Here is a 65,844-nt window from a genome sequence, read left to right on the forward strand (position 1 = left end):
ACATGCGTAATTTAAAAAAAAAAAACTAAGGGGGAAATCTCATTCTTCCTCGAAAATCTCATTATTGCGATTCTTAAAAGCGAAAAATAATCACCTTACGAAATCCGGATTTGGAAACGATAAGATGTGTTAGAGATGTTTTAGGAATGGTTGCCAAACTTCATTCCTTAACTTTGACCGAGGTTTTAGCAAGAAAATCGAATAAAATGCATTTACGGGGGATTTGCCGAACACGCCCTTACTTTTCCTCATCAAATCACGAATCATGTCACCTATAAATGGAAAACTAAAAGAAATAATGTACTTCAAGGTCACTAATTAGACTATTAAGATAATTAAATATGCATCCTTCTACCAAAGGGATTAAGACACAGCTTCCTAAACAACATTGTAATAATCACCAGTTTTTTCTTATTGCTGTTATTACATGAGTTCTACAACAGGGACCCACATGGTCCAAAATATTATAGACCACACATCTCCGTGGGGGCACATCATTTTAGATATCAAAATAACTGATTCAACTGTTTTTGTAATGCAGCAATCTGATACACAAACCATATATGATCTGAAACTCCCTTGTTGCTGCCTCTTTTTTTTTACTCCTATACGTATATTTTCTGATAATTTGCTGCTTTATGACACTAACCAGGACGAGAGAATCACATCTGAGGTCTGGTCTGGACGACAAAGATCTTCCCGTCCCTCACCACACCTTCGATGTCTTGCGGAGATCCGTACAGCTCTTCAATTGCTCTCCCTGCTTTGGCAATCTTTGAGAGAATCTCCTTCTGGAAATTTCCATCTATGATCAATGGGTCCGACGAGTAGTCAAGCACAACCTTCTCTTCTTCATCCATAGGAACACTGTAAATCATAAAAGTTCAAAGGTGTAAACGCCCGATAATAACACAATATAGAAATGTTTGCTTCAAAGGATTTACGTGAATAGGTCTCATATAAGGTGCTTTAGTGTAGGAGCATTTTCCATAGGGGAACTGGTCTCCCTTGGTTCAACAATGACAGTTGATGATAAATTTTCTAAACAAATTGTTGGCGGCTAATTAGAGAAGTGTTTAAAAGTGAAGTATCATTACCAAAACAAGAGTAGATGTGTAGGCCATGTCTGGCAACCATGAATTTTTTTTTCAGTGAATATTAGTTTGCCAAGCGGTGAGAGAGGACTACAAAAGGGTGGAAAAGGGAGAGAATTGAGAGGGCTGGAGTGAGGAGACGGTGCTTATGTGGCTGAAAAATAGGAAAAATAAAACTCCATTTTGAGTTGAGTTTTTCTTTTCCCTGTTTTTCTGCCACTCCTCACTCATGCACTCTCAAATCTCTCCCTTTCCCGCCCTCTTTGCCCTTCGTTCATCATAAAACTTGAGTCACTTGCACTGTGGGCTGTCTCTAGGTGGCTGTTCCCATAGTTGAACTCTTCTACAATACATAGAAATACATTTTAAAAAGTAATGCTGGTGGATTATAAGGGTTTGCACATGTAGTTTGGAGCAGAGACTAACCTGTCATAAAGACCAGCACCCGCATAACCTTCCAAGTCTTCACCATTGGAATCAGATCTGAAGATGATCGATCGTCTTATGAAGAGGCCAATGGGTTTGCTAGGGTAACCCAATACCTGAAAATGAGCAAAATGAGCGCAGTCAGTGCAAAACCAACTATATAAGAATACATTTTTTAAAGTAGTTAAAGCCATTTTCAAGACCCCAATGTCAAAAATATTGGAAATGGCACATGGTTTTCTCGTTTCTTCATTGTCTCTAGCCACATTTTCTTATTTTTGGCATTATTATGTTTGAAAATTATGTTTCTTTAGATGGGAGTGGACATTTTAACATATTATGGTAAGTCTTGATGTTGTAGTGTCCATAGCTGGTGTCCGGAGCCAATACTTTAACAGAGAACTAGTGATATGTTTGTACTCCTTATGAGATCTTAGCAACTGAAGAAGAAAAATTACATGGTACGCCATAAATTACAAGAATACTTGTGTCAAGGAAGATTATGGGATTATAATATCTTGCCTTGGGAGAATTAAGATCATTCTTCTTGCAGATAAAGCTCAAAGCACGGCCTGGATAAGCTCCGACAAGAGTTTCTCCAAGTCCTTTCACCACCTACAAGGAGACCGAAATATGTAAGCACACAATTAATAAAAAAAACAGAAAAAGTTGCCAATAAGCTTGGCACAGAAGGACCTCAACATATATCCCCAAGAAATCTCTAGATGATGGATATTTACAAAATTGTAAATTGTTGTTTGGATTCGGTACCAGAGCCTGGCTAAACAGTAAATTCGACCAAGTTCCCAGACCATTAGTGAACTTTATTAACGTAAATACCTCGGCATATATCTCCGTTGAGTCTTCAGATGATGGATTGGTAGTATGGATGACAAATGCATAGTCAGCATTTATGATTTCTTGAACTAGAACAGCCATGCAGAGATAGTCGTGATCCAGTTTCACTTTCCGAGTGCTGAAATATGCTCTTTCGTTCCACTTGGAAGCCCAAACCTGAATGAAAAAAGATGGTGTTTATGGTCACGAAATATAGTGTCATAGAACTTGAGAAAATATCGATCAGTGACCCAAAATCAGTTTTCACTAATATTAGATGAAGACGAGCTATCAGCCATTCAAACATGAGATAATATCATCTTAATGGATAAAATAATAAAATTGAAAATTAGAAGTGAGAAAATCATTTAATTTAAACAACCACAAATATGTAAAGTTTAAAAGAATATGTTTGAATTTGATCAACTTTTCTAAGTCATTGTATGAAGATTTTCTTTTAAAAAAACTTTTGTCTAATGATATATAATTAAGGCAACTTCAAATGGGCAAACAGTAACTTATTATTCTTTTCTCTTGATGAAGCTGGTTGAGAGACCTAAATGCACAAAATGATGACTGAGGGAGTGTCTAGACTCTAGACAATTTTGCACAAAGCTACTTTGCGGCTCCTCTTTTTCAAGATAGATGACCCACCGCATAGCTGAATTTGTCTTATTCATTTAATTCAAGACATGGTCATGCGGATTTCAGTCAGTTTCCACATTGGGCCCCACTTGAAGACTAGTTCCTTTGGCTTCTCTCCTTTTGTCGTGGATGGTCACCCATCAGATAGACTCATCTACCTGACCATTACCAGACTAGATATCAGATTCGGAGTTAGTATGGTAAATCAGTTTATGCAGACTCCGCTTGGCGAGAGTAGTACTAGGATGGGTGACCTCCTGGGAAGTCCTCGTGTTGCACCCTTGTCACTTTTTTCCTTTACAACTTTCAAGAGAGAGAGAGAGAGAGAGAGAGAGAGAGAGAGACTCCGCTTGTTCCACATTGGGAGGTTGTGATTCGCATATTGAGATACCTTGAAGGTGTTGCTAGCTGTGGGATATTGTACAAGTCAAAACAAGACATTCAAATTGACGGCTACACTAATGCCGATCAGGTTGGCTCTCCTTCAGATAGGAGATCCACTACTGGTTATTGTACCATCGTTGGGAGTAATTTGGTAATGTGAGGAAGCAAAATGTGATTGCGAGATCTAGAACAGAGACAGAGTACCAGGCTATGGCTCACACGGCTTGTGAGTTAACATGGTTGAAGCTTTTACTTTAGGAGTTTGGTTTTAGTTTTACTGTTGACAGTCCAGTTAAATCATTCTTCGACAATCAAGTGCCTCACGTATTGCCAAAAATCCAGTGTTCCATGAGAGAACATAAGACAACCAAAGTGAATTACCATTTCATTTGGGAACAAGTTATGGATGGAGAAATATCTACGTTCTATGTGAGATCACAAGACTTACTGGCCAATATATTTATCTAAGGAGAGAAGTCATGGGGCCATCATGTGTATGCATGGTCTAATGGAAGCCGAAGCCCCATCCTTAAATGTTTAGAAATAAGAGAAATAAATACAAATAAGGTGCAACAATTCAAAGGAAATAAGAAAGAGATTTTAAGTATCAGATAGATCCTTATATTAACATAGGCAAGAGGCATAAAACTCAAACTAGCATAGTATATTAGTTCATTCAGGATAAGGTATATTCCCCTGTAGCTCACCCTTTTGATTGCTGTCCATGCTTGTTCCCATCGCTGCTCACCTTCATCACCAGGCCAAGGCATTCCTTCACTTCGCATTTTGTCCTTCAGCTCTCGCACCTGAAAACAGCACTTGCCCATCATGCACCACCATTTTTAAACTAACATATTTTTTTAACGATATTTTTACACTAACATATTCTGCACAAATAACAAATCTCCATTGAAGAAAATGCTAGTATTTTTGCAGTCTTCTGTTCGTGTTCAGCATATCCACAGTACAGAACTTGTGAGTTGTGAGGCCTAGTTGACGCACAGCCTCCTTATCGAAAGTTATTGGTACTTCAAAAATAGCTAAGATGTTTCCTTACCCGAAATTAAAGAACTTGGAAACAAATTCAACATTTAAGATAAAGAAAAACATTCAAGGAACCTATATAGCTTGAAATTTGAAGTTCGAACACGTCAAAAGTGAAGATGTACCCATGTCAGACCCATGTTGGATGCCAAAAGAAGTGTCCCATCATTAGTTTTATACCCTAACGATTCACACTCCACAATTTGTCTTGCAATGGACAAGCATCATATATTATTTTAATACTATAATATATTACTTGGAATTGTATTTCATGTATTTTCTCCTTGGTTGTCTGTTTTGAAGAGTAAAAACAAGTAAAAGTTCTTTTCAATGTGAAACAGATCACAATTCAATAGCTACCTCGTATCAGTTACAATCAACTACAGGAAGTCAGATTCAGATTGGAAGTTTGGCTGTTCGAAAAGTGGTTTCGGTTAAGAGATAAAAGCTTAGAGATTATATTATTTGTTATTTGTTCATTATCCCTCTCTACTCTTTGTAGTTGTGTGTCTTTCTTATTTTATTATTTATGCATGTCAGTGTAACCGTCCTTTTCTATACCAGAGGAATCTTAGACCTCACACTGAAAAATGATTCCTACTAGCCTTGACTGGTACTAGAGCAAGGAATCAATCTCCAAGATTCCACCTAGTCCTAGGTGTTTAACCAATTGGACTACAATAAAAGTGCACATGTGATAGTGGGGGACAGTAAACACATAGCCACATGAAATAAAAGAGAATAAAATGCAGTTCAATGCTCATGTTCTGTAGCCATAAAAGGAACACACAAAATAGCGATGGGAGTTCTCTACAGAAGATCCTTGATTCTTCTCTTACAGTGCAGCCTTCTATTCGTCATGTTTCCTAGACCTGAAGTAAACCTCATGATGTCCTCACTTGCTTTTGTCACTACGATAATTCTTATTAGCCTACGATAATTCCTAGGCCTTAGTCAGTCTGTCGTGGCAATGTTGATCACTTGTCTTATGGGTCTTACCTGGTAGCATAAAACAGGTGCCACGGCTCTCAAATAAGGGAAGTGATAAATGTGCCCCTTTTCATCACTTGGGACACCCAGCTACAGTGTATCTATAACTGCAAAGGGTCTGGTGTACTTCACATTTGAAGGAATGAAGTGACCTGATTGCCATGTACAATGCAGCTGGGTGTCTCAAGTGATGAAAAGGGCGCACTTATCATTTCCCTCAAATAAGTGTTGATTCAAGTACCTTTAGCGTTGGTGCATTCAGATGTCTGGGGTCTGGGTCGAATTTCCTCTTACATGTTGTTCAGGTACTTCGTAACTTTTGTGGATTACTATTCTAGAATGACCCAGCTGTTTCTTATGAAAGATTGTTATGAATTGTTCTCTGTTTTATGCAGAAATTCAAACTCAGTTTAATTCTCGTATGTGTGTCTTGAGACCAGATAATGCTAAAGAATATTTATCCAGTGCTTATAGTATTCATCATTTTTTAACCAACATGTCATTAATCATCAGACTTCATGTGCATAAACAACCACAACAAAATGGTGTGACTGAACCTAAAAATAGACACCTTGATAAAGCCAGAGCCATGATGATCCATATGAATGTATTGAAAACCTATTGGAGTGATGTTCTTCTTACCTCCTGCTTTTTGATTAATCGTTTACCTTCATCTATTCTTGGACGAAAGTCACCGAATTCCATTTGATTTCCTACAATTCCTATGTTTCCTTTGACTCCACGTATTTTGGGGTGTGTCTATTTTGTTCATCAATTGTCTCCTGGGAATGATAAGCGGTCTTCGTAAGCATTTTGTTTATGTTGATGCGTCCTTTTTTCAGTCTACGCCCTTCTTTTTGAGAGCAGCGGCCATCTTGGTCAGTCCTCATTTTTTTATATTCCTTTACCAGCTGTTCCCAAGTTGGCTTCTAATTTCAATAAGAATCCATCTTGGTCAATCCTCATTTTCTGATATCCCTTTATTAGTTGTTCCTAAGTTGGCTTCTATTTCGATACTCTAAACATGTAGAAGCCCCACAAGCTCTCATACCTCCATCATCTCCTTTTCCATCAGAGGATCCATCTCCGGATAATTTTCCTGAGCCTGCTATTTCCGCTATTTCTGTGACTAATGATTTACCTATCTCTCTTCGTAAAAGTGAACGCAGTTACACTAATCACCTGATTTTCACATTTGTCTCTTATGCTCACTTGTTCACTTTGTATCGTCCGCTTCCATGTTGGATGTGTCTATTTCTAACTGTCATAAAGCACTTATCCTAGATAGAGGAATGAAATGGCTTCTCCACAATTCAATGGTTCTTCGGACTCGGTTTTTCTTCCTGCGGATGAAACAATTGCTGGTTGTTGTTGGGTGTTTGATATTAAATATTTTCCTGATGGTTCCATTGAACAACTCAAAGTTATTCTTGTTTCCAAAGGTTATAACTAAACATATGATATTTCCATATGATATGGTCCTATTCAGAGACGTTTTCTCTAGTCGCTAAAAATTCATTTGTTTGTATAATGGGATTTGCTAGGGACCATCGCAGAAGGCATTTCACGGACCGGATGTTGCATGAGAGAGCAGACACATAGGCTCACTTTTCAACGGATTTTGTCTTATTCATGAGGTGGCTGCTCTCATGCAAAAGTCGGCCCGCAAAATGCCTTCTGCGATGATCCCTAGCAAATCTCTTGTATAATTATTTTATTAGCTGCTAATTCTGATTGACCACTTTACCAGCAGGATGTGAAAAACGCCTTCTTAAATGGGGGAGTGAAGCAGTCACCTCGTGCATGGTTTGGCAGGTTTAGTGATGCGGATATGAGATTTGATCTTAAGCATTGAGGAGTTGATCATACTGTGTTTATTGATAGTAGGAGGTTGTATGTATCATTCTAGTTGTTTATGCGGATGACAGTCTTTACATGTGATGAAAGTACTGGAATTCAACAGTTTAAGGAGTTTCTCCAACAAGAATTACATACCAAGGGCCTTGGAAAATTGAGATACTTCTTGGGCAATGAAGTAATATGTTCTCCTCATGGTATTTCTCTTTGACAACGCAAGTATATTTTGGATTTTCTGGAAGAGACAAGATTATTGGGTTCCAGGCAAGTTGATACTCATATGGATCCTAACGTGAAGTTGTATGGAGATCAAGGAGACTTGCTTGGAAATCCAAGCAAATATAGGAGTTTGGTCGGTAAGCTGAATTATTTGACAGTAACGGATGGATATCTCATTTGCAATGATTATGGTGAGCCAATTTATGGATTCTTCTTCTTATCCTCATTGGGAATTTTTTCGTATTGTGAGGTATATAAAAGGTGCTCCTGGACGTGGTTTATTGTTTCAAAATCATGGGCACTTAAATATTGATGGTGTTACGAATGCAAATTAGGCAGGATCTCCTTCTGACAGAAAATATACTATTGGGCATTGTACGTTGTTGGAGGTAACCTTGTGTCCTAGTGGAGCAAGAAGCAAAGTGCTGTGCTTCGATCCAGTGCTAAAGCAGAGTACAGAGCTATGGTTCCTCTGACATGTGAGCTTATAAGGTTCAAGTGTTTTTTGTCTGAAATTGATTTTAAGACCCTTTTTTGCCTATGAAACTATTTTGCGACAACCAGGTTGCAGTTCACATTGCTACTATTCTCGTCTTTCTGGAAAGGACTAAGCACATTGGTAGACCGTCACTTCAACAGAGAAAAGATTCAATGTGGAGATATTTGTGTTTCTCATTTGTTCCTGGGAGATCAATTGGGGTGTTTTACCTAGTATTTGGAAAGGTCTCGGGTTGACAAGCTAGGCAGGCTTATACAATGTATATGCTCTTGAGGGCTAGTGTTGACATATCAGTTTATGTAGAAGGGTAGAATCATCATTTTTTCTTTTACTTCAATAATATATATATATATATATATATATATATATATATATATAGAGAGAGAGAGAGGGAGGATGTCTAGAATGATATATATATATATAGAGAGAGAGAGAAAACGGTTCCTACACATATGTGTAGAGAGTTCTCTACACACTAGCTTAAAATATAGTGGGGGCCGACATTGTTTGGGTGATCCAAGCCATCCATTTTAAAGGCCCTCACATAGATAGGGTGTCTACAAAAAATCAGATCCATAGGATCATCCTAACCCTACGATTTGTGGAGGTAAAATGGATGTCTTTAAACCTTCACAAATTAGTCCATTTTTTGCCTACACAGTTCGAATGGTGAGGATGATCCTATGGATCTGATTTTTTGTAGACACCCTATCTATGAGAGGGCCTTAAAAATGAATGGTTTGGATCACCCAAATAATGTGGCCCCCACTGTATTTTAAGCTAGTGTGTAGATAACTTATCTACACATGTGTGTAGGAACCGTTCTCTCATATATATATATATATATATATATATATATAGAGGGAGGATGTCTAGAATGACTAGCTCTCTCTTTCTCTTATTCTCTCTTCTTCTCTCATCTTCTCTTCTACCCTTCTCCCCTTCTTTCTTTAGTGATTTACACTTTAGCTATGACTATATCAATCTAGGCTTCTCAATATGCTTCCTAGTACAACAATTTTCTGAAGTTTATTCATTTAAATGAATCCTACCAGAAAAATGGACGTACCAATTGAGATGGTGCCACAAGCTGCAGAACTGTTTTCCGAATGTCACCAAGTGCGCTGAACTGTCCTCCTCCTAACCTTTCCTTCAAGATCTGTAGTTTTTCACGCACGACCTGTGAATAGGGTACAGAAAACACATGATATTCTATAGCGTGAGTTTCATACAGTGTTGCAGAAGTTATAGGTCAAGGAAATTATATAGAATATTTAATTGTAATTAATTAAGTAATGAAGATTCCTTCCATGGGAGACAACCAATTTATGCTCCATGTTAAAATAAGGAAGGTTAGACCATGGAAAAAAACAACGGAGCAATTTTCCCACCTGCTAAAATAAGTGGAGAGGAAGTATAAGTATTTCCTCCTTATCAGCAAGTAACTGTAGCCTTCCTGAATTTAGGTTTTGACAACGATGCTCTTTATGTGGATAAGTACATCCAAAATGTGGGAGATCAATGTTTACTTTTTGCCGAAGAATAATAAACAAATTCAGCTATTTGAAAGGGAAAAACTTTGTTTTTCTTTGATAGAAGGTCAGCGAACGGAGGCAGCCCCACCCTATACTTTTTGCAGAATGCAAGCCCTCACTAAACTCCAGGTCTAAATTCCCAAACTCATCATAGTGCACAACTTTGAAAAATCAACTATACAAAAAAAAAAATGTTTGCCAGACACATGTAAGTATGGACTATGCACTGTGGAATACAAATCTCATTGATCGTCATTATGAGCAACCATACACTCTCACCGGTGCATTGCCTAGTGGATTCAGTTCCCAAGAGCCATTATGTGTCAAGACGAGTTGCATCAATAAAATGGGATGTGCAATCTGGTTTCATTACAATATTACATAAAACTCATCTACTTTCAAAACTATGTGAAACATATACACTTTTTAGCGAAAAATGTATCTGCTGCTGTGGTTACGCACATTCAACAATAGATGCACTAATCCATAAATAAAATTAACAATCAAGTAACATGAGATGAAACACACCTGGTTTGCATCATCAGATAGGACCTTCTCGAAAACTCCAAATGGCAGGGCAAGTGATGTTGGAATTCCTACCCAAGAAGGAACTTTTCCTTTTAGATATGAGATGTTACGGGACTTGGCTCCAACCTAGAAAATTGGAATTCCCGTACTAGTTAGACAAACTTAAATGAATGAAAACCTAATAAATCAATCCAGTGGTATCCCAACTTATATACAACAACTATTCCTGATAATTCTCCAACTATACATGCAATCACTGCTCTTGGATCAACTCTAAACAGCATTTCATTTCAAGGGAAACAGAAGTGAAGCAAAAACAAATTCTTCAAATAAGAATAATATAATTTTTACAAGTCGGACCATTTCGCTGGTGAACTCCTCAGCTGATATAGCATATCTTCCAGCAAACTGCTTTCTGACCAAAGTTACTGATGGTGAAGATCCATCTTGTTTCAAATTTGTTGAACTTACATCCAACAGTTCATTGTCCTTGATTTCACTAGCATTAATACAAAAAAAAAGAAAAAGGAATTAAGTTCTCTGGTCAGAAAGCAGAAAAAAATGTCAGAAAAAATAAACATCCTGCCTCGCAAATCATAAAATATTTTGTAGTGAACACCTCAGATACCTTAAAAAAATCAATTTACCTATAAACTATATCTGCAGATGTTGGCTTTAGCCTCAATAACTTCCCATCCTTTGCTTGGAGTTCGGACAGAATGTTGGGGTCAAAGCAGGTAGCAAAGCAAACCTGCACAGGGGAAAGTACTGAGCTTGAAAGTCACAACTCACAGTCACTGATCTCAAAATGATGATTACCCATCAACAAGGAAGACAATTAAATTGGCAGAGAATCTCCTGAAAAGCAATGTTAATAGCCGATAACCTTGCTAAAATTCAAAAAAAAAAAAGAGAGAGCCTATAACCTTGCTATTTCTGGCTCGCACAGAAACATGAGATAGGACATCTGGCATGTCGGGTGTCAGCACAGCAACTGTGCCATCTGGAATTTCCTCCTCTCCCTTTACACTTCTTGACACCAAAATTGTTGGGCGACCATATGATTTATTCTGAACAGAAAGTAATTCATCTACAACGACAACATATCCAACAGCTTCAACTGGACTTATAACCTGCCAACTGATCCAGTAAGCCAAGATTACATTAGAATGGTAGCAGTAGACATGCAACCAAAAAGATATAGTATCATACCACGTTAATGTTTAATGGCAGTAAATTAGAGGATGACACCAAACTTTTATAACCCAATTATATGGTATCCTCTATACTATACTGTATTCAACCAACCTGCCTAGATGAGCTTTCTTCCGAAGAACAGGGTCAAGTCGATTGAGAAGTGCCGACAAGGAAGCAGCCGATCCGGCACGAATAATTTCTTCGGTGAATATGTTTACCTGCGACACAAGTGCTTATACATACAGAATCCAGGATATCCACAATACATTTAATGCAAATAGAACATGTGATACGGTAAAATACATACTGCTGATTGGTCAACTCCAAGCACTGATCCGAGATATTCTGCTGAAGGTTGGAGAATTTGCAGGTAGTACTCTGCCTTACTTGCAAGAGCAAGGCGTGTCCTATCAAGTACTGATTTTGCATATAATGCCGATTGATCATTGTTTTTCTTTGACATGTCTAGGGCATTATTCCATCCCTTCAAAAAAAAGAACATTAGATTAAAAAAAACAAAAAAAATACCATTCTACCCTCCACCTAAGCAAACACAATCCAAAACAGATAAATAATATTTCAATAATACTCCAAAAATATAATGACTAGGAAAAAATCCAAAACAGATAACTAAATTAGTAAATTTCAATAATGCTCCAAAATAAAATGAAAAGGAAACAATAGCTTATTCAGAATGTGTAGTAGCCCATCACCAGCAGCTTCAAAAATAATAGTGTAACCTATTTTGCATGGCAAATTTATTTTGAGCCATGGACCCATAACACTAAGTGGATTTGAATTAAGTACTTATATGGATACTGTACTGGTACTTTTTTTTGAACCAGACGGTACAGGTAATTTCAATTGGAACTGAGCACCTGTACCTTTGGGTGTCCTGAGAATACGCATTCTTGGTTGCGAAGTACGTTGGAACTTGTTTGCAATCAGCATAAAAATAAGTTCTGAGAGAGTTAATCTGTTTTTTTGGCCGGATTTCTTGCCAAATATCTACACAATTGGGCTGTAGGGCAGGTACCCCACCAACTTGAGATTACTTACCGACATGCCTATTTCTATGTGTGCAATACAGCTATAGGCACTTGGTTTAGGCCAGAAAGCAATTGAATAGTAAATGCCAAGTCAAAATCTGAATGTAAGATACCAAAGCATTAAAGTTCAATCACCAGTAACACATTTTTCTTGTAGGAAAATATTTTTAAAATTTCCAAAATTATAGTCTAATAGGATCTTCTGTACAAAAGAAGGTTCTTTATAGCTAGTTTTCAAGCCTTACAATTGCAAGGGAAAATAGAAACCTCTTCCCTTTCTAACTATAATACACCAATTTTTCAAGTCTCATAACAACAAAAGCATCTTTGGTAGCTCTATAATACTTTCTTATATCAATTGTACCCTGGGTTCTCAAGTAAATTCGTAGAAGGTTAAAACCTTAGCAGTGGTCATAACTAAAAACAAACATAGGTTTATATTGTCTCACAAGGTCCCTAAGAAACATTATAATTTCCACTGAAGAAAGAGGTAACTAGAGTAATTTTACTGAGCTCAGAAGTACCTTTAAGCAGTAGATGAGATCCTCATTATTGTCTGATGAAAGTGCAAGATTTTCAAGAGCTAGAGTGTTGAAATACATAATTTTCTGCAAGAGAAACCAATAGATTAAAATTGTCATATTACATTGTAGGAAAAGAAATAAAATTGCCTGGAACCAGATTCAGAATAGAGATGCCTATCTGAGACAAGCAACAAACAGGAAGGAAATCGACACTATATTTCATTGGGCAACCAACTTAAGACATGTCAACAATATGTAATACCTCTGGTGAAGAATTATTGAGCTCCTCGTATCCCCTTTCAATGGCTGTCCTAACTGTAGAGTCAAGAGCAATATCCAAAAATACAAGATCCTTCAGACGACCATGGGATCTACGAAGCAAAGGTCGAAGCTCCTGACGAGCCTCCAGCAAGCCCTGAAATATCTTGTCGTCAAGAGTTTCATCCACGTGTAAAAGAAAACAGGAAAACAAACATCAACACAATTGTTTGACATACCTCAAGCAAAGGTTCCACATTCTTATCTTCAATGTGATCTAGAATAAATTGCAGCAGTTCCTGATCAGATGATTCATCAAGTACATTCATGTAGTTAGTCTCCCAAATTAGAACAGAGTAATTACCATGTCCCAAAATAGTAAAGTTGATAAATTTACCGGAAATCCAGATGGCAAGCCTGATATAGGATTTATCTGAACCCCAACCATGAAGCCCTGGCCCTGGATGAGAGTAAAAATTTCTATCATATACCAAAATAGGACCATTTTTATGACCTCCATACACAGGATTGAGATTACCTCAGACTTGTAACCCATGCAAGTTGCTATCGCAGACTCGAGATCTGCACCTGAGTGAACTGCCTATAGTATAAATCATCATAAAAAAGTATTAGTTACAGTAATGTGACACCCCTCATTAGGCATCCAAAGGCAAAGCAGTGTGCATGCATGATTATAAAAGAAGTCCAAATGAAATCATCACTAGGTAGAAAATCAAGGAGCACATTGAATTCATCAAGCAGTAATATCTTACATTAATTAAATATGGACTTTATATATACTGTTTTCCATGTGAAGAAACTAATGAATTTAATAGTTTATGTATTTCAACAATTGCATTTTCTTGAAGAGATCATATATTGTAGCTCATCCACTTTGATCATCACCAGTCCATAATGTTACATGTGACACTACAGTTGAAATTTAAGTCAGTAATATCCTTCAACTGACAACATATTATATATGGTATTACATTAATGGAGCACAGGAATTTTTGTAATATGTTTGAAATTTATGGGTGTATTCGGCAACCATTTATAAAACTCACTTTCTTGATTTTTCAGATATTTGTACCATTATTCTTTCTTTTCTTCTTGCCTTTTCCTTTTCTGAACAGTGGGTTTTCATTTGCATTTGCAATTGCAGAGTTCAAAATCATCTGATAACGTTGGTTTTGAAACCCTGCTCTCTCTGCAGAGGGAAGAAGAAGAAGAAGAACGGAGAATCTCGTAATTTGATCCGTAATTTCTGTGATAATCTCATCTTTAATCGCAAATAGAGCTTACCATCACAAGTCTCTCGATCTCTCCGGACCATTAATGGGTTTGTAATCATGGCGGATATAGGTTCGGACCTCTGTTGCAGAGATTTATAGCATAGGGTATCTATTCTTCTTGCTGATGATGATCTCCTTGGACTACGAATGTTATATATGAAAAGTCTCTGAAATTTAGAATCTATTTTTTTTAACAACCGCTCAAAAAATATGATAATTGATTTTTGGGCATAAGTTTACCGAACATGATTCTGTTGCCAGGAACAGCTAAAAAATGCATTCTGATTCTTGCTAGAAGAATGAAAATCAAGAAAAAGGTTGCTGAACACACCCTAAGTCAGTAATACCCTTCAACTGACACCATATTATAAATAGGATTGCATTTATGAAGCTCGGATACTTTTGTGAGAAGCAAATTAATAGTAAAATGAAGCTTTCACTAGAAAAAATTCTCAATACAACCTTTAAAGTTCTCATGTAATTCCCCAGATCACGCAGAAGTCCCTCCTTCTGGTCTCTCTGGAAATTTGGCTCAGAATGAATACCCCGGTCATAACTCAAAAGGCGTTTTTTGGTTATACCATTTGAGTTCAAGGTGTTCCAGTAAGCATCGATATTGAAGTCACTTTTAATGTAATCAATAAGTGCCTGCAAGAAAACACATTTTGTCATACCGCTTGTCATAATGGAAACTTATTACAAAGTTCACACCAAATCAGAATATGTTATAAAGTACCTGACAGATAACAACATCGTCAGGACTGGTGTTATTATGTAGCTTCTGATGCCACTCTTCCATCATTCCACCCTTGCAATTATTGTTTCTCTGCAAAGAAAAGGAGGGGAAAACAACAAGAGTTCATGTATTGTGGCTCCTCCATCCTCTACTCAAAATAGGCAAAAAAAATATTCCAAACGATTTGAGCAAATATATACCTGGATCACCAAGATTTCATCCCGAATGCGCTGCCCCACATCCCCTTCACCTCCACGGCCCACAGTTGCCATGACCATCCTCACGAACTCCCTGTACTGAGGGCAACTGCTGTAGAGGTTCTGGAGCACATCTGTAAACCTATCCTGCGCTTTACTGATCTCACTGCAAGAAAAGGTAACAGTTTATTTACAACTTAAACTGAGAAAGAATACAGCTCTGTAGGAACCCACAATTCATTTTTTTTATTTTTTTTGAATGACAGATAATATTAATAAGAGGGCAAAGGGAGACCGAGGAGGTCAGCCCTAAAGATACAACAGACAAGAGAATTGTGGGTTCAGAGAAAAGTGTAAATTCAACCACAAAGCAAAGTGTAAATTAATTGTTTAAAGAAATTTGTAGGTTGAGAAATGGTGATCTATAGGTTGAGAAATGGTGTTGATGTTACTGAAAAGAGATGAGTTTCGGTAGTTCAATATATTAGTTGTGTTTTTTTGAAACATTGTACACAATTTTATTAAGAAATAGGACCGGGATGGTCAAAATACAACCAAAAGAAAGAGAATACATTAGTTGTGTTATGAGTGATATTTAAAACCTTCAAGAAACTAACTCGTCACGGGGGTGACAATTGGTCTTCCATGATCTCCTTTTATAGGCCTAATGGAGGCTCAATAAACCATGGAGTAGTAGAGAACCTTCCAAATCTCTAGAGTTGTATATAAGTCTTTTGGAGAAGTCTAAAAGGATGTAGACACTTGTAGGGATTCTAGAGTATTCTTGTAGTCTCTTTGCAGACACATGTACGTAGAATTTTAGTGGGCCAAGAAGGTTCTAAGAGGGCAGTGGACCGTTGGATGAATTATCAAATGGCAAGACCATGACCATTGGTATGAGGGGAGGTAGCTTATAATAGGTAAGATCTCCCCATTCCCACATCACGTCTGAAATCTTAGAACTTGTAAGCATTCTTGACAGTAATACAGGTCCCTATTCCCATTACACTCTTGTGTGCTTCCTGTGCGTGTCTAAGGGTCCTACTTGCCTTGGGTACGTGGCTAGGCTACTTGAGGTATGTTGGCCTGGTACAAATGTTAGGGGTATTGCATGAGTGCCGAGAAGTGTGAGGCCAAGACATCTAGCTCTTGCAAATGCACAAGCAGTTGCTTTGGCTAATGAGCTTAATTTCAATAACTTTTTTTGTCATGGACTACAATTTTTAGATGGTTAGAGTCTAGAAGAAACATGTCATGCTACTCATATATAGTTCTAATTCTAACCCAAATTTAATTCTGTAGATCTATAATTAGAATTTGAATTCTCTAGATCTAGTTTATGGTTCCAAGTTTTAAATCTACTGCACTTTGGAGCATTTCGGTTTAATATATCTAACATCATTTTTTAATTTCAGAGTGTTCTATTAAGCTTATATGTTCTTGAAAAAAGAACTTAAGAATTTTGTTTCCATTTTAGTTCAGCAATCGCTTTGGTCCAAGTTTGATGTGAGTTTTTTATGTTATACGAGTTGGGAGTTGCATGAGTGCCGAGAAATGTGAGGCCAAGGGATTAGCAGACCCGTGACAGTTAATATCAGGGAGAGATTAGCCAAGTCCATGAGAAGTGGGCTACTATCTTTGTAGGTGTCGGAACTTGGAGCCTGTCCATGAATGTAAAGGGGACTCCTTCAAGGACATATCCGAGATCTCAAGAAGCAGCTTAGAGAACTCCTTCATATAGTCCCGGATGATCCCCTTATGGGATATGCGTCTAAGCCTACCGCGGGCCTCATACTCAACATTTTCATGATATAATTTCATGATATTTCCATTTTAGTTCAGCAATCGCTTTGGTCCAAGTTTGATGAGAGTTTTTTTTTTTGTTATACGAGTTGGGTGTTGCATGAGTGCCGAGAAATGTGAGGCCAAGGGATTAGCAGGCCCGTGATAGTTAATATCAGGGAGAGATTTGCCAAGTCCATGAGAAGTGGGCTACTATCTTTGTAGGTGTCAGAACTTGGAGTTTGTCCATGAATGTAAAGAGGGACTCCTTCAAGGACATATCCGAGATCTCAAGAAGCAGCTTAGAGAACTCCTTCATATAGTCTCGGATGATCCCCTTATGGGATATGCGTCTAAGCCTACCGCGGGCCTCATACTCAACATTTTCATGATATAATTTGCTTCTTAATTTCTCTCTTGAAATCATCTCAACATTCAATAGAGCATGTACCTCTTTTGATGTCAGCGTGCCATTGTCGCCACCACAAAGCCACAATATTGTGGAGGTTGAGAGGCGTCGTCTTGACCTTCGTAGCTTCATCCTCAATAGTTATGACTTCGAAGTATTGCTCCGGGATGCAAAGGAAGATGTCACGCTCCCTTCCATTCCTTCCACCTTAAAAGCCCTTAGGCTTTGGCACGTCGATCTTGGGAGTTGCATGGGTGGTGACCGAACCACTAGTCATTGCCTTCTTATTAGCCTTTACCTCTTCCATTTCCCTATGCATGGCCTCAAGCTCACCGAGAACTCGGTCTTGGAAGGCTTGCATCTCCCTCCTTAGCATGTCAAAGATGGAGTTCAAGGTCGAGCAACTCTCCACGAAGCTCTTTGTTCCCATCCTCAAGTTCCTCAAAGCATCGGTCCAAATCCTCAAGTTGATCCTTCCAATGAGCCACGGTAAGCTCCACACAAGCCAACCGTGCCTCCACCGATGCCATAGCCCATAGGGTCCCTTGAAGCCTCCTTCGACCGACTACCTTTCTTGGACTTGGTCAGGGCAGCACCACTAGGCTGCTCTCAACTAGCACTTCAACAATCTAGTGGCTGGCTATAGCTTCCTTCTTGCCTTCTATCATGTCCCCATGTGACCTAGGCTCTGATACGACTTGTCACGGGCTTGAATATTCCAAGCGCACCCGTGCAGCACTTAGGCACTCGTCTCCCCTTAGAGTAAGTCAGCCTTTCTAGCTAGCAACACTCTCAAGACTAGTGAGTTGGAGAAAAGAAAGAAGCAGAAGCACACAAGTGAACACTAGCAAACACTTAAGGGAAGAAGGCACTTTGTATTGCTCTCAATGATATACAACTGGCTTGAGTGCTTGAGTGACTACAAATGAGGGCTTCACCCCTTTATTTAGGCAATCGCCTAATGAAATGTGTGGTCATGCTTATTACAAGTGTCACACAACCAATAAGACTAGAAAAATCTCTATCTAGAAAGGTCGTCCACCTCCTCTAGTAGAGCTTTCTAGAAATATCCAACTATCTAAAAAGTATCTAGAGTATTTACATGCCCCACCTTCTAGAGCCTTCTATTCTTCTACAAGGCTCTAGAAGATTCTAGAATACGCTACATAAATCTAGAGATGTCTAGAACATTCTAGAATTCACTAGAGATGTCTAGAACATTCTAGAATTCTCTATATCATTCCAAAGATACCTAGAAGCTTCAAGAATCTCCTACATGATTCTGGAGATCTCTACAAGGTCCTAAAATCTTCCAAGAAGCTTCTACGAAGCTCTAGACTTCTGGAAGGTTCTCGACTTCCCCAGCTTGTCTTGAGCTTCCCATAGGCCTGTAGCAAGATATGTAGTGAGCCAAGGTGTCACCCCATGACATTTGGCTACGCTCCCTGATCTCTGAGTTGGGTTTTGGCACTAGAGATCTAATGCCCCTTCATTGTGATAACTTAGAGGCTATTCGCATTGCTTCTAATGCGGTTCTTCATGAGCATACAAAGCATATTGAGGTTGATGTTCACTTTATTCGAGAGAAGATCATTGATGGTTCTTTCATCTTATCGCCTTATGAACTGGCAGATATCTTCACCAAGGCTGTAGGACCTGCCCGTCTTCGTGATACTATTGTCAAGCCGGCCATGTCCAATATATATAGCCCAATTTAAGGGGAGGGAGGGTTGTAATATATTTAGTTGTATCTTCATAAAGACCCTTTCAGTCATTTGTAATAATGTAGTCTTTATATATAGAATAGGAGCTCATTTCCTCCGAATGCTTTCACCATAAACTCCTTATTTTGTTCCATCTCTTCTTCTCTCTTCTATTTCTTATTTAATTGCTTGATTGCATTGATTCCATCTAGCATCACCTCTCCTCAACTCCAAAGTATATCTGAGGTAGGAGTCAAAAGGACCCTGCTTCAAAGCATACGTTGAGTAGAGAATCTCTGTTGTGTGGTTTGAAGATTATAAAGTCTAAAGTTCATGCTCGCAAGGACTAAACAGGGTAGAATGAGGAAAATATCTTGAAAGAAGCCTTGAGAATATGCACTTTCAAGCACATGTGCATGTTAAAACTATGTCCAAGCATAATTTTCAGATTTTGAGAAGATAGATTAACATAAGGTTATAAAATTTTCATTTATCCCAGGAAAGAATAAAAAACTAGAGTTTGCACTGATCAGGAAAGCTAGGATTGCAAGTTTTCAAAACAAAACATGATTTTATCTAAGAAAATTTAAAAATTGAACTGAAGTTATATATAACTTAATGTTTTCCATTAATAGGATAATAATTTTCCAAGGAAATGAATTTGAAATTGCTATTGCTTAAAACTTTCAGATATCTAGTACGAGATCTCTTCGTATATTTTATTAGATAAATAAGATCAACGATCGAAGAACTAAGTTAATGCAACAAGTAAATAATATACCGTGGCTTCACATTGTAGTTCTTATTCCATGTGAGTTGCCTTGTAGCCATAAATCTCATCCACACAAGAATCCCTGCAAGACCCAATTGCCCAGCATCTTTGGCCCACTCAGTCAATTCTGCCGCAATATTAAATCTGTGACAGAAGAAATGGCTTATTTTTTCAGGAATCAATCATGGAACTAATCAGAATCAAGTATACAATCCTCACATATGGGTCCAACAAAAATGACTCATAATGGAATAGATAACATACAAGTAGGCACGCATTTTTTTCATCATATAGGAGATTTTACTTCTTTTTAATCATATAGAAGATGTTACACCTTGATACTTCACAGAAAACAAAATCAACCCATGTAACTTCCTAGTTCTCCTCAAAGTCATTCCAAAGCAAAATGGATATGACTTACAGTAAGTCTTCAGTTTCTTATTAGAAAAAACTAAATTAGATTAAAGAAGTTACAGATTGCATATATACTAAGCATGGAAGTAAGTGCTTCTTACAACCACGTTACATAAAGTATGAAACCTCACTGCAAGGACAGGGGCAACTTGGACCAAAAAAAACAAGATCTGCGCCTAATGACGATTGGGAATCCAATCGTCATTACTAAAATAGCAATTTGAGGGGGAATATCATCTTATGGGTATGAGGATAGGGGCAACTTCGACAAATAAAACAAGATTTGTGCGTAATGACGATTGGGAATCCAATCTTCATTACTAATGTAGCAATTTGATGAGGAATACCATCTAATGGATATGGGGACAACCAAACCACTTGAAACATAAGTTTGACAATTCCCAATTCCCCCTTTGTATTGCCTTCCTACATTATGTCCATGCTGAACAACACTAAAGAATATCAGTACAGTATGTGAATGTGTGAAAGCAAAAGCTTTTTTTTTTTTTTTCTAAAGAAAGAGTATTTGAAGCCATAGAAATAAGTATAAGACTATAATTGTTTGTAAATAGTAATACTGATCTGACCGATCATGGATGGAATGAAAGATGAGAGGGCCAGCAAGAATCAATGCGATAGCGAGATCGGGTAGTGGTTCTTTCTTTTCATTGCTGGGTGTCTGATCCTATGCTTCTTACAGGGGTGTCCATTTGGACAATCGTCAACTAGTGACCTGCCTCTCCACGAGCTAACATTTTCTAGAATGTTTAGTGGGTTCCATTCTCTTGCCTATTCTAGGTACTGTGATTGCCTTCAGAGTTTTATTTTGGGTCAAATAGGATCTTTAGGGAATCAGAATCAAGAGTTGAGATCAAAAGTAGGGTTCATGAGTATTGTGAGGAATAAATTATAAAGTATTCTCTCGATGTAAGTTTATAGCTTTGCGTGCTTTGAGAAATAAATTTTTTTTTTTTACAATAAAGTAAGAAGAAATAAAAGGTTACACCAACTACATTTCATAGTAATAAATTAAAAGAGGAAAATTTATTTAAATACCAAAAGGTTAAAATAAATTTATTTAACACAGTTAAGTACCAAGACCTACTGACCTATGCATAAAAGACTTCTGAGCTTCACTCTCCATCTCTGCTATTCTGTCCAGCAGTGCCTTTGCGGTATCTTTCCCATCACCAGCATCCTTATGTATGAAATGAGGGTCAATACATTAAAATATAGAGAGGTGATGTATGATGAAGTCCAATAACAATAAAAAAAATTGCATTTTGGAAGTTAAAATGGAGAGCAACCTTTTTAACCTTCTCTGTTCCACTGCCAAACTCCATATAAAAGTCAGATCCATTGTTCTTTATCCAAGTTCCATTTGACAAAAGGACAAATGGCATTCCCACGAAATCACCTTCATCAACCTCTATCTCAAACTGCAGAAGAAAATTAATTTGACAATATGGTGAGAATTTTACTCAAATATTGAGCAATTCAAAAAAGGACATGATTTGTAATTTGTTCATTAAATCTGCCAGAATTTATAGGTTTTGTTAAATATTAGTGCACATGGTAGAGATCAAATTTCTTATACAAGTACCTGAAACAAAGGATCCCCAGAGGAGTTATGTACTAGTTGTGTTTCGCATGCCTTCTCAAGAGAAACTGAACCTGTGGGCCGTATACTAGGAGGTGGTGCCTGTAAAATATCCATCCGTCTTATGTAACTGTCAATACACGTGGAAGAGGCAGGCCAAAATGACACTGATACAAAGTGAACAGTGGTGACACAGTTCAAAGTTCAATCTAAGAAGACATTTCTCAAGATTGAAGGGCTTTATACTTTGCACCTACCGTCCATTCTCCCGCTTTTTCTGATAAAGCCCAGTGAAGGACAACCGGTTCTTTCAGATTTGTAGCCGCATAAACTTTCGTCTTACCAGGATGGTTGGTTACAAGTACCTTCAAAATAGGAAGTCAGACTAAGAATTTGAAGAAGGGCTTAGGTATAGTAGTTTCTTGAAAAATACAGAAGGCATTTCAAAGTTCAAACACAGAATTATCTGACCATAATTTCCTTATCACCCAGCTTAAAGAGTTTCTTATTCAGAATGCGGCCACCATCCTGCTCTTCCGTCGCCATTGCCCACAGATCTATTGCTGTTGGGGATTTTGGTGCAAGGGAAATTTTTTTTTCCACAGCAGCTTCAGTAGCATACTTATTGATAAGCTGGAGAGTGTCCCATTTCTTCCGCTGAATTCTTTCAGGAGTAGAATATTTTTTTATCTGTGGTCGACTAGAAACTTTGGTTTGAGTCTCTCCTTTAGTTAGGGCATCTCCTTTGGTCAACTTTTTCCGAATCTCATCAATAGGTATGCCCTTATCTAATTCACGTTGCAGCTCTTTTCTAGCTTCTTCAAACTCTATCTGTTCAAAGAATATCACCCCATTCAGATATAGAATTAACATATAAATTAAGACACATCACATAGATTATAAGAGAAGATAATAGTAAATTCAAATATTTACGTCTGTGAAAAAAGTAAGGACAGAAGAATTATCAAGCTAGCTGGAGCCCAATATTGAACAGCTTCTCAACAAATTTATCAGAATAATGTACAAACAAGAAGTCAGATGTAGAAGGTCCAAGTAAAAATGAAAATTTGTATCTCGTGTTTCTTTCATGAAGGGAAGATTTGATGGTTTATATATTGTGACAAGATATGCAATGGGTTCTTTAGCACTTCACATGAACTCTCCAGAGAGATCGCTAATCTTTCGTATTCATCCTTGTTGGGACCCAGGTAGAACTCACCATTAAAAGCTAGCCATTAAAGGGAGGGTGCCCAAGTCCTTATAAGCCCATCCACATCCATTCACTTTTCCGATGTGAGATCTTTGCTTTTGCCTAGAACCCCCAACAATCACCCCCTCCACGTGGAAGCAACGTGGACAATCTCCCCCTCCATGCGGTGGCAACTTAGGAACTACGAGATCTTTCCTTAGGAATTTTCTCCATCCTCGATGGCACACAAGAGTTACCATGCCCCAGCTATGATGCCACTTGCTGGGACCCGGGTAGAACTCACCCTTAAAAGCTAGCCATTAAGGGGAGGGTGCCCAAGTCCTCATAAGTCCATCCACGTCCATTCACTTTTCCGATGTGGGATATTTGCTTTTGTGTGGAACCCCCAACGATCATTTTAATAATCTATTTTTTGTGTCAACTCAGGAAGGCCACATGTAGCCTGAAACAAGAAATTGAACATGGTGTGGCACATGCAATTGACACGCAGACTTTCTTACTTAGATGAAAATTCCTTGGATCGCCAAACAGTTCAAAAGGGAAATTGTGTGCCATAGGATTATGGAACATGCCACAGGCACAATTACTTTTCTGCTGAAGTTTTCACCTAGCGATGTTTGAGATTGTAGACCATGAAAAGATTTTTTTCCTATTAATGAAATCGTCATGTCCAACATAGGCCCATGCTTTGGATCAATGAAAATATAATTGACCGTCAGGTGAAAAAGAATGGAATGTTTTGGGGGCAGTGCCCTTATTTTACTATAGATCCGACACTTCAGCTATATGCCCTTACTCTACTATAGATCAGAGACTTCAGCTATATACTGAGTTATGCTACATATCACAGAAGGCATATTAACAATGGGCAAAAGAAAACCAATATAAAAAAAGAAGAGTACAGGCCCAAAAAAGGAGACATCAAATCTCCTTCACATAAAATTACACTGAATGCTGATAAGACATGCAGTAACTTCAGAGTCAAACAAAGGTGGAAACCCATCAATGATATTCACCATGACTAAACTTCCAAACTTCATAAGTAGACTCAACTTGAGCAAGTCATATATCTCTCTATACATATATAGAAAATGAAATCCGTGCCACACATGCACACAAACGGCACGCACGCGCACGCGCACGCGCACACACACACACACACACACACATATATATATATATATATATATATATATATATATATATATAGAGAGAGAGAGAGAGAGAGAGAGGAAAGTGTTGGTGAGCTTAAGCTCACCAAACTTATGGTGAGCTTAAGCGCCCCAATCACATGGGTCCCACATTTTCTGTGGTGATCCAAACCATTCATTTGCAAGGCCCTATCATGGATAGGGTGTGTACCAAAAATCAGCTCCATAGGATCATCCTAACCCCTCCATTTGTGAAGGACAAAAATGGGCAGATTTGTGGACAAATAATGTCTGTCCATTTTGACCTCCACAAATGGATGGGTTAGGATGATCCTATGGAGCTGATTTTTGGTACACACCCCATCTATGTAAGGGCCTTTCAAATGAATGCTTTGGATCATCCTAACAAAGTCGGCCCCAATGTGATTGGGCGCTTAAGTTCACCATAAGTTTGGTGAGCTTAAGCTCACCAACACTTTCCTCATATATATATATATTTTTTCTACCCAACAGTTCAAGCAACCAAACAAAGGTTTTTTTTTTGCCCACCATATCTCCCAGGGTATTTTTTTCTCCCACATAACCAAACATGGGATTTTTATTTTACCAGGATACTTCAAGGACTCTTTTTTTTCCCACCTATCTCCCAGGGTATTTTTTTCTCCCACATAACTCCCGGGAACAAAAAAAACCTGGCAACCATACAGAGCATTAAGCACTTTCAATCTGGCAAGTGGTAGCTTTTCGGGACTATTAAGATCCTTTAACAAATAAGTGATATTGTTAAAAGATGGAAGTGTGAAATATCATTTCCCTACCCAACACACACACACACACACACACACAGAATGTACATGTTGTTGTCATTTGTCTGACTAGGCAATCCCAATAAGTGGGTAATCCATCAGCTTGACAAAAATAAATAAACTTCACTACCAATAAATTGTTAAAATTAAAACAAAAAAAAGGAATATTGGAACACATCATCAAAATTTGACTTAGTGCAGGAGTTTGATGGTAATGCTTCATGATTTGTGAAGCACTTTTAGGAAAATTATTGAGTGTCTAAATGAGCATGGTGCCATCTTCCAACAAACTTGGTGATCTGCCATTGAGGAAGCTGACTCCTTAGTCAGGGAAGGAGTTGAAAGATTTGTCATGATTTCTTTCTCCGTGTTTTCGATTGAGTCATAGTTTCCATAGTGGGAAGTGGATACAAGAAGATATCTGGGAAACGGAAGCTAGAAGAGAAGGGTCTAAAAAATAGTAAATGCAAAAGGCACTAAGCAATGGGGAAAGTAAAGAGGAAACATGTGGGAAGTTTCATGGGTAGTTAACATGAAGTATGTAATGAGCTTCATGGGAAGCCAACAAGAAGCATTCAAAAAAATAGACAGGTTAATAGTAGGGAAGAAGGTTTAAGGTAGTTAGGGATACAAATAGTTAAAGAGGACTCCATGGGTGATTAGAATTACAAATTGTAGAGATAATGGTTTTACAAGCTTGGTGTTCTATTCATTTAGATTTGATGCTGTTTTTTAAACAAATTTCACATAAGTTCTATTCAAAACTTACGATAAGTTATTAAACTTTTAAGCTCACTCCTTTGGCATTACCAAAAGGGGAAGATACTCTTTTAAGAAAAAAAATACCTAAAATAGGAAGTGCACTCTTAATTAAAAGGAAGTAAGTTGGAAGTGTGCTTTCCCTAAATTTAGGAAGCGGGAAGAATATAGCTTCTAAGTTAGCTTTTGTCTCTAATCTCAATCAAGGTGCTTCCGTTAACAATGGTCTGAACTCTGAGTATTTCGGATTGGTGGTGTTGTGATGTTTTCTCTGCTCTTGATTAGATCGGTCATTTTTCTGTTCCCTATTTTCTAATAAAATTTATATCATTAAAAAAAGATCCATTCCACGAGTCAAGCTCCCTCAAACCCCTAATAGATATATTCTTAGATGAACGCCCAAGAAGGAAGAAGCTTCAACACAATTGTGATTAAGCCTCCTTCCTCATCATCACTTCCACTTGCAAGACATTGGGCTAGTCTTCGCACATTATGTACTCATGTTCATTATTGCTTTTATCAATAAAGTTCCATCAATTTATCATGAAAAACAGAGCATTTGGGGGGGGTGGGGGGGGAGGATTTTAATTTAACTAGCTAAGTGTTTTATTTGAGGGCGATGATATTTTCACCCCCCCCCCTGCATTACGTGCCCACTTTTCATGTCAAATCACGTTATAAGGGGAGCGTGCACGTAATGCAGGGGGAGTGAAAATATCATCTCCCTTTATTTGAGCATGCACAGTTTTTTTTTTTTTTTTTAATGGCAATATTGCACAATTTGTTCTTGTTATCTTACCAACTTCTCCAAAAGCTTAAACTGTTTGAGAAAGGCGTTATTTATTGTTAACTTACCAACTTCTCCAAAAGCTTAAGCTGTTGGAGAAAGGCATTGTTTATGTTTTATACTTTAACACTCCCCCACACATGTGGCCCACTTGGCAAACACGTGGCACATGTGGTCCCACATTGGGCCAACCATCGCGTGTGGATTTTTGCTATCCGGGAGGTTTGAACTCGAGATCTTTGGCTCTGATACCATGTTAACTTACCAACTTCTCCAAAAGCTTAAGCTGTTGGAGAAAGGCGTTATTTATCTTTTATAATTTAACATTTATCTTTTCTACTTTTAACAATCCCCCACATGTGTGGCCCACTTGGCAAACACGTGGCACATGTGGTACCACTTTGGGCCAACCATCGCATGTGGATTTTTGCTATCCGGGAGGTTTGAACTCAATACCTTTGGCTTTGATACTATGTTATCTTACCAACTTCTCCAAAAGCTTAAGCTATTGGAGAAAGGCGTTATTTATCTTTTATACTTTAACAGTTCTCTTAGAATGTTCTTATCATTCAGACAAATGATTGTCTGTACTGGCCGACTAAAACAACTAGTTACGCTTTTAGTAGCTCAAAATAAAGGAGAAAGGACAAAACTTGGAAATCCCAGCTTGGAAGGGTCAGAGATTTGGGAAGTGAATGGAAAATAAAACACACAAGTTCTGGAATATGGATGACACAGACTACAATCAACTACGAGCTGAGCCTTATAGTAAACTACCAAATACAATAAAATGACAATTATACTACTTAAAATGCAGAATATTTGTACGGAAATGATATCAGCACTCCCTTGTTTTAACATGGCACTCCTCTCTTATATTTACACTTCAATAATTAGTTCAAACCAAGGGAGAGGGGATATCTTTTCCCTCTCATTATATCATAATAACTTTAACACTGGACTGATGCAGAGAAAACATCAAACACTTGCCTTCTCTTGTTCTGGTGTATATGCCAGTTTACCCTTTCTTTCCCACCTTAGGTATGCCTGAATCTGCACAAGATCTACAGGAACAGAAACACTTGGAGGAACTGAAGCATTTGGAATGAGTTTTTCCTTGGTCAACAACTGGACATGAAAGTTCTGGCCATTATCTTTGAACCTATCCAATAGAAAATAGACTTGAATCATATCGAGGGAATAATTTATTTTATGAATTACCAATCCCCAGATGATCAGAGTAAAAGACAGTTCACCATTTGTTCCGAGCCTCATCAAGTATAAGGAACTCTATGGCTCGTATTTTTGGATCATCAATCTCTATTTTCAAGACCATGTCCGTACCAGACTGAAAAAAGCAAATGAAATAATCAATCATTTACATAAATAAATCTTGAAAAACAAATATGAATAACCAAATTAGTTTTAGGCATTCTTAAAAATATACTCTATTGCTTCTGGAACTTACTTTTACGAAAGGAGTTCTAAGAGCCCTGTTCTTGTACAATTTCGTTCCATTGGGACGGCGGGAAGGAAGTACCCAGTTCCTGAAGAAAAAGAAACAAATGAGTCACAGTTGAAGGACATGTAAATTTTCATAAAAAACTTCCAGCATTATGTGAAACTTACTTCTGTCGGTCGTAGACCGCACCCCAATGAAGAACGAGGGAGCTACTGTTATTTGTAACTTGAATATCTACTTGTGTGAGAGAACCCGAAGCGGGGGCACCAACTCCAATCTGCTCAGTTGCATAGATGAAGCTCCATGTTAGTAGGAAGTAGGAACTACTTTTAGTCAGATTCAGCATTGCAGTGAGATATAAATACCTGTAGTTCAGAATTTCCATCAAGATTGAATTTTCCTGCAAGCTGCTCCAAGATGAGAAATTGTCAAAAATACACATTTATATGAATATTCACACAGCTTCTATAGGTTTCACTTTCTATAATTGCTTAGGAAACCAAAATATGATGTTCTTAACTTTACAAATGAAAGATGCCGGTAATATATGTCCAAGAGATGAACTGTGTATTGTAATTACTAATTTATAACTTCACTACCCACAGTGCATACATGAAGGAGAACATGCCATGGAAACTTCAACAATCAATCTGAATCCAAGATACAGTGTCTTCAGTAAGTCCCGTAGGACTGCAAAATTAAAAATTGAGCAATATAAAAAACACACCGGGCAACAGATTTGTGAAGAAAGAAAGGCAGTCTAACCCTGAGCTATATCATCTATCCCTCAATTTTCCCGAAGAATGTCTACATTTCATCTTCACATTCAGCCTCTTCTGAACATTCTATTATTCAAATATGTGAACATTGAAAGATATTCAGAGGCGCATCATTATTTTATACTGATGTGCAGTTAGAAGTCCACATCAAAAAATGCAAATGCATCTGCACCAGATACCAATAGGACTATTGATGCAGGTGCATCTGATCAGATCGGTCAGAACGATGATCTGATGCTTAACATTGGCAATCAGATGGATCATAGTCGGATCTGATCGATGACCAGATTGTTAAAATTGCTCTGATCGATGATCAGATGGCTCAGATCGATGATCGGTCAAAAATTTAGCTGAAAGCTATCACCAACAGACGAATCATCAAATCTTTATTTTGGTGTGAGGAGCTCAAGTTGCCATCAAATATCAACCAATTCCATTTCCTAAAAGCCTTTCCATTTAAGTTGCTTTTGAAATTAGCAACTAGGTAATAGTGGGAAGTAGAGAGAGCCATTACCTTAATTAAATAAGAATAAAAAAACAACTACCGATCTTATTTTTATAAGATTCTTTTTTAATAGTAAATAATTTCATTAAAGAAAGAGGCGACCAAGAGGGTCAAAGCCAAGAGAGAATACAGATAGCCGATGCTTCAAACACTACAATAGCGACATGCACCCCTTGAGGAGGCATAAAATCAAAGATAGTGAGATAGTTCCTTTCGAACCCGGTCTATGCTAGCCGATCAGCATCAGAATCAGAATCAGTTGATCTCTGTACATGCTGAAAAGTCATTGACGCACCCTCGAGGTGATAAAACATATCATCCATCTATGTTGCTTTGAAATTAGCAACTAGGTAATCGTGGGGAGTAGAGTAAGTCGTTACCTTAATTAAATAAGGATAAAAAGCAATTACTGATCTTATTTATATAAGATTTTTTTTAATAGAGAATAATTTCATTAAAGAAAGAGGTGACCGAGAGGCTCAAAGCCAGGAGAGAATACAAATAGCCGATGCTACACACACTACAATAGCCATGGAGACATGCACCCCTCGAGGAGGCATAAAAATAAAGATAGTGAGGCTGTCCCTTTCAACCCCAATCCGTGCTGGCCGATCAACATCAGAATTAGACAATCTCCACACATGCTGAAAAGTCATTGACAAAGCCTCAAGGTGATCAAACATCTCATCCATCATTTGAGCAAACCTCCAAGGGCACGGTTGAATCTCACTCGTCTACCTGATGACATTGAGTGAGTCTCCTTCTATAATCAATCTACTTAGGTTGCAAGGGTCTACAATCCTCACACCTTGTAATAGTGCTCTAACCTTAGCTTCATTTGAGTCTGGAATTCCAATTGGGACTGAGAAAGACCACTTGGCTACACCCCTCTCATCCCTTAGGGTGCCACCCACCCCAACTAGCCCAGAAGCTCGGCCCATCAAAGTTTAACTTTAGCCATCCTTTGCCTGGGGTTCTCAGGTTGGCGAAGGGGTGTGTGCCAGTCCCGCACTAAATTTCCACCCCCTCCAAGATCATAAGCAAAGATGAACCACCCAAGATAAGGTTAATGCTATCACCTTAGTGTCCACGAATAGCCAGCTCTTTGTCAATCCCCTGAATATTCTAGCATTTCTTTCCTTCCATATCGCCCATAACGGAGATAGTAGCACCACTCTCAGTAAAATCCTTCCTTTCTCTGGCCAACGGATGGACAAACAGGATTCCACTAGGTCTGGTAGTCGTAGCGGGAAGACCCAAGACATCCCAAACCTTGCTAGGATCCTACACCAAATCTCCCTAGATATCCTACAATGAATGAAAATGTGGTCCACCACTAGCTATTATTTCCTATTGTAAAAGGGCAACTACCCTAATATTTGACGTAGGATGTTGGGTTATTGTTTTAGTTTTCCCTTTTCTATTTTACTTACTTTATTTAGGTTGTTATTTACTTTTCAATTCAAGGTTGTAACAGCACCTAGACTTTAGTTAGTTATAGTGTTGGCTTCCTTATTTTAAATATTGTTTTGTAAAAACGGAAAACCTCCTGTATAAATTAAAATGAATGGAATAAAAGGTGAAGGCTTTAGTTTTGAAGTTTTGGACGACATGCATAGTTGTCAAACTCTTATGAGTCGTACAAGTCAACTCTCGAGTCGAGTCGAGTCGTCGGGCTTTCGAGTCGAGTCGCCCATGCGAGTCACCTCTGTTGAAAACTCTTACGAGTCATCTGCTGGCTCTTACGAGTCGCTCTGAGTTGAGTAAAAAAACTACGACTCTTACGAGTCGAATTGAGTCGTTAGGCCTGGGCTTTCTTGCTTTGCTTTCTTGCTTTGATGGTTGAAAACTTGGAATAAGAACTTAAAACTTAATTATTTTTGTTCATGCAAGTTACAAGCATGTAGTTATTTACTAGTAAATGGTGGGCCCCACGCCATCAAAACATGAGATGTAAAATGGCAGGCTCCAGTCAAATCCATAGGTTTGGGTAGGGACAGTGGACACCACCTTGTCAATAACATTAGGGGTAAAATGGTGGGCCCCACTTTCTGCATTGGTTTGAGTAGAGACAGTGGGCCCCACCAATCCTAGGCACGGTCATTAAATATTGGGCCCCACCCCATCATAGCATGAGGAGTAAAATAATTAGTCAAAACCATTCAAAAAAAAAGTTGGTCCCACGGTGTATGCATGGGTTTGGATAGAGTTGGTGGGCTCATCAGATCAAGGGTAAAATAGTGGACCCTACCCATGCTATTCTTGGGTATAGAATATGGGCCCCACCCCACCCAATCAAAAGATCAAAACATGATGTAGGGGAAAATACTTTCCAGGAAAAAAATTTCTAGAAAAGGTGAATGACATTTGGAAAGTTACGTGCTTAGTATATATTATGGATGGATGGATAGATGGATATTTTTGGCTTAGTGCTTTATCTATGTGCAATTGGGTTATATCTTTTTTACATGCTTCATCTTTTGAGATATAATGATATTTTTTTCAACTACATTTCTACTCTTTTCAAAAACTCTTACGAGTCACGAGTCGAGTCTTGTCATGAGTCATAAAATTAAGAAATCGAGTCACAGGTTGACAACTATGACGACATGAAGTTTTATTCTTCTCTCTATCGTGTGCGATTTCTGCCGTGGAGACAGCAAACGGAAATGCAGATTTCTGTTTACTACTTTTATCTCCTGTTTATTATACGAAAGCTTTCTTCTTCAACTTTTTAAGTGCAAGTTCCACCCTTGAGACTGAACTGTTGATCATCCAATAAACATCAATATTTCAGCAAATACAGCCATGTGTCCTCTCGTGGGCTGTCTCCATTGCTTCTAGTCCAAACATCTTTCTATCAGCCACTGCTTATTAGTTCAAAAATGAACTGCATCCCCTTGCTGCTCACGATCTTTGCAAGAGCAGCTCCGTTATCATGCACTCTCATAAATTGGTATCAGGGCAAAAATTCATGGTCGCAATTCTCATCAAATACCCAACAGATGGGTGCCACCCAAAAATAGAAGTAATTGTCAAATGCAAAAACAAAGATTAAAACGCCAAAGTCATCATAAGGCAATATAAGTAGCATCTATCAACAAGCATATGGTGTTACATAATTCAAGCTTTAAACACCAATGTGGCTGAAGATTAGAGCATACCAGATTTCACAGTGGAAAGATAATATGGAATATTTGTGTGTATGAAAGTAAATAAGAGTATCAATCGTCCATGAGAAAGAACTCACTCCAGAAGCAGGATCTGTGACCAATACAGCACGAGGAACAGTGGAAATTGTATGCTGTGTTCCTCGAGGCAACTTTGTATTTGTTTTAGTGAGACTGTTTTCAAGAAATTTAGTGGAAAGCAGTGGATTCCGTATCTGAGGTGCTGATTGCTCTGACAGTGAGGCTACTGGGACATGGTATAAAGAATTTTGGGAAAATCCTGAATGGGTTTTGCTTTGGTGCTCTAGAATGGGCTGGCATAGAGCTTGGTGAAGTAAACCATGTCCTAGAGTATTGCTCATGTTTCTCACTCAGTCAAACCCTTCTCTGCAGATAAAGCTGAATAAAGCCAGACATTGAAATGAATCACATCAGCGAGGAAAATGAGAAAAAATTTGAGTGGAAATGCAAAAAAATAACATTTAAATTCTTTCATGAGATTCATGAACATTTACAGATATGTTATGAACAATAAATATTAAGCTATATGATTTGCATCTTTATCAAAATTGATGGTCCGTGTTTACTCTCTGTAAGCCAAATATACATTCAAACAGATAAAGTTCATCAAATTACCATTGGAATAAAAACTAAAGTCTCTGATTGGATCGTGACAGTTCACTAGCAAAGGGCTGAGAAAAACCTCCTCTTTTGAGCTGAAAAGCAATTTGAGTGCTAAAATATACATTATACTAAGAAAATAAACATTAAACAAATCAAATGTAACAAAAATCTAGATCAATTTCAGAAATAAAAGAACTCAAGTGTGTGTGTAAGTGTGAGTGTTTGTGTATGAACTATGAACATGAAAAATGATTTTTGTAATGGTAACATTTTCACACTTGGAAAGACTTTTTTAATGCTACATGGAAAAGACTTCATTCTCTGGCTTGAATATAGACACCTATAATTTAGATATCTACTTTCAGTTCCCAAGCTTGAAAGTAGATCTCAAATTATAGTAAGAGAGTAAACATTCAAACGGATCAGAATCCACAAACTTCTCCATTAAGTTCAGTAAGCAAATATTCAATAGGACCAAAACTCCTATGGCGCATCCACTAAAGCACTCAAAAGGCTCGAGTTTAAAACCAAAAGGTGCTCAAATACTTTAAAAAAATTATACTATGGTATGAAACTAATCATTCAAACTGATAAAACAACAAAAAAACATGTTTAATTAAGGAACGGAAGATTCAAATATATCAGAGACTTCAGCAGAATCTACAAGAAAATATTAAAAAAAACTCAACTTTTTAGCTCAAAAAAATATATTGTTAAAATAAAACAAAAAAAAGATGGATCAAACAGAAATTAAAACACCGAAAAATCTTAAGTCAACCAAAAATAAATAAATAAACCGCTTACATTCAGATGAATCGAACTCATCCAAAACCTTAATCAAATTAGATAAGAAAAACACTCGATTAGACCAAAAAACTAACTTAAGATCTCAATTTTCTAAGCTACAACAAAATTAAGAAACGTGCATTTAACGAGATCGAGTTCCTCCCAAAATCTCCATTTAATACTTTAATTACCCTGATTTAAAGCTCTTGAACTACTTGCAATCCTCGAGGTCAAAATCCATTCCAAAAACCAAAATTCTCCATCAAAAATTGAAGAAAAAACAATCGATCAAATAAAAAAAGACGAATTTAGAATGAGAAGTTGAGAATCCCAATCTCGAAGCACTACTGACATTTAAATGCTAAAAATTGAAATAAATGAAGAAATTAATCCTTCCAACGGTTCAAATTCTTCAAAACACATCCATCAAACGCCTTAAATTACCTCGAATTCGAGCCTCTGAGAATATAAATTAGAAAATTCTCTTCGAAAAAATTTCCCCTTTTTTTTAACCCTAGTTTCCGAAATGAGAGAGAAAGAGGGAAAGACGAAGCGCAGCGGAACCTCGAACAGTTGCTCTTTTCGGCAAAGAGATCGGGGAAGACAAATGCTAAAAAACACGATCGCGGAAATGTAATACGATTTTTATAGAAAAAAACTTCGCTACGCAAGTATTAAAATACACTATAAGCAGGGAGTGTGGCAATATCAATTCCATGGTCTGATATTTCATATCTCCTGTTTGATATTTCCACACCCCCTGTTTCCTCTGGTTCATTTTTATACAGGTTATCGTGACACGTGGTATGCTCATTTAACTCCACGTGTACAGAGCTTTCAGGAATCTGAGCCCTTTCACGTGCGTAATGGCGGGAAAAGAGATGGCCATTGCGAGGTCCGTGAATATCAGCGATATTTTATACTTAGTCCCGTGAATACCCCTGATAATGATAAAAATATCAACTTGTCCTTATTCGCTGATATTTTTAGTACGCTGATCGGTGAATACGGAAATTATTTTGCTTGTAAGACCGAGGACTAAGGAGAGTCCATATTCTAAGTTGGAATCATAACATGAGAACCACCCAAAATACCATTAGGGCCCGTTTGGATGCCAAGAAGATTTTGATTTGGATTTCTCACATTTGCAGCTCTTTTTGCATTGTAATTTGGATCGGATCAAATTCTTGGATTTCTAATTCAGCAGCTGAGTGGAAAAAAATCAGATTTCTAAATATGCTATAGAAATAAGAAATTGGAAATCCACCCTTTCCTATCTCTCTCCCTCTACATCAGCTGCCAGGTCTATTCAATTTGTATTCAAAACTCAATTCCAAATCCAAATACAAAATGGGAGGTATCCAAACAGGCCTTATCGACTTGGTTTCCGTTCGATTTAGATTGAGAAATTGAGGGGTTCCTCTCTTTCCTATACACTTAACGGAGCTGGTAAAAGATGTCACAAACTTACAATTCACAAGGTAAGAAAATAAGACCATTCCGGAAAAATCCACCCCCACCCCCGTTCATAGTTCAAAAAAGTTATCACCAACCAGGGTGGAGATCATTTTAAGAAAATAGTGGCATAATTAAAACAAGGGAGTGAGGATATCATTTCCCTCATTAATTTCAAAATATATCATCATTACTAATGTGAGAGACCTTATCTTAATAAAGAGAAGTAATCAAATTTGTATGAAAGAACCATTTGATTCTATAGAAACGTCACATGTGGGGACCATCGTCACCTAATAGGTTGACAAGCATCACGTTGGATCGCTTTCATGTTGGTCCCAATGCATGACAATCATTACAATAATGTTTAAATTTTAGGCTCGGTTTGGTTTGCATGAATTTTCTGGAAAACTTTGGGTTTTTTTTTTCATTGTTTGGTTACACGTGAAAAAAGTTCCTCTCAATAAATCATAATTATATCATTTCTCTCTAAATTACGGGACCGAGAAAAATTCCATAAGAAATATTTTTCCTGCAATCCAAGCGGGTCTTAGAGAACCATTAAGAAATATCCCACACAAACTGAACTATCTGACAAATGACTCTGTTTGGATTGCAAGAATTGTCTGGAAAAGTTTCAAAATAAATAACTTTTTCCAAATAATATACTTTTCCACTGTTTGATTACACATGGAAAAATTATCACGAAGTAAAAAATTCACAACTATCTAACTGGAGGACCATTTGTAAATTTTCTAACCAATCATTGTACCCCACGGATTGGACAGGTAGGATTATCCAATTATGTAATTTTGGGCTATGTGGCACATCCATGTCGGACCCCATCAGATAAAAGGTCTAGATCATTTTGATATCAACTATCTATGGGCCCCATGGCTGGATGAATTGTTTTTCAAGTGCGTCTCTTAATAGTAGAGCATTCCCTTTTAATCTATTTGAGGGCTGCGGAGAAGGGATTTTAACCTCTTTTATTCCTTCTTTTTCTATTGTTGACTTTATAGTCTGTTACAGAATATTTTGGTGATTTATTGAAAACGAAGGGGCATTCTTATATCATATTAATGCTAGATCCAACTATGCAAGACAAGTGAGCCACCTCTCCTATGGGCTCTATCTATTTTTTTATTGGAGATGAGTTGAATGGTTTATTTAATTTTTAACCTTTCTCTTTCCACTGGAGACAATCAGTCAACATTCGGCCTCACAAGAGGACACATGCGTGAACCAATACCGTTGATCAGATGACTAACATGAAGCAACCGACGTGTTAGTGAACATCTCGTCTGTCAGATGGATCTGGTCGTGATTGTTGATCAGATCAATTGACCTGATCACATCTACATGGTAAGTGAAAGAACCTAAATGTCATCTTCCCTCTAGCATTATTTTTTTCTTATTAAAATGGGATTATCTTTTTGGTGCTCCTCTGAGTAGATATAAGAGTCTAGGAATCTCTTGGCAAGAAAAAAAACAAAGTCCATTGCTTGTGGGCAAGAAAAGAGATATTAGGAGACACTTTTGAACCATACAAGCAATCCCACCTCATCTCTTTAGTAGGTTTTGAAGGTGGTGAGGATCTACCCCACCAATTTCCTATTCAATTTCGTGCATACATGTCATGTGATGAGAAATTAAAGTATTAGATTAGATGGGTGATGGATAATCCTAGCCGTTGATCAATGGCACCGCCCATATGACTCTATCCAAACAACATATTTTAAAATCCAGGATTTCATAATCAAGCTTTCTTAATCCTATATTTTGAAAGAAAAAATCAAGACTTTAAAATTATATATGCTATCCAAACGGGCATAGAGTTTACATGTCAGCCAAAGATTATAAGTATAAACTATCCAAACGGGCCTAGAGTTTACATGTCAGCCAAAGATTATAAGTATAAACTTAGCTCTCTCTCTCTCTCTCTCTCTCTCTCTCTCTCTCTCCACACAAATACACACACGAAAAAAGGCATATATACCGTGAAATTCAATGGATTTTGCTCTTTGCTTTCTAGCTCCCCTAGGGATTTTGTTCTTTGCTTTTTTAGCTCCCCCAGGCATGCTGCAAAAGTCCTTAGGGACAGTCACCATCTGAAATCATCTTACAAAAATGCCCTCAAAACCATTATAACATCAATGTTAAGTGGGGGTATTCTCGTCAAAATAGCCCATATTCTTTTAGTAGTTATCAGTTTCCATCTTTATTGAACGAAATCTCCTCTCTCCTTTTCGAAATAAATCTCCTCTTCCTCCCCTTTAAGTAACCCTTCCCCATTTGTGAACATCTCATCTTCCTATCGGTAACCTAACCCATCTACTCCATTGACATTAACGTTCTTTCCCTAGCCATTGCTCTCACCCTCGCCATCGCCGCAACCATGCCTTCCCAGCATCCGACCGGCAAGCACGGAAAACTCCTGCTAAGTTTGTGGCTTCTATTATCCTCTGAGAATACTGGATAGTGGATATGCATCCCCCCTGCGTTTTTAGTCACTCCTGTGGAGTCAATCACTGCTTTTCATTATGACTTCCTAGTTTTTGTATTGTTCCCTTGTTCGGTGAAGTTTCCTAGGAGAGTGTAGTGATGAAGTTGTAACGATTGAGTTTGTGGATGAGGAGAAGGGGGGTCAATGGAAATGGAAAACAGACTTAGCAGTTAGTTAGTGGTGAAAGATTTGTTGGCTTTGGATGTGCCATTAAATCTTACTGAGTTGGGTAGGGATTGGCTTGGTAATTTTGCAAAATGCCATTTCGCGGCTCTTTTTCAGGAGAGGACAGCCACTCGACATAAGATTTTCGGGCGGTTCTCTCCCGTAAAGCTGTGCCACGAAATGTCTTTCTAAGAAATTGCCTGATAGTTGGGCTTAGGATGCTTTAGTAGTGGGTCCAACATTTGAATGATGCCAACCGTCCATCTAAAAGGCCTTGCGTTAGATCTCCTTTGACCCAAAAATAGTGGACTGACATTCTAACTCTTTTTAAAAAAATTTAGTAGTGTACTAAGCTTAGTAGGACATAATAGGACACTCCGATGGACGGTCCGATTTAAAATGGTCATGACGTGGAAAGTAGGATCCGAAGAACAATCCGAATCCGATCCGACCGATAAGGAATTCGAATGGATGGTGACTGTGACATAGGTGGATCCGATCCGAAGTGGATCCGCTGACACCCCTAAGTTTACACACAGTTTGGCTAACCGCACCTCCTTTTACATGTATAAAGGAGGTTCAAGACAACTATCGGGCGTGTGGAACATTTCAGAAATTTAAAATTGTGTAAAAGACTCACGAGGGATCTAGACGTGTATAAACAGATGTAGATTTCTAAAGTATACTTTAAGTCCCTTGGTAGGGACCGGTCTGAAGGATTTTAGAAAGCTTAGAAGTTTTTAAGAGGGCCTTGGACCATTAGACGGCCAATGCATGGCATTATGGATCATCACAGTGAGAGAAGATAGCCGATAAGAGGCCTCTTTATTAAAAAACCATGGCTGTTCATGTGTGTTTCCTTGTCAGTGTGTGTCTAGGTAAAAGGCTATGCCACTAGAGGAAGGCTAATTATCTGCAAACGTTAGAGATTGAGTGAATGCTGCATAGGTTTGGGGCTAGGGATTAGCAAGCCCCTTGTGCCGAATAACAAAGCTGAATTGCTGTAAAATTTCCACCCACTTAGCATTTCGTCAGTTAAGCTTTGGTTGCCCATTAATGTACTTCTACTTCTTATGGTTTGAGTATAAAATAAACTCATGAGGCTATAAGTATTGCTGCCACTTTTGGAAAGCCTGAACAATAGCATAAAATTCCACATCGTGTCGCCGACATCTATAAGCAATCTTCAAACAGGAGGCCGAGGGCCCACCCTCACCACACTTCTCCATCTTTTGCCACAATTTGGGAAGCACTATACCTCTTGAATTTGCCTATCTCTTAAATATATATACATCTTATTTATGTTTATCTATAATTATATGTTTGATGGATTAGTTAATGCAATCATCTTTAAATCATATATTAGTTTGATTTAGACAAATCATCTCATTTGTCACATAATATTTCGATTCGGATCTCTTAGGTATTATTTATTTAAAACTTTTATTAAATGACAAAGAAAGGGAGATGTATACATTGCTATACACAGGGGCGGAGGCACATAGAGCTTGAGGGGGGCCATGGCCCCCCATGACTTGCTAAATTTTTTTATGTGGTGCATGGCTATGCATGCATGCCAAGCTAGTTTAGTGGCCATGGCCCCCTAATGACCAATGAAACAAGTGTAAATTAATCCGGCCCCCCCAACTGTAAATTCCTGGCTCCGCCCCTGGCTATACATTTTCATGCTCGATATGTAAATGGTTCCAGTACTCCTTTTGTGCAAAACAAGCTGTGGTGCTTAACCTAGCTCATTTCATCACACCAATGTCATAGTGCCTATGCTCCTTTTGTTGAGCATCCGCATCTACATCACCGAATCCACTTCTCACTAGTCTGTCTGCATAAACACACTCTTATTGAAGATCAACGCTTTTGTTTTCTTTTACCATATAGCTCTCGTGCGTCCAATATAACATGCCTTGTCAATGACAATGCTGTGAACAACTACAACCCAAAGTTTGTAGTCCTTAGCCCCCTTTCTAACAGATAACTAAGAAATATGCATTGGTTGGACTTTAGGTCCAACCTTGATCGGTTTTTTCTCTAAATGTGCATATGTTAGATACCCGAAGATCCGTAGTTTGAAATGATCGATTGTTCTCCCGGTCCATGGCTCCTCTAGAATTTAAAAGTCAATAGATGTAGATGGTGATCCGTTCACCAGAAAATATGCCATATCAAATTGGCTTAGCCCAAAAGCTCTGGGATAGCCATACATTCAACCGCATGCACCTTCCTCTTTATAAAAGACTCACGTCCATCTATTTAGCTATCATGTTCTACCATGCCCATCCTAGGTAGTGCATTCATCCTTGTAGAATTTGTTAAAAACACTATTTTAAATTATAACTTGTCTTTTTTCTCTGGTATCTAACTTGTTTTCGGGTTTCCTTCTCTACATTGGATTTGCCTTGCTTAAATATTGTGAACTTCTATACTGTTTCATGAAATAGACCCACGCCTTTCTTATGTAGTCATCAATAAGAAAAATAAGTACTATGCTATTGGTGGGACCCAAGTAGAACTCACCTTAAAAGCTAGCCGTTAAGGGGAGGGTGCCCAAGCCCTTATAACACCATCCACATCTCTTTACTTTTGTGATGTGGGATCTTTACTTTTGTGTGGAACCCCCAACAACCTCCCCCTTCACGCGAAAGCAATGTGGGAACTACGAAATCTTTCCCGAGAGATTTTCTTCGTCCTTGAGGGTACACGGATGTTACCGAGATTCTTCCCCGAGAGATTTTTCTCCATCCTCGAGAGCTACCATGCCCCGGGCTGTCTTTGATACCACTTGTTTAGACCCAGGTAGAACTCACCCTAGCCATTAAGGGGAGGGCGCCCAAGCCCTTATAAGCCCATCAACATCTCTTTACTTTTTCCGATTGGGATCTTCAATTCTACATGGAACCCTACACCTCTCGATGAATGAACATACATGATCTAAAACTCTTTCTTGTATACGATGATGATGATACGTCTTGAACTTGACCTTGCATTGTTTCCTATGCAAATAACACTTCCATATGTTTGAGCTTGCATGTTCTTACCCACTTATGAAATTTCCGCTCATGAAGAAAATTTTGTGAGCCCAATTAGAAAAGGCTACTAATATTGGTACTGCCATGTTTTGATAATTGCAATAACTCATCTCGTCATTTATTTATTTATTTAAACAGTTGTCAAAGGTTATTACAGTTCCCAAAATCCTCGTAGAAGCCAATTAAAAGAAGAAAATACAAGCTGAGTTCTTGCAATTATTAAAACAGGGTAGTGCCAATATCAGTAGCCTACAAAAATTTGTGAACAATAATTCTGGCAAAAACAAAAAAATATGATTCTTTTCCCATGTCACGGGTCATCCTTGGTAGGGCCCACTTCAATCCAGTGAGGTCTTGCAACCAATGGTCTAGGAATATGCTTGTCTGCTCATTCAAGAGGAATTCTCTGTATACGAATACGCTAATGATTAAAATTATATGGGAAGTGATATATTCACACCTATCTCTTCCTCGACCCACCCCTTCTAGTGCATTTAAGACTATCTATTACAGTACAGGGGTTGGCCCGAGGAAGAAAAGGGGTGAATATATCATTTCTCAATGTATCTAACGGCTAGAATCGAATGGATTCAAAAATGGCCCACCGCTTGATCTTTCGAAGAATACAAAGGTGCACATTGATACCAAGTGCGTACATTAGCGTGGTCCCTTTCAGACAGGCTGACGGAAATCGAGCTCGAGAGACATTCAGAAAATGACCCAGGAAAATGGCGCACATAAGGAGATTTCTATTGCCGATTAGGGCATCGTTTTGCGCTCTCTCTCCTCCCAATCCTTCTCTCTTTCGTTCGAGAAATTCACGTAAGCTTCGATTTTCTTCTCAGTCTTCTTCTTCGTTTCTCTCTCTGAATCTCTTCTCTTAGGTCTGGGAAACCTTATTTTCTCCCCGTGGATTGACTCAAATTTAAAGTCTGTTGATATGAAAGTTCGTCTTGTTTGATTAATTGGGAGATTAGGTTTTAATTTTAAGGAATGATTCTGTACAACTCGTTTGCACCCTATTATAGTTCAAACTCTATGTTGGATAATCCTTTTCGATCCGAGGTGTCCATCCGGTGGGCGCACCGTGGATTGGTCACTGTGAAAAGTCACACCAATTGGAACAGTTTGGAGTTAGGATTGTCCAATGAGATTGATTCTTACCTAATACTGCCTCCCATCAATGATCAACAAATTCCAATCCGTGGGAGGTGCACCATAAATACAATTCCTCTTAATTTTAGAGCTTAATTTAGGAGTTTAGGTTTAATTTCTTTCTTTCTTCTTTCTTTTTCTTTTTTTTCTTTGAAATAGTGAATGTAAAATTATAAAAGAAAAGGGGAGAAAACCCCGACGACCGAGGTGGTCATTACATGGGAGGAGACAAAAGATTCTTAGGATACAGCCCACTCAAGGAGGAAGAAATTCAAAAATCTCTAGTCTTTCCCTAGCTTCCTCTTGTTTAGCGAGTCTATCCTCTTCTGAATTTTCCTATCTTCTGACATGCCTGAAGGAAATAGAAGATCTTGCTACCCGATCCGAGATCTCATCGATTCAATGAGCAAATCTCCAATGGTGAGGGGATGACCCCTGGAGCCACCTAATGACATTGAGTCATCCTCAAGTATGAGACTATAAAAAAGGTTTGGCTTGATGAGTCCTCCCCCCTGTTGTCTCTAATAAGACCACCAACTCCAGCTGGACCAGGGTTCCCCAAACTTGAACTTTCAGAGTTCAATTTCCTCTTTCCTATCTCTGGTGGAACCCATCCTGCTATTGATAACCTGAGCCTGCTCCCTGCTGATACAGATATTCCTCCAACCATACCATAGGTCATGAGCTGAGGCAAACTGAAACTTTGGAAGAATTTTGACCCATGCGATAGTGAGAGCTATCACCCTTAGTGAAGATGAAATGGGGTATTTTAACTAGTCCCTTGAATACCCTAGTATTTTTTCTTTCTTTCCATAGAACCCATATAGTAGCCAGAGGACTACATTCCATAGAATTTTACCTCTTTAACGCCATGACACAAAGGACCAGCTTTCCAGCATATCAAACACTTTGGATTGGAACCCCATTGAATACCAAATCTAGAAAGTATTCCGCCCCACACCTCCTTTGCTAGCCGGCAGTGGAGTAGGATATGTTCCATAGATTCTCCTGCCTCTACACATAGGGCGCAGTGGTCAATGATCAACATCTGACGATCGCGCAAGTGGTCTACCGCGAAAATTTTATCGAGGAATGTTGTTCATCCGAATGAACAAACCCTAGGCCGGGCTGGAATATCCCACACCCTGGTGAGAGGTGAATATACATGAACAGGAGCTAGTTGAAGATAAAACAATTTGACGCTCTGAACGTTCTATTAGAGCACCAAGTCCAAACACTTTTGTCTTCCTCAGATCTATTGATGTAGCATGAATGAACCGACCCATGAATGATCCAACTCCCTGTCAAGGAAATTCCTGTCAAAAACTTATCATTTATTCATGTTAGCTTGTAATTTTTATTTTTTTTAATATTTGAGCAATTCCTGTCAGATCCACTAACTAATGAAGTCAGCATTTTTTCTTTCAAAATTAATAATTTTATTTTATTTCTGTTAGAAAATCTGATAAATTTTCATTATTACATTGTACTCTTTCATTATATTTTACTTTTTTATGAAATTATTGAATGAAGTGGCTTTTTTCTTACATTTTCTATTTATTTAAAGCATATGTATATATGGTTGTACACATTTTCAATTTAGAATGGACCTTATTGTTCTAGACATGCGCGGAAACACATGCCATTAGGTATTTGATGTTGTTAAACCATTATTGTGGTTGTGTGATGATTTCTAAGTGTATATATGTTAAAATCCCTGAAGAATTCCAGATCTAAATCTTTCTTTCACCATGCTGTACCTAATCCAGTCTCTTTTCATGTTTGGCTCAACCTTGCACCTCCTACACTTGCGCGTTTGGTTGTACTATCTTTTAGGATAAGATTCTTACGGTTGATCACGTTTGCAATCGTAAGCTTCTTATGATTGAGCACTACATTCTTTGTGTTGAAGCGAGCAAATCCGTGGACTATATTTTCGTTCATTGCAGGGTTGCTAAAGATGCTTGGAACCACATCCTGAGAAGGTTTGGGGTGTATTGGGTATTCCTTGCTATGATTCTGGAGCTCCTGGATTGTTGGTCCTTTGTGCCTTTGCCGAGGGAAGGGAGCTTTGTGCTAGCAAGGACTGGCTCCGCTTCAAATCCAGGGTGGGTGAAGCTTAATTTTGATGGATCGAGCATTGGTAAGGGTCGAGCATTGGTAACTCCTGCCCCTGCAGGAGTAGGGGGTGTTGAGAAATGAGTTCGGTTTTACGAAGTGGACTTTTCTCTGGTCCCATTAGGGTCAAGGATTATAATGAGATACTTCTACAAAGTGTGCTTTGGTTTGGTCCCATTGGGATCAAGGATTCTAACGAGGCGGAAATGAGGGCCTTCTTGCAGGGCATCAAGTCCACGAAGTGCAGACTGGGGGTGGAAGGAGATTCCCTCAATGTTATCAAGTGGATGAAAGAGAGCCATCCTCACCCGTGGAGGTTTACGGATTTGATCGAAGAGATCCAAGACCGTATTGAGGGATGCCCGGTTGGATTCCAACACGTTAGGAGAGTGACTAACAGTGACGCAGATCGGCTGACCCGTTCTAGAGTCAATAGGATTGATCTTGAGATTTTTGACTTCTTGCCTTCTTAATTTTCTTTTGTACTTTTTCTACTTTTGTAGTTTTCTCTGCTTCCTCTTGGCATGTCACAACCATCTTGGTCGTGATTGTCTCCCTCTTTTCGTTTTTCATAAAATGCGTCATTATTAAAAAGAAGTGTATTTTATGTTTATTCTAGCATATCCCGAAGCATCATCTCATGTTTCCATCATTTGCATGCATTTGTATAAACTTCTGTAATTTAATGGGATTTTCACCGACGTGCATATCGAGACCGACATGTTCCAATTTCTATGGCAACCGACATGCATACCAAAATTGTTAAAAATAAGAATCATGCAAAATGTCACAAATTACATCCCATCGCTCAAACATAAATCATCACCTTCTAGGGGCTTTCATAAGTCCGTCATCATACTCAATAGAGTGGTACCCCTCTTCATCGCCACCAATATCTCTAGGAACATCATCAGGATCGACGTCGGCATATGCAGCAACACCAGTAGGATAGTGTGTAGAAGAAATGGAGAAAATAGGGGCTTAGATGGGTTTATATAGATTTTTTTTTGGGGAAGCAAAGAGGCGAAAGTACCCTTCACACATCTACAAAACAGACATAAAATAACAGTAAAATATTAAAAAAAAACATAGCCGTTAGAACTTAGAACGGACCGGAATGGATTAGAATTTTGGACAAAACAGAATATTATGATGTGTTGTTCCGTTTTCCAAACCGAAACGAAATGTGGCCGAAACAAAATGGAATTGACAACAATGCTCCCAAGATATCTTCTCTTCACTCCTATACTATACGACATGTTCTATAGGTGATTTGAGTACGGACTCTGTGTTGAGTTTCTAGCAGCCTCATCGAGGTATGTGTCCAATTTTTGCTGTGGTATATTGGTTTTCGAAGGGGCCGTGTTATCTTTCATGGTGAAAGAGTTAATATGCTTCACATATTGCCTAAACATTCTTCAAAGCAGTTGTTCCGACTCCATGGGTTGTCAAGGACTTTCACTGATGTGATTTAGTCTTAAGGCTTAGGAGTAGTTCATTGATGTACAATTTCTTTTTTAAAATTTTTTAGAGTGTTATTTTATGTTTTGGATGCATTTTTATGGTCCTAGATGTGGGGGAGGGTATTCTACATGTTCAAATACAGGACATGTAGAATACCACTGGTTGATTTTTATTTTCATGAATTTGTCATATTTTCCAGATTTCACTTGATTTTTGGGAAACCCCATCTTTCCAGAAGTTTTTTCCCATGGTTTGATGTCTGAGAATAGTTATTCCTAATTCCAATTGCATTCATCGACGGAATGCTGGAACCTTTTATTTGAGTTGCTAAATTAGAGTTCTACTAGGCTTTTAACTAAATTAGGTATTTTTAAAGTTTTGAAAAGTTTTTAGTTGAATTTTTTTCCAAGTTTAGAAGCTTGAATCTGAGTTGCAGCCAAGCTGTTGCAGTAACTTCGTTGTTTGTGAACAGTTACAATTCAAGGATTTATTGTTCTTGGAGGATAGGAAGACAGTCTGGGATTAGTTATAATAGGAAATGGAGTTAGGGAGGGAGTTTCTATTTGTTTTAAGGGGGAATGAACATAGGTACGTGCTGTCCATAATAAAGACAAGTTTACGAATTTTTACATAAGTTCTCTAGAATATTGAATTTCTGAGTTGATTTATTCTCTTTTCAAGCTATATCTCCTCTTAGATTATATTCTGCAGCAATTTGGTGGGGTTACCTCTATATTCGAGCACTCTATCTGAAAAGTGAAAAAAAAAACCAATATAATTTTTTGTACTGCCACAAGTTCTAGTTTTTCTAAACCTACATGTCAGTTATACATCTACTTTGGAACTGATTTGCATCAGATCTATGTTATACTGATTTTTCATTTGTACCCAATTTCTGCTTTGATGTGGATTTCTACCGTAAGTTATCTTTTGCAGATAAATATATTCATCTCCTTGTTGTTTGAGCATAACTTAATGATTCATTGGGCAGTATTTGTTGAATTTTCTGCCGATACACGCTCATGCTGGTTTTTCTTTCATGCATATTTGTTTTGTTAGGTTGTTCATGTGATTTATAAGTAAGAAGTAGATAACTAGTACATGACCAATTTCACTTGACATCTTGACTTTTGAATATGCATCATATTGTTTAATATGTTCATCATGCCCCTTCATATGCAGTTACTGGTAAATATGAACAGTTAAAGACGTGGGTGAAAGGTCATGAGACTGTAGCATCAAGATTCCAGTCTAACATTCAACGAAAATGTATGCATAATCTGAGTTCCTCAGGCAAGTTCTTAGATTTATTTCCTTCTGAGTTGCCAAAGTGATATGGAGGGCATTTGGTGAATATCCCATGCCAGTATTCTTTAAATTTAATATTTTTTCTGGATACACTAAGCAACATCAAAATGTTTAGTTGATGTTTATATTCTACCCCTCATGTACTTTTCTCTCAATTCATGACTCATGAGGCAAATTCTGAATTTTTTCTTTCAATATGTTCCCTAATTGCATTATCAGTTAGACGTAGTAATTATTTATTTTTCTCTCTACAACTTAAGATGAGAGACTGTATGCTATTAATCTGGCCTGATCTTATGTTATTCACCTCACCTGAAGTGTACACTAACATATGCATGGTTTTAAATCTTGGTTTTGGTTTTGGACTAAGCTGAAACCGACATCTCAGCCGAAATACCGAAATTTGGTAAAAAACGAAATTTCATTTTTTTGTAACAAAATTCGGCTTTTTCAACGCACGAGAGTGATTCTAAAGGTACGAGTTTCGGCTCCGCTTATAGTAAATTCAGAACGCATAAACTTTTCTTCCGCCTGGAGTGTGATTCCAAAAGAAACAATTTGTCTACCACTTATAGAAATTCAAGACTGCATTTTGTTCAACCTGAAGAATTGCAGACTACGTTTTGTTCAGAGGAAATTCAAGACTGCATTTTGTTCAACCTGAGGAATTGCAGACTACATTTTGTTCAGAGGAAATTCAAGACTGCATTTTGTTCAACCTAAGGAATTGCAGACTACATTTTGTTCAGAGAGAGAGAGAGAGAGAGAGAGAGAGAGAGAGAGAGAGGGGTGCAAAATGTCAGAAAGAGAGAGGGAGATAAAGAGAGGGAAGGGGAAAGAAATAGAGGGAGGGGGAGAGAGAGAAAGAGGAGGGGGGAGAGAGAGAGGCCCAAGCTTCAACTAGCTCTGATATTTATATACTCATAGATCCCTCCCAGTTTCGAGAGGTGTTACAAAGATTAACGGGGAATGGCAGAAATGGTGATCGCAACGAACCTCTCTTGGAGCCGGAGATCAACCACCCTGGCGAGTAATGCAAAAATGGCACGTGATGGGCAATAGAGCTCAAAGACAATTTTGAATGAAACAATGAATTATGGAGACTCATACTATGAGATGTAAGAAGTTCACCATGATAATCATGGATCATGGAAAGAATTCACCCACAAGTTGGGGAGGGATGTTGTGATTTGGATTGTAAGGATTTAGTTAAAGGTCGAGGGTTGGGAGCATTTCAGTCCATTATGTCAATCCAATCCAAGTTTAAGTTGATGATGTGAGTGAAGGTGTGGAGGGATGATAGGGTTTGTTTCGTGGGGATCTAAAAGTATGAGTTTCGGCTCCTCTTATAGTAAATTCAGAACGCATAAACTTTTCTTTCGCCTGGAGTGTGATTCCAAAAGAAACAATTCGTCTACCACTTATAGAAATTCAAGACTGCATTTTGTTCAACCTGAAGAATTGCAGACTACGTTTTGTTCAGAGGAAATTCAAAACTGCATTTTGTTTAACCTGAGGAATTGCAGACTACATTTTGTTCGGAGAGAGAGAGAGAGAGAGCCGGAGAGAGAGGTGTAAAATGTCAGAAAGAGACAGGGAGATAAAGAGAGGGAAGGGGAAAGAAATAAAGGGAGGGGGAGAGAGAGAGAGAAGGAGGGGGGGAGGGGGAGAGATGCCCAAGCTTCAACTAGCTCTGATATTTATATACTCATAGATCCCTCCCAGTTTCGAAAGGTTGTATAAAGATTAACGGGGAATGGCAGAAATGGTGATTGCAACGAATCTCTCTTGGAGCCGGAGATTAACCACCCTGGCGAGTAATGCAAAAAATGGCAACGAAACGGTATTTCCTCCGGAGATCAACAACCCCGGCCAGCTATGCAAAAATGGCAATGAACATCTTTTGGAGGTATTTCCTCCTGAGATTAACTACCCTGGTGAGCTATTGGATTTAGACACTACCTGGCCATTTGCCCTTCTCCTAGACGACATGCCAGCGGACTACATGGCAGAATCACTCCCCGAGATAGACCCTTTCTGCGGCAACTTGCTATGGGATTTCGACGAATTTCCGAGCCAAGATGTGGCCAAGAAAGACAAGTAAATTTAACTAAGTTTACTTTTATGCACTTTAATTGCTTTGGACATTGCAGCAAGTATGTTCCTAAATTCATGTAAATTCGACAAAATTTTATAAATTGTAGTAGAGATATTATCCAATACTTGTCTGAAGCATGATTATTGTGACAATATTACAACAAAATTTAGCTTGAGTGACTTGATTGGATTGAATGTAAGAATCCTCATCCATATTGTAACTTTCCTATAAAACATATACGGCAGAAATAAGCTATTGTTTATGAAAAATAAAAGATAGTTCTTTCATAGTATATGCGTTTTCAATGAGATTGGATGAAAACCTCTCGAGTTATACTGCAAGGACTGCCTGCAACTTATAACTTCAGGGTTAAAAAATGAAACCCTACAGAGGAATGATAACGTGAAAGTTCTCTTTGAATATAATGGCAATACAGGCTCTTTTTTTGTTAGAAACTATTTACTTTTAGCTTAAATCACTATTTTATTGTTAAAAAAACGTATCTATCCATTCTAAACATGTTCCATTGCCATTTCTCCAATTTAACATCCGGTCCTCACAATGGTCTTGTAGGTCAATGGTTGAGGCTTTGTTTCTCAACCTTGAGGTCGCAGGTTCTATCCCAGCTTACCAACGAGAACAAAACCATTCGGACATCACAATTATCTTAGGGATGTCCGAATGGTTTTTTTTCCGTTGGTAAGCTGGGATAGAACCTGCGACCTCAAGGTTGAGAAACCAAAGCCTCAACCATTGAGCTACAAGACCATTGTTTAAATTGGATAAATGGCAATGGAACATGTTTAGAATGGATAGATACGTTTTTTTAACAATAAAAATAGTGATTTAAGCTAAAAGTAAATAGTTTCTAACATAGTTGTAAATTCTGTTCCGGCCGGAATGGACCGGAATTCCAGTTCTGGCTCTGAATCTGGAATGGTTTGGGCATATTTCCGTTCCGGCGCCGGAATTCCGGTCCATTGCTTTTTGACCCTTTTTCATTTTATGACCATTTTATGGCCGTTGGAAGGGTATTTTTAATGAATATGCCTTTTGAGACATATTTTGGACTATTTATTAGTTTTTTTTATCCTTTTCTATTATTTTTTATTTTTTGGGAATTTTCTCATATTTTTAATATTTTTTTGTGTGGCCGAAAAGTTTCGACCGGAATGCACCGGAATGACCGAAATCCCACCAAAATTTCGTTTCGGTGGCCAAAACCGAATGGCCACCGAAACGGAATTTACAACTAAGGTTTCTAACAATAAAAGAGCCTGTATTGCCATTATATTCAAAGAGAACTTTCACGTTATCATTCCTCTATAGGGTTTTATTTTTTAACCCTGAAGTTATAAGTCACAGGCAGTCCTTGAAGTATAACTCGAGAGGTTTTCATGCAGTCTCATTGAAAACGCATAGACTATGAAAGAACTATCTTTTATTTTTCATAAACAATAGCTTATTTCTGCCGTATATGTTTTATAGGAAAGATATGCTATGGATGAGGATTCTTACATTCAATCCAGTCAAGTCACTCAAGCTGAATTTTGTTGTAATACTGTCACAATAATCATGCTTCAGACAAGTATTGGATAATATCTCTACTACAGTTTATAAAACTTAGTCAAATTTATATGAATTTAGGAACATACTTGCTGCAATGTCCAAAGTAATTAAAAGTGCATAAAAGTAAACTTAGTCAAATTTATTTGTCTTTCTTGGCCACATCTTGGCTCGGAAATCCCATAGCAAGTTGCCGATGAAAGGGTCTATGTCGGGGAGTGATTCTGCCATGTAGTCCGCTGGCATGTCGTTCAGAAGAAGGGCGAATGACCAGGTAGTGTTTAAATCCAATACTCACCAGGGTAGTTAATCTTAGGAGGGAATACCTCCAAGAGATGTTCACTGCAATTTTTGTATAGCTGGCCGGGGTGGTTGATCTCCGGAGGAAATACCGTTTCGTTGCCATTTTTGGATTGCTCGCCAGGGTGGGTTGATCTCCGTCTCCAAGAGAGGTTCGTTGCGATCACCATTTATGCCATTCCCCATTAATCTTTGTACCACCTCTCGAAACTGGGAGGGATTTATGAGTATATAAATATCAGAGCTAGTTGAAGCTTGGGCCTCTCTCTCCCCCCCTCATTCTCTTTCTCTCTCCTCCTCCCTTTATTTCTTTCCCCTTCCCTCTCTTTATCTCCCTCTCTCTTTCTGACATTTTGCACCTCTCTCTCTCTCTCTATCTCTCTCTCCGACTCTCTCTCTCTGCCTCCTCTCTGAACAAAATGTAGTCTGCAATTCCTCAGGTTGAATAAAATGCAGTCTTGAATTTCTTCTGAACAAAATGTAGTCTACAATTCCTTAGGTTGAACAAAATGCAGTCTTGAATTTCCTCTGAACAAAACGTAGTTTGCAATTCTTCAGGTTGAACAAAATGCAGTCTTGAATTTCTATAAGTGGTAGACGAATTGTTTCTTTTGGAGTCACACTCCAGGCAGAAGAAAAGTTTATGCGTTCTGAATTTACTATAAGCGGAGCCGAAACTCATACTTTTAGATCCCCACGAAACAAACCATATCCTCCCTCCCCACCTTCACTCACATCATCAACTTAAACTTGGATTTGATTGACATAATGGATTGAAATGCTCCCGACCCTCGACCTTTAACTAAATCCTTACAATCCAAATCACACCACCCCTCCCCAACTTGTGGGTGAATTCTTTCCATGATTATCACGGTGAACTTTTTGCATCTCATAGTATGAGTGAGTCCCCATATTTCAATGTTTCATTCAAAATTGTCTTTGAGCTCTATTGCCCATCACGAAAAGAAAAATAGTATACTGCCCATGTATACTATTTTCCATGGTTTTCTAGTTGATGACATTCTTAGGAATTTGAATCTGGTAGCCAAGACTAAAGTGTCAATCTCAAGATTGCAATGATGGATTTCCCATTCTGTTACAACCATCAGTCTCAAATTAGCGTGGGGATTGGGGATTAGCCAGTGCTGTCAAAGGGTTATTTAGAAACGTAAAGGGAGAAATATTCAAGGGATATTCTATGACAATTGGAAGACTGGGCTCTAAAAAATTGAAGCGAGAGCTCTCTTTACCTGATTATTTTCAAGGACATTATTCGTTTCATTGTTTGTTAAAGGTGATTAAGAACGTATAGAAGAGATTCCTGCATGTCGTTTAGAATTTTAGGTTGAGACTTTTTGTAATTTCTCTCTCTATTCTGTGGCTCCGTGAGCCGATTTCCATTTCCTCAACATTTCTTCAAAGCTATCGCAGCGAGAGAGCATGAGGGCGTTTTGATCTTATCATCTTGTAGCGATCAGGATTCTGTTTTGGATGAGATGGCAGATTCTAGGGATTCTTTTGGTGTGATGACAGTCGTTGTTCTCATTTTTTGGCATCACTTTCTTCGGTTCAGGCACAAAGCCCTGCTCTGAGCTATGGGATGTTGATCGACCAAAAGAATTGCCTAGGTGCTGATATTGGTACCCCTGGTTCTCACATATCTTATCCACCCCATGAAGAATCACGAGATTCATTTTAGAAATGTTAGATCGTAGTCGGGAAATACCTTCATCCATAAGCACATTCCAAGACCAGAAACTGAGACGGCGGTAGGTCTAGCAAGAAATAGAGCGGAGAGAGAAAGATTGAACATTGGGATTCAGTGCCAAGAGTTTTTTTTTCCTCATACAGTCGTTCTTATGAACGATCCCAGTTTTCTATAGTTTGATGATGCTGTTTCTTGGTGGTGATAGTGCTGTATCTTTCTCTTTTTTGGACGTCTTGTTCTCTTCTGTTGTACTTTCTCCCCTATGTAATACAGTTTCTTTCTTTTTGCTGAAAAAAAGGAAACAAGAAATTGTAGGCAAAACTATTGCTGGACTATACAGTATGCAATTCCTGTCCACCTCTTGGAACCAAATGATATAAGGTTTTTTTTTTTGAATGGTGACCAATCGGTATAAGTGATCATATGAGTTTCTTTTTCTAGGGAACATTCTGTCATAGTAGTTTCAATATCTGTCTCTATTTTCCCAAGAGTGCGTGCTGCAATATGGAAATAAGGTGCGGTTTTTGGAATGAGAGAAATGAGGATCTTCTGTATGGTCTCTACATGTAAGATTATGGGAAAGATATCATCTATTGGGATGTGGTTGTAAAGAATTAGGGTTGCAGGGGAGCAAGATGCATTGTGAGTGAAAGGAATTAATCAAATACAATCTTTGCAATGAAACGAGAGCCAAGATGCAAAATGTCGTGGTCTATTCTTTCAACCTTAACTTAGATGGTCATCTGGGCTGACCAATATTGGAGGTCTATTCTGTAGTCATAGAGGAGACATTGAGAAGGCCTTTCTGGGTCACCCTGGATTCTAGGAGTTGAATGAGGCAGTGCCTCGATGTTTTTGCAGATACCTAGAGGGAAGACTAATAGTAGCTGGGATTCCATAGAACTTATTGGCCCTTGGGGACTATGGGCCATGGAGTTTGGCTCACATTATTGATGAAATTTATGATTTTGGCTAGAGGATTAGATGTATTCTTCATTCATATCAAGCGCGGGGCAGATGAAGTATCAGATACTTTAGATAGGGAAGGAGCTAATCATTTAGTTCTGTGTATCTGCAAACTCTGCTCCTCGTACAAGTTGCTTCATTTTCATTCATTATAAAATGTTTAGTTCTCAGAAAAAAAATCTGGGGAGACGATGCGAACTGAGTTATTGGAATTGGCTTTCTTTTTTTGTTTGTCCTGAAATTTTTTGGCTACTGCTGATGATGCACAATTTGTGAATATGTAAATCAATTATTTAAAGATCATTAATATGCTAAACACTTGCATGCATGAATTAGATCTTTCTCTTTAATTCGATCTAAGACTTAAATGTTGGCTTCCTTCCAGGAAGAAAAATGAGTTTGGGAAGGTTCTTGGGATTGTCAGTTCTGACTGGATCAAGTGTTGCATATGCTATGGATGGTGAGGGGACACCTTGTACCAATTCCTCGTGTCTGAATTTTTATATCAATTTTCTAATCTAGATGGCTTTGATACCTGCATTCTTCAAGAGTCCTTTAATTTCTGGCTTTCAATAATGTAGGAGATGATATCATAGCGGAAGAGAGTCAAGCAAATTTTTGGGACTCTTCAGGCTGCTTGGAAGATGATCCAGACACCTTCTTGGCATGGGCCAGGAAATGCTGGCTGCCCGTTATTCTGGTTGTAACGGTGGTGACGGGTTGGCAACATCCTTTAAGTCTTGCCATTAAAATTGCGCTTTTTCTCTTCAGCACAAAACCCAGTCCTTTTTCAGTGCATCTTTTTATTGAGAAGGTCAGCTCAAAAGAATCTCATTTGCTTTCCAAAAGTGTTGATTTCTGAGTAATAATACTAACAGCCATATCAAGAGCCATACTAGCTGTAGTTTTAAGGTCGGCCTGTGACATGATTTCTTTACCAATTACAGTCCGTGTGTGTACTTGATTTATCAGTACTTATTAGTCATCTTCACTTTATCAGATAGAGAATCTAAAATCCTAAACTATATTCTTAATGATTTGTTGAGATCATAAAGCGGCAATTCTCTTGCTATCGATGGAGTTACTGATTATTTCAAAGTTAAATAAGTAATGACTTTGCTATATGCGATCTGATGGGAGATTGCGGGCCAGTGCATAATCAAAGAATTGATATAAGCATCTTTTCTCGACAAGCACAGTTCACTGACAAATACATCTACCCATAACTGAATTCCTACCTGTATTTTCCGAAAGAAACCGTGTCATTTTGGATATGTGTGAGTATTTCACACAGTTCTGAGTTGCTGTTCCTGTCCCTGTTTCGGTTTCATCAATATAATAAAATTGTTGTTTTTTTCTTTTGAAAAAAATGGAGCTTTTCAGAAATACACAAAGATCTTTAAAAAATTCTTTAATAAATTTGTTTTTGACTCTCCTATGTGTGCATGCTTTCGCCAATGTGCACAATGGATTTGCATCAATTTTGAAGGTTCAAACAATTATTTGTTCTCTATCATGGTTGTTCACTGAGGATTTGGTGCTAATTTTTGCCATGCCCTTTTAAGTTCATCTAATTTCATATTTTGCAGATGCGTCGTCAATCCATGTTTCAGGACCCAGGATTGTACAAATTAAAGGTGAGAATGCCCATGCTTAATATTACACTCATCATTAGGGACTTCTCAAATATGTCAATTTCTCTGCAAACCCTCTCAAAAAGTTTTGATGCATTCATGTTTCTCTTTTGTTTGAATATTTCATGGAGTATTTTTTTTCTTGAAAAATGGGTATCTCGTTCAAGGCTTTCATGCTAGAAAAATGCAAAGCATTCCAAGTTTTCATATATTGTTCTGTCTCCCACTGAAAATCAGAGGGAAGTTCAGTTTTGTTCCTTGAAGTGTACTTCTCCTATTGTTGGAACTCTAATATTATTATGTATTATGCATAATTAGGATAGGTACCATCACTCATGTAACTTACTAGTAGCATACTTGTAATTTTTTGAAGATCTAGGCAAAAACATAGATTAGTTGGTAAATTAATGACCTTTCAAAAAAAAAAAGTTGGTAAATTAATGTACTTGACCAAATATCTCCTTTGCTGTCAGTGCGGTTAGTCAATTTATGCAGTCTCCTAGAGTTCTACATTGAGAAGATGTCATTTGTAGTTGAGAGTCTTGAGACCTAGTCAAGGAATTTTGTACAAGTGTATCGGACATATGAACGTTGAAGGTTCTATACGGATGCAAATTGGGATGGTTAACCTTCAGATAGAAGGTCCACTACAGGGTATCGTACATTTGTTGGCAGAAATCTCGTCACATCGAATAGTAAAAACAGCATGTAGTAGCCCAGTCGAGCGCAAAAGTAGAGTATAGAGCAATTGTACATGCTGCGCACGAGTTGGTTTGGTTGCATTCCTTTTTAAAGAACTAACTTTCAAGGCCAAGTCTTTATTGAAGTTATATCATGATAACCAGGTGGCTATTCATATCACAAATAATCTTGTGTTTCATGAGAGGACGAAATATATAGAAATCGATTTTCATTTTGTGCACGATAAAGTGATCAACATGGAAATCTCTACCTAGTTTGTTCTATCCCATAATCAGTAATAGCCTTTAGTTGGCTAGATTTTATTTGCACCAAGCTTGGCATTCAAACACGTTGTGCAGAAGTCTTGTATTCTGGCATTATACAAGACCCTGACAGACTAATGTGAGCAACACACACGCGGGTCAAGCTGTGCGGTCAGCTCGTTGGGGGTGCAGGGGCAACACGCCCCGGAAGGAAGATTTGATTTTCGGATTTCTGCTAAAGGGTATTTCTGTAATATTCTCCATGTAGTGGCATTGATATATAAGCCACATGTTAGGGTTACGAGTTTGAGGTTTTCTTGGCCAAGAAGAAGAGAGTTTGTAACGCTAGACCGAAATAGTGAAAGTCTCCCCCCGTGGAAGTAGGCACATTGTCGAACCACGTGAATCTTGTGTGATTGTGTTTTTTGCATCATTTCTTGATCTTTTTGCTGCACATCATGTTCGATCCTTGTTGAGAAGGTATTTTCTCAGTTTTCTACAAAACATACTGTGCGTCACCTTGAGGGAGACTGTTGGAAGTCTAGTATTCTTGTGCATAGTATGTCTATAATAAATAGTGGGCACCAACAAGAACACATTTTCTTCCATATTTCTTGTATTTTTTTTAAAAGTTTCTTCCGTTAGTCTTGTCCTCTTCCCTTTCTCTCCTACTTGCATCGAGCTTATACAAGTAACACCTATTATATGTTAGTAATAGTTTTAGATGGTGCTAAGTTTTATTCCATTGAATCTATCTCTACAGTTATTTTATGCCAAAAAAGTTGAAGTTGAGGATTACAAGCTTCTGTGCTTAGCAACAGTCGAATTAAGAGACAGGAAGCTCACTTTGATAGGAATTTTGGGCACCTGGTGGGTTTTGCAATCATCAAATTGTCATGGAGGCACCTCTGTTTTTGGCCCTTGAGAACAGATGAGAAACTGAAGGTAACTAATCTGTAATTCATTAAATAAATTATCCAGTAATCATTCTATTAGGAAAAATATTTATGTTCAATTGCAGAATAATGAATGCAAAGAGGCACGGGGCAGAGTGAAGGGTATATGATCAGTTATGATTTGTTGTGAGCTGCTTTCTCATGCCACAGTTCCAGAGTTCTATTCTTTTGGCCCTGTTCGCGACTTACTGATAATCGTAGCCATTTGGTCAGTGGGTCACATTTCATTTTGTGCAATTTACCAATCAGCTCTTGCTTGGGGAAATCAAGAGGTAAACCTCTTCAGGGTTTTTGTTACATCCTTTGCTTCATTTTTGTTCTCTAGGATTGAAGTTACTCGGTCATGGTTATTCACAGGATTTGAAAGGTTTTTGAGTCCCTTCGACTTTGGCTAGGATTTGTATCAGGATATTTGTGAGGAAATTTTTGGTGTTCTTTCGACGGGCATGAAAATATCAGTAACTGATTTTTTTTTTTTTTTTTTTTTGTGATCGGAAAAGGATCCAATTACTTCGAAAGAATTGAATCGAGGAGCTGTAGGTTCTGCAGAGTGATAGCAAAGGTGGTGTATCTGTCACCTTTTATTCCGTCACCCCTAAAAACTAACCTCCACCTAACTATGTCAGTGTAAGATTACTCTTAGTTTGAAATCACCTGTATACCTGGTATTGGCCATGCCAGAGTCACATCTATTTAATCTTAGAGCCAGAATCGTCCATTAGATGTCGGGTGGTAGAGATGTACCTTGGGGGGATAATACCATATTTGGATCCTTGGCTGCAGAAAAACAAACAACAAACCGATCTCAAATCCAACTCATTTGGATTCGTTTGTTAGGTACCTAAAACAATATGCCAAAAGCTCCAGAGTTGTTGGTCTTTTAAACCTGTCACATACTAGGTTGGGTCCCACCTAGTTAGGGGTGCTTCTCGGTCAGGTTCAACCCGAACTTGTCGGGTTCAACATGAAAAAAAGTCAGCTCGGGTTGGGTATCCTTCCGGTTCGGGTTGAGGGCTTGAGCAACTTGACCCGAGTGAAACCCCACATTTTTTATCATCTTTTTTTATTTATTTCGTAAGCTTAAAAACTAGGGTTGAGTCGGGTTCAGGTTGGAAATATGGGTTCCTCGGGCCTCGTAGGGTTGGAACTCTGGTTCGGGTTGACTAAATGGTTCCTCAGGTTGGGTTCGGGTTGGCCCATACACCTAGTTCCATAGCTAGGCAGCCCCCACTCAGGATTGTAACATTCCACCACGATGGTCCACTTAGGTAGCTCTTTTCACAGCTCACCCCTTTTGTGACTTGAATATGGAACATGGTGCCTTGATTGATAGCATATGTTAGGTACCTAACCAATACGTCAGAATTTTCAGAGCTCAACCCAATAGATTAATCCCTCTAAACTTTTCCTGTACCAGGCTGGGTACAACCCATGCCTAGGTAGGCTCCCACTCAGCACCGTAACATCGTTTTCCGGCCACATGTAGACCATGTTGGTCAGGGCGGCTACCGTGCAATGGCATTTTCTACCAAAATTTGACCCTTGTAAGGGTGTTATTGTCACTTTATTCATTTTTTTTGTTTATGTAAACAGAATCCCATTTTGAAAGTGTTTTCCTTCAACTTATAAGTCTTAATTATTGCAAGTATAGTTACTATAGGTTAAGTTCAATTTAGCATTAAACTTTATATACATCCTATCAATTCTAAGTATTCTCTTGAATTTCGACGGGGAACAATTTTCATCCAAAGGGAATCATTTTCAAGTCATACGGGCTGGGTAAAAAATAGACCTGGCAAACGAGTAACCTGCGCAGGTACGGGTAAAAAAATACCTGCGATTCTGCGGGTAGCCATTTCATGTACCCAGACCCACCCGGGAGGGTACGGGTAAACCCGCGGGTAACCCGACGAATTTTGGAGTTCTATTGGTATCACATTCTCCAAGCCTCTAAGGTTACTGGACAATCTGAAAATTGCCCCATTTGATGGCCAAAATTATGGAATACCCATCGAATAGAAGTGTTTCTAGTGCGTGAAAAGTACTATCAATTGAATACATGAATTGTGTGACAATGAATGCTTAATCAACAAGTAGAATAACAAAAAAATGCAATAAACTTCGCATTGATGGATCAAGGACAGACATGTTAGCTTTTAAAAGCATATACCTAATACCTTCAGTCTATTCCAAGTACAACAGGCAACCTAAAAATTCAAAATTGGTTGGCCCAATCTAAAATAAGATGCATGTGGAAGAGCTCTTATGTGCTTGCTCCATTCAAAACTGATTTTTTCATTTTTGTGTTTTTGCTTTTTTTGATGCTACGGGTACCCGCGGGTTTACCTGGCCCGGCCCAGTTTTGACGGGCCGGGTGGACCTGCGGGTCTACTTCAAACAGGTCCCGGCGCGGGTGGACCTACAGGTGCTGGTCACTTTTTGCCAGGTTTAGTAAAAAATGACCCGGAATTTTACGGATCACTTCTTGGCTGACCTGGACCACACCCGCACGGGGCGGGTTGACCCAGCCCGTACGGGTCAGCTGAAACCTGGGCCGGCCGACCCGTTTGCCAGGTGGTCTAGTTGGACTATCAACCGACCAGGCCCAAAAGAAATGAATGGTTTAGATCATCCATTAAAAGGGCTAGGATTATTCGGCCAAGGTGGGGCCCATGAAAATGGACTGAATATAAAAAGACACAGACCACGAGTACTGTGGGGGCACATGAAAACAAGGCCTGCCGCTATCTAGTAGTCGCTCCTTTCCCAGAAAATTTATGTTAACACGCAATAAAAAAGTAGGCATCAGACTCAATTTGGTTCTAACTTACTTGACATATACGACAAGCTGACATGGGTGTCGTGACTAATTTCAGGGTGTCTAAATCAGGCTCCTTTAATATTATATTTAATTACAATTACTGAGAGCAAAAAAATCTGAGGCCGCACGGAGAATTCAAACACCTAATTCTCTATCTCTCTGCCCCTGATTGGTCCACGTGTCTCCGATCAGAAGATGACACGCAGAGCGAGAAAAAGGGACGCCCTATAGGACGGCAACTGGGTACGTCAACTAGCAAAGAAATTTCGTATATGTGATGACTTAGGGACAGTAAAATTACCAATATACCCTTATGATCCCATATCTAAGGCTTGGTTGTACATGTGGCTAGGAGAGTAATGGAATACGAAGGCAAAAGGGAGGAAACAATCACTAGAATTACTACTCGGAGAATAGTGGAATAATGTTAAGTGGTGTTTGGTTGTGCTGCAGTCCCCTCGAAGAGTAGTAGAAAATGTAGGGGTGTCATTACCAATCTAGAGTGAAGAGAGACATGGAAGAGATAATAAGACAAGACCTTTTCCACTTCATTGGAGCATTGGTACAACCAAACATAGCCATAACAATCCATAATGTGCCCATTGATCCTCTGATCCAGACCATCCATTCAGTGAGTCCCATGCGACGTTGTCCATGTTCCAACTTTGAGTCGGTCACCACGATGCATCGAATCAACTCGGTCGACTCATCAATTTTTATGCTAAATCTCAAAAGAAAGAAATCCAAATGAGGGTAATTTAGTCAGTTATCATTTTTCAAAAAGAAGAGAATATCAAATGTGTCGTTTCAAGCAAGTTAAGCATTTCCTTTATCTTAGGAATTGGTGAGATTTAGTCAGCACACAATCTCAAGATTTTTTTTTTATAAAGTCAACACACAATTTCAACTTGGCTTCAGATTCTTCTTTTCTAAAGTCAACACACAATTTCAACTTGGCTTCATATTCTTCCAAACTTTGCACAGCCACCCAAATTCCCTGTAATGAAATCACAGCCTCCCTCCAACAACCTCCCACATCTTTCAATTCAAAGATAAACCCCTTTCTCATTCCAAAAGATTCAATCCAAAACCCATAAGCTCTGAAGAGGTTTCCAAAGCATTAGATGAGTAACAAAGGTCTAAGTTATTTCTATATACTCTCTCCAAATTCCAACTTTTGCTGCAGAGTAGCAGAAATATATCTGATAAATGCTTTGGAGTACTTTCTATTTTAAGTTAGCTTACTTCAGATACTATATGGGTGTCATACAGTTTTCTGATTTCTTTCCACTTGTACAGTTACATAGCAATCACAAGCTTCCAAGAGGTTTTCTGATTTCTCCAGTTATACATACTGCATAGCATTCACAGCCTTCCAAAAAAAGTTCACTTTATTCATCTCTTTCCCTTGAAAACAGACCATTTCCCAGCAAAAAATCATGCATGCATCCCAAAGGGCAGAAAACTTTTAACACAAGCCAAAGGTTTCCATCTCTGCCTACTAAAGAGGAATCTCCTTCAATCCAACCACCAAAACAAATCCAAAATTGTTAAGACTAACCAGCTAAAGAGGGAAAGGATTCAACAGAGAAGAGCTTTAAATTTGTAAAACAGAATCGCATTCGACCCAACCGCCAAAACTAATTTGAAAGAGCAAAGTCCCACCAGCCAAAGATGGAAGGATCCAACCGAGAAGAATCTCCACCGCCTCCGAATTTCACCCTTCCAGTGGATTCCGAGCACAAGGCGACTGAATTCCGATTGTTCTCTATGGCGGCGCCGCACATGAGGGCCTTCCACCTCTCATGGATCTCCTTCTTCTCCTGCTTCGTCTCCACCTTTGCGGCCCCACCCCTCTTACCTGTCATCCGCGACGACCTCAATCTCACGAGCACCGACATCGGCAACGCTGGGATTGCTTCCGTCTCTGGTGCGGTCTTTGCCCGACTCGCCATGGGCACAGCTTGCGATCTCGTGGGCCCCCGCATTGCTTCTGCTTTTCTATCCCTCCTCACAGCCCCTGCTGTCTATGCCGCAGCCACCGCAAACTCTCCCACCTCATTCCTTTTAGTTCGTTTCTTTGCGGGCTTCTCCCTTGCCAATTTCGTCTCCACCCAGTACTGGATGAGCTCCATGTTCTCCGCTCCGGTGGTCGGTCTTGCCAACGGTGTTGCTGGTGGTTGGGGTAACCTTGGTGGTGGGGCCGCGCAGCTCCTAATGCCCCTCTTGTACTCACTCATCCTCCACCTTGGTGCCACCTCTTTTACTGCCTGGCGCATTGCATTCTTTGTCCCTGCAACTATCCAAGTCTTAACAGCATTAGCCATCTTGGCCTTTGGCCAAGACCTACCAGACGGAAACTTCAGCCAGTTAGAAAAATCTGGGGAGAAGCCGAAAGACCAATTCTTGAAAGTTTTATACCATGGAGTCAAGAATTACAGGAGCTGGATCTTGGCTTTAACTTATGGGTACTGTTTTGGGGTGGAATTGACAGTGGATAACATAATCGCAGAGTATTTCTATGACAGATTTAATCTTAAACTTCACACTGCTGGAATTGTCGCAGCAAGTTTTGGATTGGCAAACATAGTTTCTCGACCTGGTGGAGGACTTGTCTCAGACCAGATAGGGAAGAGATTTGGAATGAGGGGCAGGCTGTGGAGCTTGTGGGTGGTTCAGAGCTTGGGTGGGGTGTTCTGCATTTTGCTAGGGCAGATGAGCTCGTTAAGTGCTTCAATTGGCGTGATGATTGGTTTTTCTCTCTTTCTTCAAGCTGCGTGTGGACTAACATTCGGGGTGGTTCCGTTTGTCTCAAGAAGGTGAGTGTCCTCTTTCTCAGCATGTTCCATATATTTTGATGCGTTTATTGTTTTTTTCTTTGGAGGGTTCTTCATTACTTAACCTAGATAATTTAGTGTCTTCCCCCCAGACTCGACGATATATATCCAGTTTTCTTTATATAGACTGTTAGGCACTGATATTGAATAGTTATGTTGGGTCATAAAAACCCATTGTTCTAACCAGTCATACAGCAAGAGGAATGCCTTCCAATCATAGGATATCTTCACGAGCAACTCCAACCTTCAGATTTTTTCTTTCAATATTTCATGGAATGCTTTGCTATTATATGAAATATTTTTCACCAGCTTGATATGTATCTTGGTGTTGAACTACATGCCATTATCTAAAACTAAAAGAATTGATTTCTGTTATACAAGAATACTTTGAAATCATTCAAATCAAGTCAGCAAGGTCATTGTCGAAGTTCAAAAAAATGTACTCAGTATTGATGATTGTTTGTACTAAAGTATCCTATATTCAACTTCGTAGGTGATGCAACTCAAATCCATAGGTCATTCAAACCAGAAATTGGAGAGGATGGCCTTTGAAGAAAGAGACTCGTATGAATAGTGGTGAATTTTTATTTGAACTGTTGGAGTATTTGTTATGGGTTTTAGAATGACAATGTTTTGGAAAATGGTAGGGAAGTGTGAAGCTTCTAGACTTTCTATTTTGAATTGAGAAGGTTTCAGTTGAAGTAGGAAAGCTTCATCAGGACTAACTTATAGTTAGAATCAATTTAGAATAGAAGTTATATTGTCAGAGGAGATTTAGGTTACTTTCCTTTGGAAAGTTCCTAATTTTGTTCTAAAAGAATTCTAATTTGTTCAAGGATGTTCAAGAAGTGTTTAAAAGTTAGAAGGTGCGTAGGAAAGGTTTAGGATATTGTGTCTAGGAAGGGAAGTGTTTTATAGATGAATAATAGTCTACTTATATGATGCAACATCTTTTATGCTATTAGTTTTTCTTTTCTCTGTCATTCTCTGTTTGAAGCAGCACCATAGTCTGCTCCCCTGCTTGCCTTTTATTGAGTTATGTGGTTAGTTTTATTTTGGGTTTGAAGTTAAGTTCGAACCATGTGATTGTTATTCTAGTCTAGCTATACCAGCAAGGTTTTACCTCACATATTTCAAATAAATGAATTCTAATATCATTCAATAATATTACACGATTTTCCAAGATAAATAGTATTCATATAAATTATATCCACATTACTTCATTTTATTACAATAGATTGGTCTTAACAACTGACCTTTTTTGTTCTCTTGTTATTAGACTTTGTTCTTCTTTTGGAGAGGACCACAAATCTCTTCTTTATACTCAAGACTCAGCTTATATATTTCATATGCTCTTATGTCATTATGATTTCCAAAAACCATTACAGGTCACTGGGAGTGATTTCTGGAATGACAGGAGGTGGTGGAAACGTGGGTGCAATTTTGACACAGCTGATATTCTTCAGAGGCTCCAGATACTCAAAGGAAACAGGGATCACTTTCATGGGGGTCATGATTCTAGTCTGTACCCTTCCGATATGGCTTATCTACTTCCCGCAGTGGGGTGGGATGCTTCATGGTCCATCAAGTAAAGAGAATGCCACGGAAGAAAATTACTACTTGTCAGAATGGAATTCAAAAGAGAAAGAGAAAGGTTCCCATCTAGCAAGCTTGAAATTTGCAGATAACAGCAGAAATGAAAGAGGTAGAAGGGTGGATTCCGCACCCACGCTCCCCTCATATAGAAAACCCACATATATATGACTACTTCTTGACTCCTTCAGATTCCTGAGGTTGAAAGCTGCTTGCCATCACAAAAGGAACATGTGCCCCGTTCCCCGTTCCCCATTCATGACCAAATATGCATGTAGCAACTTTTCACTCCATCAATGGAACAGAGATCAAGAGTTGCACAACTTTAGAAGCTGTGATGCAAATATTAGGATTTATTTTCGTATTATTTAGTTTCTAGTATATTTATTTTCATGTAATTAGTTTCTAGGTTTATTTTAGAAGGTTTCTATTTCTTAGGTTGCTTATTTGCCTATATATAGGCCTCTTTAGAGCTTTACTGTTAACTTTTGAATGATTAATTGAATTAAGATTCTCCCCTCTAATTTCTTCTTTCTTCTTCTTCTATTCTTTTTCTACTTCTCCCTATATTCGTCTATTCTTCTCTTCTCTTCTTCCCCTATTCTTCTAATTCTACCCCCTTTCGTCTATTTCTCTTCCATTTCTCTTTACGGTGCTGCATCAATTTGGAATCAAAGCTAAAGATCCAAGTTTTCCAAGAATTGTTTCCGCGAAAATCACAGCCGAAATTTTTCTCACAGCCACAACCCACGAATCAGTTCCCAAATCCACCACCCTTTCTCTTACTTTCAGCCACCAACAGAGCCTCACCAATTTCCTAAAATTTCATCCATCTGACCCTTCCTATCTTCCACCCAATTCACCCTTGCTTCAGCCGACATCAATAACTTGCAGAAACTTTCAACCAGATTCCTCTTCAGCAGGTCCTACCCTAAATAGCCAAAACCATCATCAACCTGAACCCTCAACTAGAACATCCAATTCATCACCTTTCCTACATCAATTTCCTACCCAATTCGTCCCCTTTTATCCACCCATCTTTCACCCACACCCAATTCTTACGATAGGGCTTCCAAGATAAATTATATGCAAGCAACATTTGCAGAGAAAAGAACTGTAAGTTAAAAAAAAAAAAAGTTTCAGTTCAGGCCGTGCACCACTCCCTCGCGCTGC

General features: G+C 38.5%; 3 protein-coding genes across 7 annotated transcripts; 2 read left to right on the plus strand and 1 right to left on the minus strand.

Annotated features, from left to right (window-relative positions):
* Positions 1-332: 332 nt before the first annotated feature.
* On the minus strand, positions 333-34,683 carry SEX1 (Pyruvate phosphate dikinase, PEP/pyruvate binding domain-containing protein). 2 transcript variants are annotated; one of them, XM_077388102.1, is made up of 34 exons: positions 34,478-34,683; positions 33,260-33,339; positions 32,704-33,022; positions 28,535-28,576; positions 28,337-28,446; positions 28,176-28,254; positions 27,964-28,055; positions 27,698-27,869; positions 22,466-22,825; positions 22,252-22,359; positions 21,998-22,096; positions 21,702-21,833; positions 21,504-21,592; positions 19,990-20,124; positions 15,318-15,480; positions 15,118-15,207; positions 14,844-15,029; positions 13,625-13,687; positions 13,484-13,546; positions 13,326-13,385; positions 13,091-13,243; positions 12,829-12,912; positions 11,563-11,739; positions 11,367-11,473; positions 10,985-11,198; positions 10,706-10,809; positions 10,419-10,557; positions 10,059-10,184; positions 9,065-9,175; positions 4,094-4,192; positions 2,361-2,534; positions 2,043-2,135; positions 1,521-1,636; positions 333-867 (listed from the first exon to the last, which is right to left on the minus strand). In XM_077388102.1, exons 3-34 carry the CDS (start codon positions 32,983-32,985, stop codon positions 663-665), a joined length of 4,227 nt encoding a protein of 1,408 aa, XP_077244217.1. In that variant the 5' UTR covers positions 32,986-33,022; positions 33,260-33,339; positions 34,478-34,683; the 3' UTR covers positions 333-662. The 2 variants fall into 2 exon arrangements, with proteins under 2 accessions (XP_077244217.1, XP_077244216.1); XM_077388101.1 differs by lacking the exon at positions 33,260-33,339.
* A 7,166-nt stretch (positions 34,684-41,849) lies between these two features.
* Positions 41,850-57,897, plus strand: LOC143884488 (uncharacterized). 4 transcript variants are annotated; one of them, XR_013252930.1, is made up of 7 exons: positions 41,854-42,025; positions 47,123-47,237; positions 54,276-54,346; positions 54,468-54,700; positions 55,476-55,523; positions 57,228-57,692; positions 57,778-57,897. XR_013252930.1 is itself a non-coding variant. In XM_077388105.1 (7 exons), the coding sequence occupies exons 1-6, from the start codon at positions 41,932-41,934 to the stop codon at positions 57,387-57,389; spliced, it is 723 nt and encodes a 240-aa protein (XP_077244220.1). In that variant the 5' UTR covers positions 41,854-41,931; the 3' UTR covers positions 57,390-57,409; positions 57,486-57,897. The 4 variants fall into 4 exon arrangements, 3 of the variants coding, with proteins under 3 accessions (XP_077244221.1, XP_077244220.1, XP_077244219.1); XM_077388105.1 differs by having other exon boundaries at positions 57,228-57,409; positions 57,486-57,897; XM_077388104.1 differs by having other exon boundaries at positions 57,228-57,897.
* A 3,269-nt stretch (positions 57,898-61,166) lies between these two features.
* Positions 61,167-64,916, plus strand: LOC143884487 (high affinity nitrate transporter 2.5-like). Its single transcript, XM_077388103.1, has 2 exons — positions 61,167-63,060; positions 64,467-64,916. The coding sequence occupies exons 1-2, from the start codon at positions 61,916-61,918 to the stop codon at positions 64,840-64,842; spliced, it is 1,521 nt and encodes a 506-aa protein (XP_077244218.1). The 5' UTR covers positions 61,167-61,915; the 3' UTR covers positions 64,843-64,916.
* The last annotated feature ends 928 nt before the right edge of the window (positions 64,917-65,844 follow it).

Source organism: Tasmannia lanceolata, unplaced genomic scaffold, assembly GCF_043159265.1.
Source record: "Tasmannia lanceolata isolate RefF3 unplaced genomic scaffold, GAP_Taslan_0.1 ptg000008l, whole genome shotgun sequence".
Lineage (NCBI taxonomy): Eukaryota > Viridiplantae > Streptophyta > Magnoliopsida > Canellales > Winteraceae > Tasmannia > Tasmannia lanceolata.

Bases quoted from the DNA above. Each gene is read 5' to 3' on its own strand.
- SEX1 (XM_077388101.1), bottom strand. From the start codon at position 32,985: ATGAGCAATACTCTAGGACATGGTTTACTTCACCAAGCTCTATGCCAG. The intron at 15,208-15,317 runs GTATATATTTGC...TTTTCTTTGCAG, and splicing joins ATGAAATCTTGGTGATCCAG to AGAAACAATAATTGCAAGGG. The intron at 4,193-9,064 runs GTACGTCCATTT...TGCTGTTTTCAG, and splicing joins TTGTGGCACCATCTCAATTG to GTGCGAGAGCTGAAGGACAA.
- LOC143884488 (XM_077388104.1), top strand. From the start codon at position 41,932: ATGGCGCACATAAGGAGATTTCTATTGCCGATTAGGGCATCGTTTTGC. The intron at 54,347-54,467 runs GTGAGGGGACAC...TCAATAATGTAG, and splicing joins TGTTGCATATGCTATGGATG to GAGATGATATCATAGCGGAA. The intron at 55,524-57,227 runs GTGAGAATGCCC...CTATCTCTACAG, and splicing joins CAGGATTGTACAAATTAAAG to TTATTTTATGCCAAAAAAGT.
- LOC143884487 (XM_077388103.1), top strand. From the start codon at position 61,916: ATGGAAGGATCCAACCGAGAAGAATCTCCACCGCCTCCGAATTTCACC. The intron at 63,061-64,466 runs GTGAGTGTCCTC...AAACCATTACAG, and splicing joins GTTCCGTTTGTCTCAAGAAG to GTCACTGGGAGTGATTTCTG.